Source organism: Ambystoma mexicanum, chromosome 7p (assembly GCF_040938575.1).
Source record: "Ambystoma mexicanum isolate Mex_15411 chromosome 7p, UKY_AmexF1_1, whole genome shotgun sequence".
NCBI classification, from domain to species: Eukaryota; Metazoa; Chordata; class Amphibia; order Caudata; family Ambystomatidae; genus Ambystoma; species Ambystoma mexicanum.
Window position 1 is genome coordinate 913,133,748 of NC_090939.1, and position 72,089 is coordinate 913,205,836.

Here is a 72,089-nt window from a genome sequence, read left to right on the forward strand (position 1 = left end):
TGCAGGTGGTGAGGGAGTCATCTGTGGCGATGTTGGCAGTAGTGTCACTTGTGAAGCTAGCAAAGGTAGTAGGCAAGGAAGGGGTAACATCTTTAGCAGTAGTATCAATTGCAGAGGTAACAATAGTAGTATGCACGGCAAGGGTAACATGGTTAGCAGTAGTATCAATTGCAGGGCTAACAATACTAGTATGCACAGCAAGGGTAACATGGTTAGCAGTAGTATCAATGGCAGGGCTAACAATATAAGTATGCACAGCAAGGGTAAAATGGTTAGCAGTAGTATCAGTTGCGACATGTGCAGTGTTGGTAAGGTATATTTTAGGGACCCCAGCGTCCAAGCTTGAGCATGTAGTGGTCGAGCTGATCGTAGAGGAGCCTTCAGAGGAAGTTAGGCCCTGGCTGTCAAACTTTTGAAACACAGGTGTTGCAATGTTGGTTGTAGATCCAAAAACTGTAGAAGTGCAGCCAGCAGTTGGGCACTCTATGGGATTGTTTGTCACGTTGGTTTTGGGGGACGGTGGTGGGCTTTCATAGGTGAAGGCCAGGGCTGAGGGTGGTGATGAGATGGCTGCTTATTGCAGGGAGCAGCAGACCGGGAGCCGATCTGCACATTTCTCCCGTGGGTAGGTAGGAGAGTAGTAGGGCTCAAATTGTGCCTCATGATGCAGGTGGGCAGGCATTTGTTATGCGCTCTCCAGGTACATGGAATATTGAATCTTCCTTTGCACATAGGCGTGTTGCGGCTAGTGATGGGGAGCAGGTGGATGCTTACCCAGAGTGCAGTAGGTAGGGAGGTTGGAGGGTGGGTCGCTCGTGTGGTCAGGCATCTTCCGCACCATGCTGATGCACTCCAAGTGGGGCAGTGGATGAGAAAGTAGAGCACTGGATAAGGTTAAAGTCCGGAGTCCGGGAGGTGCTGGTAGGTGCTGCTGGGGAGGTGGCAGTGTGATTGAGTGGGGTATTGGGAATAGGGATGATCATGGGCGGAATAGTTCATAATATGCCGGTCCGATAGCACAGCGAGGAGAGTACTCGCTTTGAAATCTGTGCAGAGCCTGCTGATGCAGGTTCGAATCCTGGCAGGGCCAAACTCATCCTTCCGAGGTCGATAAATGAGCACCACACACTGTGGGTAATAATAAGCAATGCTCAGATACCTCAGGGTTCTTAGCGCTATATAAATGCTAAATTATTATTATTATCATTATTATAACATGAATTGGCGAGGCCAGAAAATGGGAGAGCTTGCATTGAAGGACAGACCAGTGGCAAGGAGGGGCCAGAGGGGGCCAACACCTTTTGCGATCTCGGGTGCTTACCTTCCTGATAGAGCCAGAGGTGGGGGGAGCCGGTGATCGATTCAGCACGGCTGTCAATCCTAGTGTGGCTATTTTTGGAGCACAGTTTGCGGCAGATGGCGGTGTGCAGCTGAGCGGTTCTCCAGTCGAAGCAATGGCATGGGATGTGGAGTTGTCCTGGCAGAGACCGGCAGAGAGGTTCAGGCTCAACTCCCTTGCCCTTAGGTGGTGGCCTTGTGGGGTGGCCGGCGTCGCCTGCCGGCTAGGTGTTGGTGGTCCATATGATGCACGCATCAGCCAACGGCTGACAGGTGGCGCATCTGGTGCTGCTGGGGGTTCTGCTCCCACTTCCCCCCCCCCACTTGTTTTGTATTGGGTTTATAGGACCTCAATGTATGATACTATATCAGGTTCTCTTTCTTTTCGAGTGTTTACATTTTTATTTTCACAGAAACAAACAAGAACAAAAGAGCAGTATTCCATTAAATTCGCACATATTCAACCAAGTCAAAGCAAAGTAATCAAATTGTCACAACCAATTCAAAACATCATATACATATCAAAAATAGAACAAGATGGAAAAAAGGGAAAAAAGAAAAAGAAAAGGAAGAAAGGAAATAAGAGAGCAAATGTAGGAGACAGGGACCAAGAATTTCAATTGCAAGAAACTATACATCAGACACAAGGGTATTACAAAACCATCACAGATTCTCTTTCTTTTCGAAGCCTCAAACATCACAGAGAAAGAAACACTAAGGCACTCATTACACATATGGTGGTTATTCCTGAGGAATTACCATCAAACTCAATTACTCTCACCGCTACTTGCTATGGGGCTAAATCCACCTGATTAAAAGTTGCAGAATGGCACATTTTTAGAGCCCAGAGAATTCTACGGCCAAGTGCTGGAGGCATCTCCTCCACTTTGTTTCTAAAGTTGGAATTTACTGGAGAAGAAAAGTGCCAATAACAGAATTACTGCTATTTTACCACCATTCCTTCCCCACACTATTAAACTCATAGCTGGGTGCAGTGTGCAAAGTGGACATGAACCCAGAGAAGAGGGAGAGAAAAACCTAAACAGCTTGCCAAACAACCTTTGACAACTTCTAACTTGTAGACCTCAATTAAAAATAATAATAATGTGGTTTCTTATATCGTAGATCGTTATGCTTCTTAATGTAATGATAAATGCTGTCATTATTTCCGAATTTAATGGATACGGACCTGAACATTTCAAGTTTGTTTCATGTCTGGGGATCTGGTACTGTGTAAGCTACTCAGCTGGACTATACTAGGGCTTGTCTCATCTTTACTGCATGCACATCATCACAGTTCTCCTAGAATCCCCTGTGTCTTGTGAGATATTGTATGACAGGATATTGTGTTTCAATAGTTAGGGGCTTGTGGAAAAAAACACATATTGCTGTCAGCAACGTATAGATAATTTCAAATTAAATCCTGGTTGGTCATTCCGACCGAATAGAAACAATCCAGTCAGTTTTCAAGATCGCTACAATTAACAATCAATATGTTTGATACAAAATGGACATGTAAGGATATTCAGCAGAGATAATTTGTATGTTTGTTGGTGACCCTGAAATCCAGACAGGTTTATATTATATGGTGCAGTGAAAAGCCTGTCGATGTTTCACGTGCGTCTTCCATGGATACAAATGTAAACAGCCCACAACAACTGAGGAGGCTGTAGATGAGGGGCAAAATCTGACCCTCATGCCCCCCGCATGACTATCGACACTCTCGACAGCAAAACGATAGATGTGCCTCACTCTTAGGCCCAACATGGCAATCATCGATGTATTGCAGGTGTGAAAAGCGATATTCTCTTTTCAACCATTCAGACCATAACCAATTGATGATCTGGGCGACATGGAATTGACATCAATCGATCATGTCGACTCACTAGGAAACCGAGAAACCAATGACGTCATCACTGACATCATGACGTAGCCGAGCTTATACATGAAGCACATATTCATCCAATCAAGAAGCTGCACAGACTTGCACTAGTTAATTGCTTATAGGCATGAAGCATATGCTTATGACCCACTTAGGCAGAGGATGAACAAACATACATATTTCTATATTCATATATTTTGCCAAAGCTGAAACCGCAAGATGCAAAGAATTCATTTATCTAGCTTGCACATGCTTGACTGCTACTAACATGGAGTTGCCATTAGGAATACTAAAGAAGCTATAGGCCTCTGAAACAAACAAGAAAGAAGACACAGATTCTGACTGAACAGACAAGCTGACATGATTGCCGCAGCTCGAGGCGAGCAGAAACAGGACACCCAGCCAAGGACAAAGTGGAAGCAGGAAAATTCCAGCTACTGAGACAGTGACCCACCTGCAGATATTCAGGATAAAATCGTCATGATTACAGACGAGGGGACTTCATTTTGTGGTCTTGAGAGAAGAAGCTACAAGTGTTGCCCACAATTCGTTAACTGACTGCATGCTCCCAGGCTTGGGTGATTAGAGAATAGCAACATTAGGGAACCTTTGCACCTCCATGTTCTTCCTCATTACCTTGATGAGGTACATTCAGTCTGAGAACTGTCTACGGTCCCAGGGCGGGGAGGACACATTCTGCCAAATCCAAATACACAATTCACGTGCAGAAATAACTTGTTGCAAGGGCGGATGATTTTTTGGCGACCCTGCAACATGGTCGACGGGTGCTAATAGAGCTGGTCCTATGAGGAGCCACTAGATATGGCTAACCAATTACGAAACTAACGTATACATTCCTTATATATAACTTCCCCAAACGGTCCAATGCAAATGTCTGATAGGTTTCCGGGAGGGAACTTGTATTTGTGATGTCACACTGAGATAAAAACGGGTGACACATGCCTAGAAGCTGAGAGCTCTAGATGAACATGTTCTTCTGGTGGGTTCCCTGTTATGTTGATTTGCTAATAAACGACAGTAACATTGCCCCATGGCTGAGTCTTCCGTTCTTGTGGCAGGGAGTTTCTGAGGGGCTCAAGTGTACTCTGCTAATAATCGGGGTAACTGCTAGAGAAACCCGGCCACACTATACAAGGATGTTTCCTGTTTTATACAGCACATCCTGCTGACTTGTACAAACAATGCGATATTCTGACAAGGCAGCAAATGCAATATGTCCACTTCACCAATTTTTCACTCTACGTTCCGCAGCAAATGATGAGTTTTTGGATGATGAGCGGCAAACGTCTTGTTCCAACATAATGTTAGTTTTAACATTGATTATTTTGTATAAGTTATACACTTTTTTAAGAATACAGAAAACCGTTCCTGTTCTTGTAATACATAATTAAAAATAACTAACTCTACATACCTTTGTGAAGAGTGCGGTGTAAACTAAATCTAAAATGTCTCCCTAGAGCCAGCGGTAGGAAGCTCTGAAAACTCCACTTGCTCCAGTGCTTATGAACACACATGGGCATGCAGAAATGTCTGTAAAAATACAGCCATTGCACGGTGCTACTGCCAAAGAAAAGACAAACCCTTCAAAAGCTGTAATCTAAACCACGTGTAGTAGAAACTGCAATACTTTGAGGAAAACAGGAGAAAACTGCCTGCTCCACCATACCAATGTATTTTTGAGTGTTTGGAATAACAGGTACTCAATTCATAACTTTCCCTGGCTAAGGCATGCAGACACATTTTTTTTTGTTTTGAATAATTGCAAGAAGGACACTATGGTTTTGCTCCGCTCCTAAAGGTCTGCCATAATGTACAGGTCTGTCACTATGCATTTCATCCCCGAAGTGCTTACCAGACAATGAGACTCTTTATGAGTTTAGCAGTCATTCTGAAGCGTGTATGCAGAAATTAGGCTTCTTTGAGTTACTGTGACCGCCACTCTGTTCCTTGGATATGCAGCGGATAACGATTTGTAGCCTAAAACCCAGGTTCTTTGGTCCATAGAACTCCATTGGGGATTTCGTGGATTTCGTAAAGTTAGCAATTCTTTAGGGGTTGAGTAGGAGCTGTCTTGCCGGTGGAAAATCCTCAATTTCAAGGTCAAACTTGGAATTGAGTGGTACAGTGAAATTGGCGGAATTTCAGTTACTGCCGAAATTTTCTGCACCTCACGAATGAGGACCAATGTTATTGCCAGGCCAAGTAAAATAAGCGTTGGCAGAAAGGCAATAGATTTTATCAGTCATTTATGAAGTTCAGCCTCAAATACTCCAAAACTATCATCACATGCCTTGTTTTCACGTCTTTGCTTCGATTGTATTTACTGCGCAGGTCTTTCCCAAGCAGAAAATACATCAACACACTTCCCTTGTGTCCTCATCCCACCCTGACCTGCCTCTTCAAAGGGCGTTTCCACCAGTGGTCGAAGTGGGCGGGGGCAGTCGCGAGCGGTGCTCCTCTACTCCTTTTTTTAAAGTTTTACCGTTCCTATACTTTTATTTTAAAAAGAAACCGTTCCGGAACGGTTTCGTTTTAAAATGAAAGTGTAGGAAGAGGTTGGAACTTGCACTATCAGTGCAATGCACAGGACGTTTCCTTGTAGAGCAGGCACATGTGTTTTGGGTTTTTTATTGTGCATGGGAGGGGGTGCGGTGATGGGATCTGTGGGGAGCGGTGCAGGCCAGTAGGGAACACAGTTCCACTACATCTTTTCATACACTTCGACCACTGGTTTCCACTTAACTGCACACCTCTTGCCGCCAACTCCACACCCCTTTACTCCTCCTCCCACTACCCCATCGGCCAACTGCCTCATTATCCTGACCCCACCCACTTCCTCCTCTTGAGCTCTGCGTCATGGACATTGCTACAGTGCATCACCCCCTTTAAGCCTCCTATCTGTCCCCACCCACATCCTAACTACCTGCCTTTCACACTCATGCACACACCCTCCCTGCGGCTCATGATATATGGTTTTTTGCCACGCTGCAACTGTGGCATGGGAAAGACGTGCACATGTGTTGCAATTGCAGCACTGCAAAGACACATTACCCATGCCCAGGGTGACCAGGTTAAAAAAAAAGAAAACGTCGCAGGTCATAGACATAGAAGTAGGACTAAAGTAAATGCAAATACACTGTAGTACTACTTCTTTGTCGCTGGCCTGTTGCGGGGGGTGAGGGGGTGCTCACAGGCGCTCATTGGAGGAAAGCGCCGTGGAGGGGAAGGGGGAGGAAATGGGGTCATGAAAGCATTTCACATCGCGTGTGAAGAGTCGTGCCGGGATCGGGTCCCGGCAAAAACCAGGACCGTAGCCACCCACCCTTGCAAACCTGGGAAGTGTTTATAAAATTAAAAAACTCACGGGACCCCGGTACAGAGGGCAATTTCCCAGGACTGTCCCGGGAAAACCGGGACGTCTGATCACCCTACCCATGCCTCGTTTGTTCACCATATGCTAAGGTATAACCACACACGTGTAGGCAATGCAAATATAGTTGCTGCCTCAACTTCCACAACTATGTATTCATATATCTGAACTATTCTCCATTTGTAAGGTACAGGTGTGCAGGCAGTACCAATAGTTGCAGATCATCTCCAAATACATGACTAAGACCATCATATGCCTGTCAAGTCACCATAGGGAAGGAATTGTCTCGTCGGCACAGCCATCATATACCATGTGCATCCTCAAGTAGCCAGCTTCTACAGGTAGACTGAGGCACCTGAAAAAAAAGGGTATACACCCCTGGCTGCCTCCACATAAGTGCCAATTGCCATTGACATTTATTTTCAATTGTGGCATTAAGAGTTTGAAAATCAAAAAGAGCACCAGGTTGATTAAGTTAAAAAAAAGAATAAAAAAAATAAATAAAAACTTTGCCAGCCCCATATATTCTCAACTTGACCTTGTTTTTCAGGAGCTAGGAATAAAAGGAATGTTTTGCAAATTAAAAAGTACTTTTTGATTTGACAACATTATTATATATTTAATTTTCATCAAGTAATTCATGGCATACATTTAGCAGTATTAAAGCGCCTATACATAGGGCAAGTGTTTCAAAGCGCTCAAGGAGGGAGAGAACAAGGGGAAGAACAACAGTCATTAAGAGCCCTTTAATTTCTTAACGATACAAGGCTGCACAGGCAGAGTAAGTGCACATAATACAATTCACAGTCTAGATAACAGCAAATAGGTCTGACGACGATTCTGCAGTTTTTCCATGTGCATTGCAACTCACAGTGTCCGAGTTATCCACAGGATTGCTATTCTGCTTGCTAAAAGCATGTTAAAATCTCCTAATCAGAGCAAATGCAGGTCGCGCTGCAATCCCCTCCTCTTTTCCTCAATTATACACCACCGTCCCAATCCTAGGGTCCTTGCAGGTTCAAAAGCGGTGGATTGAATGAGCATGAGTTCAGCAGTAATCATTGCCTCGTAGATCATAGCGATAAAGACCAGTGCTTTTGTACAGTCTTGTTTACATGTAGGTGTTTGCTGTTCCTTTATTTACAGACAGAGACACACACCGCATCATGCCCACATCATAAGAAAAGCTGGGAACCTGTAGGTCTCTCTTACTGTCTATAGGAAGGTACATTCCATGAGTAAGTAGTGCAGTGGTGGAGGCAGGTTATAGTTCTGGGATTGGGCTGGAGTGAGAATGATTAAATGGCACAGCATCCACCCAGTATTGGTTGAATGACTTGTCAGTAGTGTTTGAATGATTAAGCCAATAGTTTGGGTGTTTACTGCTGTTCTTTGCATTTTGCATGTATAGGCATCAGGAGGAAAAGAAGGAGAGTGCACATTTTCAAAGGAGGATGTGATAAGGGGTGTAGGAATGCAAGATAATGAAAAGGAAGGAGAATATAGCAAGGGAGGAAACAACTGAGAGAGGGTGCCATCGATGATGAGTAAGCAGAAATATGAGTGAGAAATAAGAGTTTGAGAGGAAGGAGAGGGGGCATAGAGTACTTGGGTTGTAGAGAGAGTTGGGTGGGATGGGGTAAAGGGAGTGGTGGTAGGCTGGGTGGGTGGGGTAGAGAGAGTGGGTGTAGGGATAGTGGAGGTAGAGAGAGTGGGGTTAGGGTGGGAGTGTTTTAGACAGTGGCATTATGGTGAGTGGGGGTATAGAGATTGGAGGAAGGGTGGGTGGATGGGGTAGAGAGAGTAGAGGTAGGGTAGATAGGTAGGGTTAGCGAGAGTGGGTTAAGGGTGGGTGGGTGCAAATAGAGAGAGTGGGGGTTGGGTGGGTGGGTATTGTAGAGAGTGGAGGTAGGCTAGGTAGGGTTAGAGAGAGTGGGAGTAGGGTGGGTGGTTGGGGTAGAGAGAATGGAGGTGGGGTTGGTGGGTGGAGGTATAGAGAGTGGAGGTAGGGGGGTGAGGATAAATAGAGAGTGGGGGTAGGGTGGGTGGCTGGGCTTAGAGAGAGTGGGAGTTGGTGGGTGAGGGTGGAGAGAGTGGAGATTGGGTGGGTGGGTGGATGGGGTATAGTGAGCAGATGAAGGTTGGGTTGGTAGTGAGATTGGGGGTATGGTGGGTGGCTAGAGGGAGTAGGGTAGGGTTGGTGTGGATAGAGAGAGGTGGTAAGGTGGGTGGTGAGGCAGAGGGAGTTGGTATGGTGGGTGTGTAGGGCAGAGAGAGTGGGGGCAGGGTGGGTCTGTGGGGTCAGAGATAATGTGGCTAGGGTGGTGGGGGTCGTGAGAGTGGGGTAGTGTGGGTGGGTTTAGAGGGAGTGGGGTAGGCTGAGTGGGTAGGGGTAGATAAATTGGGGGTATGGTAGAGTGGATGAGGTAAGGTGGGAGTGTGGTGTGGGTAAAGAGATTGGGGGTAGAGTGGTAGAGAGATTCAGGGTTGGATGGTGGGTGGGTGTAGAGATAGTGTGGGTAGGGTGGGTAAGTGTGGGCAGAGAGAGGGGGTTTAGGGTGGGTTGGGGTAGAGAAGTGGGGTTTCGTGTTGGTGGGTTAGAGAAACTGGGGGGTAGGATCGGTGGGTGTTGGTAGACTGGATAGGGTTAGGGTGGGTGCGATTAGAGAAATTGAGGATTGAGTGGGTGGGGGTAGAGAGGGTGGAGATTTGGTGACTGGGGTAAAGAGAGTGGCCATATGGTAGGTGGAGGGGGTATAGAGAGTAAAGATAGGGTGGGTATACAGGGTAGAGAGAGTATAGGTACGGTAAGTAGGGAGGGTTAGAGAGAGTGGAGGTAGGGTTGGTGGGTGGGCATAGGGAGAGTAGAAGTAGGGTGGGTGGGGGTTGAGAGAGTGGAGGTAGGGTGGGTAGGGGTAGAGAGAGTGGGGTAAAGGTGGCTGGGTGGAAATAGAGAGAGTGGGGGTTGGGTGGGTGGGTATTGTAGAGAGGGGAGGTAGGCTAGGTAGGGTTAGAGAGAGTGGGAGTAGGGTGGGTGGTTGGGGTAGAGAGAATGGAGGTAGGGTTGGTGGGTGGAAGTATAGAGAGTGGAGGTAGGGGGTGAGGATAAATAGAGAGTGGGGGTAGGGTGGGTGGGTGGCTGGGGGTAGAGAGAGTGGGAGTTGGTTGGTGGGTGAGGGTGGAGCGAGTAGACATTGGGTGGGAGGGGGGTGGATGGGGTATAGTGAGCAGGGGAAGGTTGGGTGGGTAGTGAGATTGGGGGTATGGTGGGTGGGTAGAGGGAGTGGGGTAGGGTTGGTGTGGATAAAGAGAGTGGTGGTAAGGTGGGTGTTGGGGCAGAGATAATTGGGTATGGTGGGTGTGTAGGGCAGAGAGAGTGGGGGTAGGGTGGGTCTGTGGGGTCAGAGATAATGTGGCTAGGGTGGTGTGGGTCGTGAGAGTGGGGTAGTGTGGGTGGGTTTAGAGGGAGTGGGGTAGGGTGAGTGGGTAGGGGTAGATAAATTGGGGGTATGGTAGGGTGGATGAGGTAAGGTGGGAGTGTGGTGTGGGTAAAGAGATTGGGGGTAGAGTGGTAGAGAGATTCAGGGTTGGATGGGTGGGTGTATGTAGAGAAAGTGGGGTTTCGTGTTGGTGGGTTAGAGAAACTGGGGGGTAGGATCGGTGGGTGTTGGTAGACTGGATAGGGTTAGGGTGGGTGGGGTTAGAGAAATTGAGGATTGAGTGGGTGAGGGTAGAGAGGGTGGAGATTTGGTGGCTGGGGTAAAGAGAATGGCCGTATGGTAGGTGGAGGGGGGTATAGAGAGTAAAGATAGGGTGGGTAGACAGGGTAGAGAGAGTATAGGTATGGTAAGTAGGGAGGGTTAGAGAGAGTGGAGGTAGGGTTGGTGGGTGGGCATAGGGAGAGTAGAAGTAGGGTGGGCGGGTGGGGCTTGAGAGAGTGGAGGTAGGGGGGGAAGGGGTAGAGAGAGTGAAGGTAGGGTAAGTAGGTAGGGTTAGAGAGAGTGGATGTAGGGTTGTGGGTGGGGATTGTGAGAGTAGAGGTAGTGTGGGTGGGTGGTCTTTGAGAGAGTGGAGGTAGGGTGGGTAGTGGTAGAGAGAGTGGAGGTAGGTTGGATGGTTATTGGTAGAGTGGAGGTAGGTTAGGAAATTAGGGTTAGAGAGAGTGGGGGTAGGGTGGGTGAAGGTACAGATAGCAGAGGTAGGGTTTGGTCAGTGGAGGTGGAGAGAGTGGAGGTAGTAAGGGTGGGGTGGGGCGGGGTAAAGAATGGGTGGGTATTGGTAGAGAGAGTGGAGGAAGAGTGGGTGGGGTAGAGAGAGAGGGGAGGTGTGGATGGGGTAGGGAGTGTGAAGTTTGGGTGGGTGAGGGGAGAGAGAGTGGAGGTAAGGTGGGTGGGTGTAGAGAGACTGGCGGTAGGGACAGGGGTCGAAAGAGTGGAGGGATAGTGGACGGGCAAATAAATTGGGGGTAGGGTGTGTAGGTGGAGGTAGAGAGAGTTAGTGTAAGGTGTGTGGGCAGAGGTAGAGAGAGTGGAGGTGGAGGCGTGTGGGTAGAGAGTGTGGATGTTTGGTGAGTGGTGTTAGAAAGAGTGGAGGGTGGGGGTAGATAGAGAGTGAAATCTGGGTGGGTGGAGAGAGTGGAAGTAGTGTTGATGGGTGAGGATAGAGACGTGAGGGTAGGGTGTGTTGGGGTAGAGAGAGTGGAGGTATGGTGAGTAGGGGTAGAGAACGTGGGGCAGGGTGGGTGGCTGGGGTTAGAGAGTGTGGGAGACAGTTGGTGGGTGGGGTGGAGATAGTGAGGATTACTGGGGTAAAGAGATTGGTGGATGGTTGGGTGGGTAGAGAGAGTGAGGGTAGGGTGGGCAGGTAGAGAGATTTGGCATAAGTTGGTGGTAGGAGAGAGAGACACTGGGTAGGGTGGTGGGGTAGATAGACTGGGGGTATATTGGTGGATGGGGTAGAGAGAGTCAGTGTAGGGTGGGTGGGGTTAGAAAGAGTGGGATATTGGTAGAGAGATTGGGGGTAGAATGGGGTAGACAAGGTTGGGATGGGTGGATGTGGATTGAGAGAGTGGGGGTAAGTTGGGTTGGTTATTGTAATTGGTTGGGGTAAAGAACATGAAGAGCAAAGCAGCCTCAGGAGGACATGTCAAAAGTAGTCAAAATAGCCCAATCAGAACGAGTATCCTGCCCGTGGCTCTTCCTCTTCGGGATTAGTAACGAAGAGGACCGGGGTAACACTCATGATCACATGCTCCAGGTGATGCTGGTAGCAGCTAGATGCTGTCTAGCGCAGAAATGGAAACACCCGAGAATGCCAGGGGAAAAAACCTGGGTGACCAAAGTAAGGGCCATCTACGACATGGAGTTCCTCACACACCTGCTCGATGAGTCTAAGTCCAGTATCGAGGAAATTTGGCTCCCCTTCTTTGATAAGTACGGCCGAGTGGTCTAGGTCTTGAAGACTGAGCTGAGGGATTCCCCTCCTCCCCACGGATGTGGGACCATGGGCCAAGGACCCGGCTGAGAACTGAACTCGTTTGGCCCATATGACTTTGGCGTGCCACACGCATATTGTATTGACGCCTCCATCATTAAGAGAGCCCGTTGTGCAAGTGTTTATCAAGGCTATGTAAGCGCGAACTGAAGGGGGGTGGGGGGAGGGAGAGGGAGGGGGGGGGGCATGGGGTGTGTTTCGTCTGGTTTTCTCTTTATGTTAACTCACATTAATAAATGCAATGCAAGAATGTAACCTCGTTATGCACCAAGGAAACTTAATAAAATTGATTTTCAAAAAAAATAGCCCAATCAAAACCCAACCAGCACAGGTAATAAGGGTGGGTGTAGGTAGAGATAGTGGGAGTGGGCTGTTTGGGCTTAGATATAGTAGGAGTGGGGGTAGAGAGCACGGGCATGGGGTTGGTGGTTTTTGTAGAAAGGCAAACGAAGAAGGATACAAATAGATCTGCCAGACATAGCCCAAAAATAGCCATTGTCTGCAAAAAAGCCCAGAATAGTCCACTATGAAATCACTGTGCAGCTGGGAAATGGAAAGCCCAGCACCCAAATTGCATCTTACAAAGCTGCTGATTGGAGCAAATATTGCTAGGTATCTTTTCATTGGGTAGTAAGGCGCAGGAATTTGGAAAGAGATTTTTGTGATTTGGCAGTTTAATGACATGGCATTGCCACTCCTATGCCAACCCAATATTCTTTGTTTAGAACCCCATTCCCTATCTCTCTTCTGTAACAATGTTTTTTTTAATTTTTTTATTATTTGTTTACTGTGCTTTGGTGAAATGTTTAAACCTTTCACAATTACTACCTATTCAAATTCTAATCCACTATTTTGTTCCAAATCTTAATATCCTCGGTTGTTACAATAAAATCTTTGTTTCTAATATCAATCTCATCATAAATATCAAGAAAACGTATTGCAGCTATGTTCATCAACACATTGATAAGCAATTTCCAAGCATCATCTTTTGTCATATTTTTGTATTTGTTAAAAACTAAAATCATAGTGTTCTTTTCTCACGTCATTAGAAATCGATGTTCCAAAGTTTCAGTTTTGCAGTCGTCTTTGCAAAATCTGCATCTAGTCTCCGCAGCATTTCCTTTATTTCATCGAGCCATTAGTGCTCTTGTAGGCCAAAGGTCACGCCTCATTCTTATTGTTTTTGCAGAATAGATTCCGTCGGGATATTTTTGCAGATACTTGGGGGTTTGTACCCGCTTTTTCATTGGCAGTCTCGATGTTTTGAATGCCTTGTATATCTTACATTTTTCCAAAGCTTTTATCCAATCCGTATCTAGCACCTTGTGTTTTGCTCTCACAGGATTCGTTGTGAGTAGCGAGATATCAGTATCTGCCATGGCCATTATTTCCTTGTAGGGGTCTATCCATGTGGCCAGATGCCTATTTGCATCTTTTTTTTATTGTGGTCGCGATAGTGGGAATTAATGTATTTTCATGATCTTCTGGCATCAAACAGTTCCTATATAACATTAATGTGTTCCACCAAACATTTGCTCCCATTGAGGATAGGCCCAGTTCATATCTCATTATCGAGATGGGGAAGCTCTTGGGTACCGGCAGCAGATATTTCCAAAACATGCCTTCTTATTTATTTATTTATTTATTTATTTATTTATTATTATGTCTTTTTATTATTTGTTTATGGATTATATACAAACCTTTACAAACAAAGATTACGATCATGAAATTGTTGCATGTTTTTTCCCCCTTAAAGTCAGGGATCTCATTGCTTTAGTATATCCGTGAGAAAGGGACTTGGGCCGCGCAGAAAATGGTGGGGGCAGCTGATGCTCACTGTGCGCGGTGCTGCAGAGGGGAGGGGAGACTTCGTAGTGCCGAATCGCGGCCTCGTCCAAAGATGGAGTCGAGGGTACACAAAATGGAGTCCACGAGTTTGGAGGCAGCCATGGAGCTATTAGCTCCATGGCTGCCTCCAAACCGGGCACCTTTACCGGGTTCCTGCAATGAGGAATAACCGGGTCATTCCGACATAGGAGAACCCGGTAATTCCTCCTTGCAGGAACCCAACCCCATTCCCATTTGAGCCCCCATAGGGCTCAATGGGAATGGGGAGGGAGGTAATAACGGGCAGATTACATCTGGCCCGTTATTACCTCCCTCTTCCCCTCGCGGGACCCGGAAAGGATGCCTGGTTTTACCAGGCGTCCGTTCAGGGTCCCACGATGGGAAGCTTGTAATCAGCCCTGACGGAATGAAGGGGGCCGGGCCCGTACCGGCCCCCTTCATTCCGTCAGCACAAGCCTCGTAATGAGGCCCCAAGTGTACCTTGCAATAGCCCCACCTCTGCTCCAGCTGAGGCCTTATTCCTCATGGCAGCAGAAGGGCGATGGAGGCGTCCCCCACTAGTGCAAGAGCAAGTGGTTCATTTTGTGTAGAATGTGTGGGGGGCTAATTTGTCCCTTCCTTCCTTCCGTACACCAGGTAGGTGCACACAGTTATATCGTGACTGTTTCGCTGCAGGGTCTGTTTCGCCATGCCCAGTTAGACGCAGCCAGTTGGGGCAAGGACCTCTCGACGCAAGGATGTTTTAGTGTGAGAGGCCGCAATTGGCGTGGCAAGAACGTGCCATGAACCTGCAGGCACTTTGCATTATGTAATATGGGTTTAACTTGAAAAAGGTGTATTTACTGCAACATTATAAAACAGGATGGGACATGTATTACACTACCGTTGCAGAATTGGACATGTATTAAACATGAAACACATTTATTTACTGCAACATTATAAACTGTATGCAACTATCCCTCACAAACAACTTCACACCATGTACACACACACTGTTACAACTCTCCAGCTGGGTTCTGTTGTTTTACTTTCTCGTGTGCCAATGCCCGCGGTTTTGCCCGGATTTGGTACTCGTAACATGGAGGAGCCAGGAACTGCGAGCAACACGCCAGTGTTTTTTGCCTCCCATGTCGCGCGAGTAGCCACGCCCCGACTTCCGGAAATGAATATCTGCCTACCCGGACTAGGGAACAACGCGTTGCTTCTCTATTCAGAGTCGCGCTGCGCATCATACCTCGATCTACCTTCATACTCTGGGAAACTGAAGGAAGCTATTCTCTACCATCTGCAACCTTCCCTGCCGCCATTGGTGTGTAGACATACTTATTGTTTGTTTCCTCACGCGGTATTTTCAGCACGCGTTAATTGTCTGGTTGTTCTCTATTCAAATATTAGGACCCAACCTTAAAGCTCCTCTTCTGTCTTCGAGTCCAAGACTCATAACCTGCTACCCGCTATCTATTCTTTGGTCAACTGCTTTTTGGTGGGTTTTATTCCTCTACTTATTTCACGTTCTTTTCTCATTTCGGCAGTATCAAAGTCCTTTAGGTCACATCCTTATTCCTCCTATGCTCCATTAGGCTCTCGTCCAGCATCTACCATTGGATAGGACAATACAGATCTAGAAGTGATTAGCTTTTTCAGGGTAAGCCCCTTTCTTTTACCTCTGACTTTCAACATATCCTGAGATACCTTATACTCGTACTTATCACCTTCACTTACTCTGTTATTAGAATTCTTCACGAGAGGATTCGAGTCTACACTAAAAGACACCCGTATATATCATGAACAGCTGCCTGCAGGAATCCACACACCCCAGCAGCCCATCGCAGGGTTTTTCCCCTTTTCGGGTTTTCCCTGGAGACTCCACTTCTGCTTAGCCTTTGGCTCGGTGGAGGAGGGGTTTCTAGGTGATACTCTCCTTCTTCTCTTACTAGACTACCGCTCAGCATAGAGGTGGGTGTTATTTACAATTACCGAGAGACAAATATTATTTAAAGTGCTTAATTATTATAAATCTTAAAAGTAAGCAACGCCCAGTAGAACTAGGTACCCTTTTTGTCCTCGGTATTATAAAGGACATTACTTCTATTATGGATCAACAGATTCAGCAACTTATAGCTGCTGTTCAATCTCTGACCTCAGAGGTACATAATCTTAAACAGGAGAATGCCAATCTACGACAGGCTCAACAACAGACTCAACAACAAGCTGCCCAGCTGGCTGCTCAACAAGCAACAGCTAGCAGGGTTCCCCATTGATCTGAGGTTCCTCCTGGGCCCCTACCAGGGGTCCAATTTGATGGCAATCCCCATAAGATAAAAGAAATTCTGGACGCATGTGCAGTTCAATTTTCTTTTAAAGCTGCTTTCTTTCACACTGATCGCGACAGAGTAGGGTATATGATTTCACAGATCTTGGGACATGCCCTGGCCTGGGCAACTCCTTTGGTTACGACCAATAATGTGATATTAGACTCCCACACTGCTTTTTGTAATAGCATTAGGTCCATGTTCGGAAGGCAGGAAATTCGGATAGCGGCCCAGGAACATCTATTAGACCTCAAACAAGGCAATCAAGACATCTTAACTTACATCACCAGATTCAAACAGATTGCCAGTGAATCCACGTGGTCAGATAATGCACAAGTAACTTCATTCCGGAGAAGCTTGTCTGAGGATCTAAAAGATGAAGTGTCCAGGGTCCCACGTCCCACTTCCTTGACAGAATTTATCACCTTAGTCATGCAGATTGACTATAGGATGAAGGAAAGGAGTATTGAAAGACGCAAAGGGAAACTCACCACTCGTACTTTTGCTACTTCCCCTGCCACACAAAGAGGAAACTCTACTGAGGAACCGATGCAACTGGGATCAGCAAACAGAGGTCCTTTATCCTCTGAGGAAAGAACACACAGAAGGACTCAGGGACTGTGCATGTATTGTGGCTCCAATACCCATACAGTCCAGGAGTGTCCCATCACTCCCCCCAGACAGCCGGGAAACACCAACGCCCGGTCGTAGGAGGAACTGCGTTCCGGGATCCTGATGTATTTTTAGGTTCCTCTTCAAGCTTGCATGTTTCACAAGAAAACCATCATCCACCAACTGTAATGTTTGTTTTACACACTACTCTCACTTTTGGCAACCAGAAAATTTCCGAGGTCCCGGCATTAGTTGACAGTGGAGCCGCAGGAAATTTTATAGATGAAATATGGGCTAAACAGAATCACCTACCTCAGTTCCCCAAGGGGGAAGTCATCCCAGTAGAGAGTGTAGACAGTAGCCCTTTGATTTCTGGACCAATTGTGAATCAAACCGACCCATTATTCATGACAATTGCTACACACCAGGAAGTTATAAGTATGGATATTATAAGAGCTGCCCATTACCCAGTCATCTTAGGATTGCCTTGGCTACGAAGGCATAACCCTTATATCAATTGGGCCGCAGGCTCTCTCTTCCTGGGATCGGAGTTTTGTCTAAATCATTGCCTTGGCCAAACTGGCAAGATATGTTGTCCTAAACAGGACGGAACCAGACAGATTACTACAATCGGTTCAGTCATCGGACTCCCATCTGAGTATCAGGAATTTTCTGAGGTATTCTCCTCCTCAGAATACTCTCTGCTTCCTCCTCATCGCAGAGATGATTGTGTCATCGACCTCATTCCAGACCAGCCATAACCTTTTGGAAGGATGTACATACTTTCTTCTACCGAGAAGGTTGCCCTTTGGGAATATTTGGATCTAAACCTACGAAATGGACTTATGACAGAATCCACATCCCCAGCTGCAGCTTCATTATTCTTCGTTCTCAAGAAGAATTCTTCTGAACTCAGACCCTGCATAGATTTCAGGGGATTGAATAGAATCACTATACCCGACAGGTACCCGATGGCTCTTATTCCGGATATTCTGGAAGCTGTCAAGGGAGCTCTCATCTATACTAAGTTAGATCTAAAGGGTGCCTACCACCTGATCAGGATTAGAAAGGGTGATGAATGGAAGACGGCCTTCAGGACACCATTTGGCCACTTTCAATATCAAGTTATGCCCTTTGGTTTGTCCAATGCCCCGGCCGTTTTACAGAGATTTATGGACCATCTGTTTTCTGATTTACTGTTACACACCGTCATCGTGTACCTGGATGACATTCTGATTTTCTCTAAAGACATCTCCGAACATGAATCTCATGCATGAGAGGTATTATACAGACTCCAGAGTAATCATTTATTCTGCTATCTTGAGAAATGCTTTTTTCTTCAGCCTCATGTGACATATCTGGGATAAATTCTCTCAGCCCAAGGTATTGCGATGGATCCAGAAAAGGTAACGGCTGTTAAGAACTGGGCTATTCCTCGATCAATTAAGGAGATTCAACGTTTTGTAGGATTCTCCAAATTCTACCGCCGATTTATCCCCAACTTTTCGGCTCTCACTCAGCCTTTAACCAATCTATTGAAAAAGGGAGTTCCTTATGTCTGGAACGAGGAAACACAAAAGGCTTTCAACACTCTAAAGAAGAGATTTACTTCTGCACCCATACTAATGACTCCGGATCAGTCACGCCATTTCATTCTCGAGACGGATGCCTCCCAGTATGCTTTGGGAGCAGTTCTTCTGCAGGAAGATGATCAGGGGTTGGAACGGCCTATAGCATACCTATCCAAAACTTTATCACCGGCTGAATTGAATTATATGGTCCTCGAGAAGGAGTTATTGGCTATCAAATGGGCCTTTGAAGAATGTAGGCATTTATTATTGGGAGCACATCATCCAGTGGAGGTCCGCACTGACCATCAAAAGGTAAGGATTCTCCAATACGCCCAGACATGCAACAGCCGACAGGCGAGATGGGCTCATTTCTTCTCCCCCTTCAGAATCATATTTTCTTTTATACCCGGAAAAAGTAATCTACAAACTGATTCTTTATCACGTAAAGAGATCACTCTTCAATTTTCAGTAAAGCCAGAACCAATCTTTCCCCGCAATATTATGAGTGTTGCAAAAAGCTGCAAATCAACTGATTTTCTCAAACGTCTGGGACAGCGTTCAGGTTCCTCCTGTAAGAGGATTCAATTCAACACTACAGCTAAGTCAACGCCTAGTCTATAATACTGAATGAAAACCCTTATTGATATATCTTTATGTCCAGTTCATGCGTTCTGGATGACTACCCCTATATAACACCCCTCTCTTGGAATCCCCCTGACCCCACTGAGCCAAGAAGTAGTTCTGTTTTGCAAGTTTAAAAGGTTTATTTGATAATTTAAAATATATATATCACACTTTATAATAAATTAATAATTGAATAGCACACTTAATCTGATATGATAAAGATCAACAACGGAGAATCTGGCACTAGCACACTTCTTATAATCACTAATGAGTTGACATGAAATGGATAAGGTAGCACACTGGTAAATAGGAACAAAAGTATAATGTGGTAGAGGATGCTTTATGTAAGCTCAGGTGGATGCAATATTCAATGAATGCAGTACAGAAAATACTCAATATGATTTCAACCAAACAATGTAATCACTTTTCTCTGGCAATCCCCTCCCCCCCTTGATGCAAGGCAAGGAAATGGAAGGAAAACACACAGTTCTCAGAAATGCAATCAATGTAAATCAGTTCACCCCAGCAAGCTTACACTACAGAAAACAGATAGGAGTTTTGAAAACACAGGCAAAATGCTTTGATATGTGCTAGCAATGGATGAGAAATATGCTAGAAATGCTTTTAATTCCCTTTCAGAGGTTCAGGGTGAGTGGTATCTAGTTAATATTAGCTCAGGCTCACTCTTGCAATGATTCAGGAATGATTAGCAGGTTAAACGAATTTCTGGCAGATGGAAGGCAAGCAGCAGCTGTTTTTACAGGTGAAGAAATTTGCAAATCGCGGTAAAATTCGCGAATGCGTGTTCCGCGATTGCGGTAAAACTATAAGGGGTAGGAAGGTGGTTCTTGGTGCGATTCAAAGCTAAGATTCTAAGCTTTCAAATGAAAGTTACTGCAAGTCTCTAGCACAAACGGTCGCGGAGATATGAGCGATTAAATAAAGGTCGTTTTTCAGATTTGAAATTTTAAAGTTCAAAAAGACACGTGCAGCTTGCAACTAGAAAATGACAAGTGACAGCTTTGCAAATGACAGGTGACAGTTAGGAGACAGTTCTACTTAGATTAAAATAGGATTGAATTATATTATTTTAACTAGGAGATTGGTTTGGTACAGTTTGGCGGTACTCACAAGAGATTTTAAACAGGAAGGCGGCTTTGTCACGATCTGGTCAACAGGTCTGGACTTCGGACGGTCTCTGGGCACAGCGTCTGGTCTCTGGAACTGCTCACAGCATCGGGGTCAGCACTCTGGATACAATGGCCTTTTCTCTGCTAGGCACCGGTTCTCTGGGTCGGGTCCTGCCTTCTCTTTGGATATTTCTGTCACCGGGTTCTTGCAAAAGTTCTTGGCAAAATTCAGACGGCTCGCCCGGCTGTCTGAAGAGTTCAGTTGCAAAAATATTTTGAGGCCTGCTGACAAATACTCTTGCTGGCAGTGGCCTTTCTGGTTAAGGTTCTGAAGTCTCTGTTTATCTTGGAGTCTAAGTGTTGGCTCTTTGAAGATTGATGGAGGTAAGTATGGATTTTTCCGGCAGAGCGTCCCGCTGCAGATGGAATTGAAGGTCCCTATCTGTCCTGTCTGTCTGCTTTTATGTGTTTAGAATGTGGGTGTGTTCTAGCATCACTGACCCTACCTCTCTCTCAGCTTCTAATTGGTCAAACTTCCATTTATCATTTGATTGGGGAAAGAAGTGTGTGTCAGCGTGATGTCATTTTATGGCTTGCAGATAGGACACTCCTCTGTCAGATTGCACACATTCTATATTTGATAATAAAAGACATATTTCACAGTTACACAGTTGCTTGAAATTACATATACATGGTGTGGCTGAATTTAGCCATGTCTTTGTCCAAATCTGCTGTTTCTAAGAGCTTGCATTCAGAAATGGCACATAATTGACTTTTTAACTGATTTTTCAATTTCTGACATTGACCCAACTTTACATACATGTGCGCAGGGAGTATGGACATTAACTGATGAAGTTTCAGACTTTTAACATGCATACATTTAGAGTAATATCCACTTTTCCGCTAACACCCCCCTGAACATACCACCGGTTCTAAAAACCTCTTAAACTGTGGGCAGAAAAATCACAAGAATTATGGTGTCATTTATAAAATTTTCACATGTCCGCTCTATGAACGATCCATCTTTTTAAAGTTATGTTCTGGCTCCAAAGGGGTGTGGTTTCCTCCCAGCACAAGGTAGAAATACTGGTTTATCCAGTTCTGCCAAGCCAGCTTGCTCTCACAGGCAGTGCTCCTCCCAGCTTCTGCCAAGAGGAAGCTACATTTTACGACTGCTGTAATAAAACCTTTGCCTGAGTCAGGAGAGGCTCATTGTTCAAGAGGAAGCCATTTATGATCCTCTCAATAAACCCTCTGCCTGGGTGAAGGGAGTTGCATTGTTCACTCTCCTGCAGAGCACAGGTAATTCAATTATCAGATAGATGGCATATCCTTAGTGTGAGCAGCAAAAGGGCAGCTAGGCCTGGGAACACAGCTGTGACTCAAGTTTCACTCCTGATGGGGGTAGTTGCCAGGCAGAATTGGAATCTCTTTAAGCCAGTTTCAGATAAAATGTCACTTTTTGTTCCCCAGTTCCTGCATTCAAATAAAACTAAACATTTTTACATATGCAGCTAGAATGCTGATTCTAAGTGCAAAACTATGGCATTTCAACAGTTACAAAGGCATGTGACACCAAACATAGGTCACTCATTTAATCTAAACATTTTCGATTTTAGTGTCTTTAACCCAGTGCAACTTAAACTGCTGCAATCCACAGCAGGTTTGTTATAAGCACTGTTTTGGGCTCTTCATTTCCCAGATTTTGTAAGCACACAAAACCTCATTCTGCCAAATGTCTGCTGGTGTTCAGTGAATATTTTGCACATGTTGCAATGTTTAAAATAGACACTTTGGCTTGCCTTCAGAGGAACACAGGGTGGTTTTAAAACACCGGCTTTTGGATAGTGGTGAGTACTGGTACTGCACCCATTTTTGGGATTGAAGAATGAATTCCCCACAATTCTAGGTTGCATTTGGCAATCAGCATTGCCATTCCCAATGGTTTCAGACTACTGTGCGGGTAGTCCAATGGTGGTTTTAGGCAGTGTCCTTCTGTGCCCATAACATCGGCAAAAATGGGTGGCAGCCTATTCTTCCTGCATTTCCCTGTGCATTTTCTGGGAAGCTCTGGCCATCATGATGTTTTCATGTCAGTACTGCACAGTTTTGAGGTAGGGCTCGGATGCATGGGTAGATACATCCCCCACTCCACACTGAAAGGGCTAACCAAGAAGGAATTTAACCATTTGTCTAAAAATGAAGGGTGTTACTTCCATCGTCAACAGGTTTACGTACCCACTAAATCCTTACAGAAAGAAGTGGTAAGCATGTGCCTTGACTCCAAATCTGCAGGGAATAGGGGAAATATTAATACCCGTGAATTGATCTCCTGGCATTTCTGGTGGCCATCGATGAGGAGTGACGTTCTTAAATACGTCAAGTCATGCCCAGTCTGTCTAAAAAATAAGAGCCCGAGACATTCTCCCTTTGGGGCTCTAGTCAGGATGCCTTTGCCTACACGACCTTGGCAGATTATTTCAACAGACTTTATTGTAGATCTTCCTCTTTCTGAAGGATGCTCGACGATTTTGGTAGTCATCGATTTGTTCACCAAACTGGCTAATTTTTTACCTCTAGCCAGTCTTCCTTCAGCATCCCAAATGTCACGAACATTCATCTCCCGAATCTTTTCTCTTCACGGTCTACCAGAGACTATAATCTCTGATAGAGGTTCTCAGTATACGTCAAGATATTGGAAACAGGTCTGTCAGATTTTGGGAATCACCCAGGCTTTAAGTTCCGGTTTCCATCCTCAAACCAATGGTCAGACTGAGAGGTTAAATCAGACTCTAGAAGGATATGTACAGAGTTATATTTCAGCCGCACAAGACAACTGGTTCGGTTTACTACCCCTCGCTGAAATCGCGTATAACAATGCTTACCATTCAGCGATCAAGACCTCTCCTTTCTTCTGTTCCTATGGGTTTCACCCTGTATCATTTCCAGACAAAAGACTTACAGATGACAGATGCCCCGACGTAAAAATTCTTTTGGAAAGGATACGTTGGGGTCAACACATAGCGCTCTCGCGCTCAAGACTACGCAGGAAAGAACAAAGAGAACGGCCGACCGTCTCCGAACTACAGCTCCTAAGATACAACCAGGAGATTGGGTCTGGTTATCCTCCAGATTTTTACCCAGACATCTCAAACCTTCCAAATTTTCTCCTAGATTCATGGGCCCTTTTCGGGTGATCTCAGTTATAGGAGCAGCAGCATTTAAACTCAAATTACCCAAAACCTGGGCATGGATACACCCGGTATTCCATGTTTCTCAGCTAAAGCCAGATATATGAAGTGTATACCATCCCGTGGTTTCCTCGCGCCCCCCCCACCAGTTCTGCTTCATACCGACACAGAATACGAGGTCGCAGATTTATTTGATTCACAAATTCATCGTGGGAGACTACAATACCTGGTGGATTGGAAGGGGTACATCCCAGCCGATCGAACTTGGGAATCTGAATCCAGCATTCACACTCCACGACTTATCAGACTGTTTCACAAGAAGCAACCCGATAAACCAGGGGGTAATGACTTTAAGAGGGGGCATACTGTTACAACTCTCCAGCTGGGTTCTGTTGTTTTACTTTCCCGTGTGCCAATGGCCGTGGTTTTGCCCGGATTTGGTACTCGTAACATGGAGGAGCCAGGAACTGCAAGCAACACGCTAGTGTTTTTCGCCTCCCATGTTGCGCGAGTAGCCACGCCCCCGACTTCCGGAAATGAATATCCGCCTACCCGGACTACGGAACAACGCGTTGCTTCTCTATTTAGAGTCGCGCTGCCCATCATACCTCGATCTTCCTTCATACTCTGGGAAACTGAAGGAAGCTATTCTCTACCGTCTGCAACCTTTTCAGCCGCCATTGGTGTGTAGACATACTTAGAGTTTGTTTCCTCATGCTGTCTTTTCAGCATGCGTTAATTGTCTGGTTGTTCTCTATTCAAATATTAGGACCCAACCATACAGATCCTCTTCTGTCTTCGAGTCCAAGACTCATAACCTGCTACCCGCTATCTATTCTTTGGTAAACTGCTTTTTGGTAGGTTTTATTCCTCTACTTATTTAACGTTCTTTTCTCATTTCGGCAGTATCAAAGTCCTTTAGGTCACATCCTTATTCCTCCTATGCTCCATAAGGCTCTTGTTCAGCATCTACCATTGGATAGGACAATACAGATCTAGAAGTGATTAGCCTTGTCAGGGTAAGCCCCTTTCTTTTCCCTCTGACTTTCAACATATCCTGAGATACCTTATACTCGTACTTATCACCTTCATTTACTCTGTTATTATTAGAATTCTTCACGAGAGGATTCCAGTCTACACTAAAAAGACACCCGTGTATATCATCAACAGCTGCCTGTAGGAATCCACGCACCCCAGCAGCCCATCGCAGGGTTTTTCCCCTTTTGGGATTTTCCCTGGAGACTCCACTTCTGCTTAGCCTTTTGGCTGGATGGAGAAGGGGTTTATAGGTGATACTCTCCTTCTTCTCTTACTAGACTACCAATCAGCATAGAGGTGAGTGTAATTTACAATTGCCGAGAGACATATATTATTTAAAGCACTTAATTATTATAAATCTTAACACACACACACGCTCACAACAAACACACACACATTGCATGCACACCCTCTCAGAGGACATGCACACCCTAAAACCACACATTCCCCCTTACGCTGCACATATATTCAAAAAGAGGACTACACCGTCTGTGGGCAACATTATAAAACAGAACAAATGACATTTAAAAAATCACATTTATGCTGAACGCTGCTATCAGAGAGCCCTGGCCTTAAGGAATTCAAGATGCAGCACTTAACTATTATGCTACAACGAAGTTATTGTTTGGATTTTCACAAGTTTCATACCTAGCCTTGTATCATTGAACATATGAAATTATAGCCAGGCGCATCCGCTTATTTTTGCATTCGGTATTATAGTATTATAATACCCATCGTGGCTTCTCATTTATTGTGACACCCAATATCCCTTCTGAAGGGCACCCACTCGTCCTTCCTGCATCTGCTGCCATTGATCTCCACGAGGCTGCACCATACCCTAAAATGGCTGCCACATACTACGTTCGTTCCTCGGAGTCTGCCTACTAACCCGATGGGTGATGATTGGCTACGCTCTGTCTTATCTGCCAATCCAGAAACGCCGGCAGGTGAAGCCGGCTTCGCCCACTAAGGCCTCGACACCAAGGCTAGCACTCCTGTCTCAACCTGTCTAAGCCTGGAGAGACGGAGGAGGTAACTTTCTCTGACTCATTTTATACGCGTACCCGCTTTCAACTTGCCCAAACTCCTTTCACAGTGCTATGTTCCATCCCTCGTTCTCACAATTTTGAGCAATTAATACCTTACCTAACTCACCTGATCTGACTCCAAGGAACACTCGCAGAATCTCTCACACATGTGTATCACATACACGTTTACCAACTGCTGTACGCATTGTATAGCAACAAATATATGCACCGTCCTTCCGATTGCTTCCTGAACTAGCCAATTGGCCAGAACTTGCATTGAATGCACCTTACACCTTGTGCTATACGCGATTGTATTGATTATTGCACGGCATCGCCTGTATTGACTACTGAACCAGCTGATTGGCCGGAACTTGCACTGAATGTACCTTACTTCTGGCGCTATACATGATTGTATTGATTATTGCACAGCATCGCCTGTATTGACTATTGAACAAGCTGATTGGCAGGAACTTGCACTGAATGTACCGTACTTCTGGTGCTATACGCGATTGTATTGATTATTGCACAGCATCGCCAGTATTGACTATTATTTTCCATACACTACTCAAGTACAACTACCAATTTGAACTAGCCTATCTCTGTCTGTACTTGTGTAGGCCCTCTGACCCCATCTACTGCTCCTACGGTATTCTAACCAATTGTGCAGCCTATATTTACCCACAGTCATATATGCATTAGCCTACCATAGATCCCTGAGCTACTTTACCTGTCGGATCTTTTCTAACTACATCAACACTATTGAATGCTACACAGTGCTCAACTTACCCACTTTATGTGGTTTAGCTCCATACATTTACGAGTCCGCTAAACGTCGTCGACTTAGCCTATCTACCTGCTTTAGCTCTTGTGTAATCAGGTCCGATTTGTGCGCAGATGCACGCATGCTGAGTCCTATCTGCCACACTCAGACACTACTTACACCCTACCTTTGTACCTAAACAGCAACCACTGTTTTAGTTTACCTCTGCCCAGGTTGTGTACCTCCCACACTGCTTCCCCAAATTCTGCTATAACCTATCTCTTCCACTTCCAGTATGCTCTTACCAAGTGTACCTGCTCTACTGTTCTCACAATGAATGCTTACCTTGAATGCTCGCTGTAATCTCGAAATGTACCGTAACACACCTGCATCCCAAGAATCCACATGCTCACCTTACAATCAACCCGAGCAACTCTGCCCTCACACTAGTGCACCGTATCACCTTTGAATCAGCCTATCACCGATATACACTTCACACTGTATAGCATACTGTATACATACTATACATTACATTAAGTGCATAGCCTCCCTAAAGGTCTTACCTCACAGAGCACTGTCCATACCTGCAGTACCCCGCCCACGTTATGACCTAGAATCAGTATATCTCTGCTTCTCTTCATATCTGCCTGCCGCAGTACCTGACCACTCCAAGTCAACTACTATCTCCTCCACCCATAGTTGTTAGCCATAGACAGTGACACTCTATTATGTATCTGCCAACTATCTACACTGTCCTATTGAGGACCATCTTCAATTTAATTTGCATATCCAATCTCACTATCGTACCTATCACACTAGTCACAGCGACTGCACCTGATAACATGACCTCACACAACAACGCACCACTCAACCTATACAGTCATACCATCCTGACTCCAGACCATGCAGCCCCCCCAGAGAAACCTTAAACTTTGCGCTAGGCTCTCAAAACTATTTGAACCTCTCACCAGAATCACTTGCCCTACCAGACAAGAACTCCCAAAAACCTCTGCCCACACTCCAAACCTACCAACTCATCACACAGCGCTACTACCTCCCCGCACACACCATCACCGAAAACACCCAGCCCACTCATACCACTAACGCCCCCCAAGCATAATCAAAACCTCCAGATACCACCCACATCACCCACTAAGACTAACATGCCTAACATTAGAGGCGCCCTAATAAATGCCTGATCTATGGTAGCACACGCTACAGAAATAGCCAATATTCTACAGTTAGAAAAAATTCCTAGCCATCACAGATTCCTGGCTCCACTCAGCAGCAGGTCCTGCACTCATACTCATGATCCCTGAGGACTACACACTCCTCAGAGCTGACAGAACAAAATCCTGAGGTGGAGGCCTCGCCATAATTGCTAAAAACAGCCTAGCCTTGAGACTCTCCTTGCCACAAAATTTCGATTCCTGCGAATCCCTCACAGCCAAGTTACCCATCACTGACACCCAAACCCTGACCATCCATCTCATATACAGACCCCCAGACACCCTAGGGTCATTCGAAAAGGACTTAACCACAATCCTTTCCGACAACTTAAAAAACAACTCCCAATGCCTTCTCCTAGGCGATCTCAATTTTGGGTTCATTGACCGACTAGACCACAATGCCACACAAATTAATGACTCCCTTCCAGAACTAGGGTTCACTCAAAAAATGACCCTACCCATCCACATCAAAGGAAGGACTCTCGACTGGTTTGCGGACCATAACTGCCAGATCTCTATCACCTCCACAGCACTGCAACCTTGGTCCGATCACCACTTGATAACCTTCACTCTAGAGGCCACCCCACCCATACATCCGAACAACAACCTAGCCCCTGCCACTCTAACTAGAAATAAAAGAAACACTACAGCTGAAAAACTTACCCCCCTCATCCTACCAACCCTGAACTCACTTCCCGACTCTACTGATCCCTTCACCATGGTAGATGAGTACAACAAAATAATTATCTCATCCTTAGACTCCATAGCACCGCAAAAACTCAGAAAGAGCAAACCAAAAGGTTACGTGAACACATGGTTCTCCCTGCACCTGAAATCACTCAGACTAGAAAAACATAAGTGTAAACAAATATGGAGACAAGATCCATCTGAAACTAATAAGATCAACCTCAGCCAACTAACTTCTATCTACATAAAATTGTACTCACTAAACAAACCTCCTTCGATCAAAGAATCTCCCAAGCTGACTCCAGCATAAAAGAATTGTTTACCATTCTCAAAGAGATGGAAACCCCCATCCAGGCCCCTGATACATGTGTAAAGGATAAAACATGGCGCATCAACATCCAAAACGCCTTATCCAACAAAGTAGCATCACTCCAAGCTAGGATCGCTAACAAAAAGAAAACCCTGCACCTTTCCTCCCCCAAGACTTCCAAACCCACTCCATCCTCTTCCAAACAACCTCCCCCCCGTTTCAGCTTCACTAAAGTAACCATCTTAGAGGTCGAAAAAGTTATGCTCACCCTCAAACCTTCAAACTGCTAAGGCAATCCCTGCCCAGCCTAAATAATAAAGGATGCGGCAATAGACCTTTCTCCATTTATCTCTAAACTCATCAATGCCTCCTTTTCCTCTGGTACCCTCCCAGTAATCTCAAAGAGTCATGGGTTCTCCCACTACTCAGAAAGCAAACTTTGGACCCCTCTATACCCACCAACTACAGGCCCATCACCATAGTCCCCTTCCTTCTCAAAATCCTAGACAAGGTAGCATACCATCAAATACAACATTACCTAGAACTAAACCATCTTTTAGGAGTCCGCCAGTCCGGTTTCAGACCCCAACAGAGGACTGAAACTGTGCTGATTGACCTAAAGGCACAAATCAACACACTTAGAGACAGTGGAAAGGCAGCTCTACTGCTCTTGCTCGACCTCTTGCACCACAAAGTCCTTTGTAAACACCTGGATTCTGCTGCCCACTTCTCGCAAGAAGCAATAGGTTGGATCCAATCATTCCTTGACAATAGGACAATGCAAGTCTTCTGATCCTCAGCGTCCACTGACCCCATACCCATTACCTGTGGAGTGCCCCAGAGATCATGCGTGTCCCCAACTTTGTACAACATATTCACAAAGCCCCTTTTTGATATTCTTGATGGTCTTGGTATCACCTACACAAACTATGCCGAAAATTCATAAAAGATGGCAACAATATTAAAGTAGCCAAGGAAGTCAAAACCCTTGGCTTCTACCTAGACGCCACCCTTACTTTCAAAAAACAAGTCAACTCTATGGCCTCATCCACTCCTACACCTGTAAGCTAATCAGAGCAGCCAAGCCCTTCCTCTCTACCAACAGCTGCATTACCCTAGCAAGAGCCCTGATTTTATCTAAACTGGACTATTCCAATGCCCTATATTTAGGGAGTAACAAATACATCACCAACAAAATCCAGATTCTACAAAATAATGCTCTTGGAGCAGCTCTGAGTATCCCGAAGAAAGCCCACATCTCTGACATCAGAAGAAACAGTAACTGGTTTACCACAAAAGACAAAATCTCACTAAAAACAGCGTCTCTGACACACAAATGCATCCATAATGCTGCCCACTATATCTCACAGCCAGATTCATGAGACAGTCTTCCAACCCCCCACGGGAACTGCAAACGACAACCTCCTAACAGTGCCCAAATTCAAACGCACCAAAACCGGAGGAAGTAGCTTCCCCATCAAATCCGCCCCATATTGGAATTCCCTCCCCTGAGGGAAGATCTACCATACCCACACTTCAGGTCTAACCTCATCCACTGGATTAAGGAAAACAACCACTAACCTGCAATCACACACTCTGCCCCTCACCGCCCTACCTATCCCTGCCTGCGGCCCTACCTCTTCAAATCTCTGTATATCATATATATGTCTTACCTGTATTTCTCTTATATATCACCTGATGACTGTATACTGCATGCACCTGTTACACACAGCATTATACATATCCTCTATATGTTGCATTTACTTGTGACCTCACAGCAATGTATCCAAAGCTGAAAACCTACTTGATGCCTATTGCGCCCTGATACCTTCGGGTCTGGCACGCATTATAAATATTAAAACAAACAAACAAACAAACAAACAAACATAGGCTAAGTATGAAATGTATACCCCATGAAGCACCATGCCATTGTGGCCTAGTGGTTAAATGCTGGGCCTTGAACTCTAGCAGACCAAGATTCAAGGCTGTATGTTTTTTTTTTACATTTATGTAATTTAAGTAAAAGAAAAGCAACACAAGTGGCAGGTGGCGAGGTTTGTTGCAGTGCGGTCCTGTGATCTTATTTAGCATGAGGGCATTTAGACAGTGCTGCAATGTCGAAGGATGCAGTCATCAATGACATTTGTGATGTCATCTTTGATGTCCTGGGTGTTAGTGTTAGCAGTGCACGGTGGCGCGAGTTATGGTTGCTTATCTTACCATAACTGCCGAATTTCAGGGTTTTTTCGGTTTTACTTTGAACCATAACGTCCCTTTAACAAAGTTTTTTCACTGAATTTCATAGGTTTTTAGTAGCGAAACTTAACCATAATGTCCCTGACTTTAAATACATGTAACATAGAACATACTGAACTCCTAGCTAGTGATTTTGATGTCCGTGGACTACCGCCATGTCCGCGGACATATAAAAAATCTGAGCGTGGTGAATGTAAATTTAAATAGTGTGCCCCATTTCCCCTTTGAGGTTGGCTCTGAAAAGAGCCGTTTTTTTGGGGTTTTTTGCAGATGCTTGACAGACACCTGTTATTTTGTATTTCTTTTCTTCTTTTTTTCTCACTTTACTCCTAAAATCTTCACATAACCTTCTCCAAAGCAACCTTTACATTCCAAAACAGCATGGCATTTCCCATAAAAGATAAGGAAATGCCATCTTCTTTAAAATAAACAGCATTACTGGAATCAATATTCTCATTATTACAGACGAACATACCAGCTCTAAGCATGAAGGCACACATGCCTCGGTTGATTACACACCTAGCATTGTTTTGCTGAGGACAAAAAACGGAACTATTGTCCCATATTGCCCTAGGTACTAAACCAGAAAGAATTACTTTGGCATTTGGAAGGATGTTCATTACTGCTTGAACCAAGTGTTCCAAATCTGCCAACAAAGTAGGGGCACTAACATAGCCCAAACGGAAAGCACCATAGTGGAAAACTACCACATGGGGACTGTTGATCCTGCCCATATCTTCACAAACTTGTACAATTCTCTGTACATTGCAATCAGGCACAGTGCTCCACACGACCTCCACTCCTTTAACATCAAAATTCTTTGCAACATGCCTGCATTGAGCATTCTGTTGTAAACCCTGCACAAACATATCTCCGAGCACCAACACCCTGACTTTCTCCACTTCTGCCATCTTCACTACACACAGTCTCTTTCAACACAAATCCACAACCTCAACATCTGATTGGCTGATCCCTACAGTCTTCTTTCCATGCTGGATTTGCTGGAAAACCCCGGATGTAGCACGCCCTGTCCACGGACAGCCGGGGTGTCTGCAGACCGCGTAACTCTTGGACAGCCCTTCTACCATTTCCATTCACTCTCTGTGCCATTCCCTCATTGCATACAGCTAAGTAGTCACACAATACGGAGAACATCCTCAGAACACCCCCATTTGGTTTATTTTCGAACATTTCAGGACACCGCGAGTGTTCTTATAACACATGCAACTTGCCAGCGAACAATACGGACAACGTCCTCAGAACACCCCCATTTTCTTTATGTATGAACATTTCAGGACACCGCAAGTGTTCTTCTGGCTCACTCTTTTTTCTTTTGCTGACATATCTAGGCCACATGGTTTTCTTCAGTAAGAGTCAGAAACTAAAAATTCTATTTTATTTGTAGACGTATCCTACAAGTAGGTTCTTATAGTAATTCCCTTAGAGTCCAGTCACATCATATGAAACATATACATAGGGGAAGACACAAGCTTTAACGACAGCATTATTTTCAAGCAAATAAATGATGATTTCTCTGTTTCAAAGCTGCTATTTACCCTATGTATATGTATATTGGTATGTGTTCTTGTCTCTTTCTGTTTTCTCTATAGTAATGCAATTATGTAATACATGGGTTTTATTAGCTACTTATTACATATTTCACAGTACACAAAAATCTATTAAGAAAACAATTATCATTTCATTATTCAACATATTAACATTATGAATATTATACCTTCATCTTGTACGCTGCACACAATGCTATGTTTCTGCATTAGTAGCTTAGTATACTAGATAGAACCCCATAATAGAATGCTATTTATATCAATGCATCATTCAAAGCACTAATTAGGGTATGATATTTATTGCAATGATCCTTGACACTTGTTTTGCAACATTATAATAAGAATCCCTTGTACACATATTTAATGAAAAGTACATACACATGTGATGTCATCAGTGATGTCATCAATGACATTTGTGATGTCATCTTTTTTTAAATTTATTTATTTACAATATATACAAAATACATAGTATACACAGAAATATATAACAAATCAATAAGCAAAACTACAAAAGAATGCGTGACAGAAAAAATAACTAAAATAAATCATTAAACACATTCCAAATCTTCTCATAAGAGAACAATTTACATTTCAGTTTGTATATCAACTTTTCTGCCCTTGACAGGCAATGCATCTCCTGAATCCACTCCTCAAAGGAGGGAGGAACCCGGCCTTTCCACCCACGAAGAATCAGCCGCTTGGCCACGATGAATGCACGAAAAATCCACTTTTTGTGGGCGGAGCTGACATCCTCCAAACCAGAATCATCACCCAGAATTACCGTCCTAAAATCAAGGACCGGCCCACCTCCAATAATCCTGACACACACCTCACACACCTCACTCCAAAAATCTCTGACCCTCACACAGCTCCACAACATGTGTTCCAAAGACCCTACTGCCTGTACACAACCCCAACAGCCAGAACTATCTGACATGCCTCTCCTATGCAGTGTTTCAGGACATCAGTAAACACGATTCAGGATCTTGATTTGTCGAGACCGTTCACCCAGATTCAGTGAACACATCGAGACCGTACCACACATATTCCGCCAGGCATCTAAGTCAATGTCAGACCCAATCCTCTCACTCCAAACTCTCCTCAAATTGTCATTACTCCGATAATGCGAAACGATTAACTCGTACAATCTACTGACCAACCCATCACCCTTCTCATCTGTTTCCGTCATGAAAGCCTTCACATCCCAAGAGTCTGACCAGTCTACCTCACCTACAGCCTTCTCCAGGCGTCTATAAGCCGAGTCAGAAAGACCATCAAAATGCCATCGCTCTCTTAGCTCAGCAGCAGTCAACCACCGATTTTCATTCCCCAAATCAGAGATCAGTTTAATATCCATCAAAAACCATTCAGGCCAAAAAATTGTCCTAGAATTATCCCGAAACCTCGGATTCAACCAAATAGAGGCACTCCTGCAAGCAAATGCATCACGACCTAACAATGACAAGACCTCAATCCATGAATAGCGTAAAAACGACGTCGTCAACAGACTACCACCAGGAATCTTAGTATTAGTGGTCAACAAGGCTTCCGGGCCCAGCGGCTCATAAGCACTCGACTCCGCCACTGCCCAACTGTCCAAATCATCTGTCAAAAACGGCACAAAAGAATGAGCAGAAAAGGCCAAATGGTAGGCCCTAAAATTCGGAACACCCAAACCACCCAAGTGGACTGGAAGTTGTAACTTCCACAGACGTAGTCTCGGAGGTTTTCGTCCCATAAAAATTCCTGAACAAGACGATCCAGATCACTCCAGTAACAGTTTTTAATTTTCAGCGGAAGCATGCTAGATACAAAGTTAATTCTAGGCGTCAAATTCATCTTCAGGGCATTCACTTTACCCCACAGTGAAAGATTAAGTAGTGACCACCTCTCTAAATCCGTCTTACAATCCAGTATTACAGTACTCATGTTTTCATCAACCATACGGGAGATCGGATACGTTAGCCATACCCCCAAATAGCGCAACCTCACTTCACACCAGGTAAAACCTAGCCCCGTAACCTGAGTTCTATCACACTGGTTGGATAGTGGTAACACTTCAGACTTTAAGCGGTTAACCTTGAATCCCGAACAATCATGAAAATCCGACAATATCCTCATCAAACATGGCAGGGATTCTCCCAAATTCTGCAATACCAACAAAAGATCATCTGCATAAAACCAAACCTTCTGCACTGCACCCCAGCAGTGAACACCTTGTAGAGCCGGTTCATTTTTGATGCAAACTGCAAGAGGCTCAATCGCCAAAATGAATAATGATGGAGAAAAAGGACAACCCTGACGCGTGCCTCGGTACAAACAAAAAGGCTCCGACACCACCCCATTAGTCTTAACAGCAGCAGTTGGGTTGGCATATAGGAGAGCGACCCAAGAAACAAAATCCTCACCCAGATTCATCCTCCTCAGTACCAAAAACAAGAAATCCCAACTGACCCTGTCAAAAGCCTTTTCCGCATCAGGGGAAAGGACAGCGGCTTCACAATCCATTCTCTCCGCCATTTCCATGGTAATCAGTAATTTCCTGATATTACTTGACGTACGCCGATTTTTCATAAATCCAGACTGCTCCCCATCAATTAAAACAGGCATATCTGTACCAGGCGCATAGCAAGAACCTTGGCAAGAATCTTATTGTCCGTATTGATAAGGCTGATTGGACGATAACTAGCTGGATGATTACAGTCCTTGCCTTTTTTCAAAAAGACCAAAATCGATGCATGGTTAGTACTGTTAGGCAATGACCCAGCCAGTTTGCTGGAAATGTACATGTCTCTCAAGAGCTCCAAGGCCGAGTTCGGGAGGATCCGATAAAACTCACAAGGGAGGCCATCAGGGCCCGGCGATTTACTCACATTCAGCCTTGAAATAGCGCTTTTGATCTCATCCACCGTTATCATATCGCCAAGAAGATCACGTTCAGCATCCTGAATCTTAGGCAAGTCTTCACCCCTACCCGTAACACCCGCCTCATTGCTATACAAATTCTCATAGAAGTCTCGAAAGATTGAATTAATTTTAATGGGATCAAATGTAATTCTACCCTCCTGTTCAACCATAGAAGCAATTGCTGACTCTGAAATCTTTTTCTTCAACCGGTATGCCAGCCATCTATCACAACGTTCACCCTTTTCAAAGTATGTACACTTGGAATAATACAAACTACGTTCTGCCCTTTGCGACAAAAGATCTTCCATTTCTTTCTTAAGCTTCTTCAAAGATGCCAATTTTACAGAGTCAGTCGCATCAATCATCAGATCCCTAGAGATCTCCCCAATACGCAGTTCAAGATCCTGTCTCTTTCTCTCTTCCTTCTTACGTTTACCACTAGACAGCCCCAAACAGACACCACGCATACAACATTTAAATGCTTCCCACGTGTTTGCCGCACTGACCTTATCTGAGCGGTTCTCCACAACGAAATAGTTTGCTTCCGAGACAATCCGCTCCAATATATCATCATCCAATAAGATTGAGGTATTCAGTTTCCAAGAGAAAGTCCTCACACACCGACATTTAAGTTTCATATGCATCACCACAGGGGCATGATCACTCAACAAAATATTACCAATATCACTAGAGATAATACTTTCCGAAACCTTCCCACCCGTGAAAAACATGTCCAGCCTAGAAAACACACCATGTGCACTAGAATAGAAACTGTATTGAAGTTTGTCCAAGTTCCTCAGGCGCCATGTATCCTTCAAATTATGTTCCTCTAAAAGCGATCCAAGTGCCCGATGATGATGGTCACAACGCAGCACTCGCCTGACCTGACTTCTATCAATTATAGGATCAACCACAGTAATAAAGTCTCCCCCAAGAAGAATATTAGGATTATTCAAATCTAAGAGGGTCTGCGCTACCATTCTAAAAAAGGAGCCATCATCCACTGTTGGAGCATACACGTTGCAGAGCGTCAACAATTCCACCTGAATCTCTACCAACAAGGCAATCATCCTACCCTCCCTATCCGCACACTCTCTTAAAACTTTAATAGGCAGTTTCTTCCGAAACAAAATGGCAACACCCCTTGACCTTGACGAAAAAGAAGAACCATAAGCGGAACCAACCCACTCCTTCTCCAACTTAGAGATTTCATCCGCCAAGATATGAGTTTCTTGCAAAAAACAGATGTCTGCATGCATATCCTGTAACATGTGAAACACTTTCTTTTTCTTGAGTGAGTTATTGACCCCATTCACATTCCAAGAAACCATACAAAGATCATTGCCAGCGTCACCAGTAAATGAAGCCATCACCACACCTTGTATGTCTAGAACAACATAAGCAAAAACAGTACCAAAAATACCTGAAAAAGGGCGAATAATTAAACAAAAACAAAAACTAATAAGTAGAAAACAAAAAGAACAGTTAAGACTGCGAAGTCTATTCAGCTCAAAAAACAATTTGAACAACATTTCAAACCATCCCCAGGACCTCTCCCAAGGAACCCAGAGTCCATCAATTGTATTACAAAAGTAATAATAATTGCTAAAAACCGAATCAAAAACCCGATATTAACAATGCATACACCGCCACCCCCCCCCCGACCCAACAACCAATATGAACCTTCCAAAAGAGTAAATCAGCATCAAACTGAACCACATAGCAATGAAATAACATTAATGTATATGGACATTGCAAGCACAATATTAGAAACATCAATTATCATTGTTTAAGAAAACACACTGCCTGCTTCCTGATCCTTTTCCGTCCATAAACCATCCGTAACACCCAGGCTCCCATTATGATGCCGTAATAGACAATGCCACCACTTGCACCAGTCTGTGTGATGGACACGGGAGAGGGACATGTCGCACTACAAACTCCTCTGAATGAAGGTCTGTCATCATAGCGCCCCAACTTCATGAAAATGTCACCCACATTTTTTCTTCATGACCAAAACACAACAAAAGTGCCAGGTGTATCCATGTGCCCATATGGTAATATCCAATATTATGCTTGCCTCCCAAAAATCACTTACCAAATCCGGTATTTAGCAGATTTAAAAATAAAAAGAAATGGCAGCACAAGTACCGGAGATAAATGGGAAAAGCCGGGGACGCAAGGCTTTGCTTCAGAGCCATGGACCATGTATCATATAAGCGACACGAGGCAATGTGGGAGTGACTTAACACGAAATGGAGAAGCCTGCGGGAGTAAACAAGCCTCTCCATCAGTAAGGGGCATCTTAAAAACCTCAGGAAGACGAGGAACCATAGAAAACGTACAGCCCCATAATGTATTGTGTCAACCCCAAAACAAGCCCCTATGTCCCACACACTCATCGGTCTTCCTGGCCTGTGCAGGCAAACGTGTGGCGTCGAAGAAGTAACTGCGCTTTCAGATCCGGGTTCTTTTGCTCCTGCAGGTCCGAAAAGTTGCTCCTGCGGACCTGGCTCGAGGATTGGGATATGGAGGAAAAGCTAATGGGGGCGGATCACTTATACATCCCTCCAAATGCATAATAGCCTGTGAGGATGTATGCAAAACCAAGTAAGATGTATGTTAACTGCATCCGTAGCCAGGCAGGTTCGTGTCATGAGACAGTATTTTGCCAGTATCCACCATATCAGATGAATATTCCAACTAGTCCCCTGAAGCAGGCATAAAACTGATCCCAAGATCCGGTGAAGCATAGGCCTGGGAAAAGTCCCGATTCACATGGAGAAAATCCGCCGTTGCATACAAGTGAAAGGTTGAATGAGCAAAGGTAGCCGCTCCGTTGTTATTCCGCTTTACCAGGTCAATGCAGAAACACTATGCCCAGCATTATATTCATATACATTATTCAAACATTTTATTCCCAATTAAATGGGATAGAATATAATGACTTATCTGCATTCAAGCTCCAGAAGCCTCCCGCCGGACGGGGGCCCAAAGCGCCGTCCATATCCAAGGGGCACAAGTCACCAATCGAAAAACAGCCCACATACCTCTGCAGCCGAGAGCATGATCCAATGATAACTCCCAGAATGAATCCGGATGCAATCCTCCTTCCGGACCGGCCATCGATATTGCACTCTCACGGGCTGGCGCCGGGGCTGGACGGCAGGCCCAGTGTACAATCGTCGGCCGAGCAGCTGAATCGTACGCACAAACGTGGCCATATCACCTGACACGGAAGATGACAGGCAGGTGTTTTACTCTAATGAAGTTCGAATGCAGCAGACAGCGCGAACCGCGGCTGCGAGACCGGATCAAAGGCTCAGCACATCTACACGGTGAACAAAGGCAAGATGAATTCTAAATGTTTTTTTTTAAATGTGGAAAACGTTAATCGCCACACGCTCATGGCACCATTTTAGTGTCCAAAAGTGAATATTTAAAAGAAATAAAAGTCCAAAAAGTCCAAACACCAAAAAGGGGAAAGAGGGGGATGTGCATGCAGTTCCCAATTCACTCCATATCGAGGGCCGTCCCTGGAAGGCTCCTCTTATAAGTCTCTAGCCACACAAGAGCCAGGGCTGAATCAGAAGTGCTTTTCTCCCCATCCGGAAAGGCAATAGTCAAAATATTGTTTTTACTGAGGAAAGCCTTCAGTGTAATCTGTCTGGCCAATTCTTTAGCCCCCTTAAAGGACCTCCTCAGAATTAGGATTTCCTTAGGAAAGTCAGGGTAAAGAAAGACTGATTTACCTTTGAATGTAGCATTCCCCACCTGCCTGGCAGCCTTCATTAAGCATTCCTTAGACCTGAGATTCAGAAAGGATACCAAGATATGCCTTGCTTTATCACTCAAGTGTCTCCCAATCCGAAAGATGTTATCAATATCCTCCAACTTGATAGCATTGCAATGAAAACTATCCTTGAAAACTTGAAAAACCAGAGAAGGCAAATCTTCATCATTCCCAACAGAGTCCTCTACACCAACCAGTCTGATGTTCCTAGCCCTGATCTTTGTTTCCAAATCCAAGCGCTGTTCTTTTTCTTTCTTCAAGTCAGACCTCAATTTATTATAAGCCTGGAAGCTGCCTGCAATCTCAGAGCTCATAGTCAGTGAAGATTTCTCCAAATCAGTGACCCTGCCATCCAGCTGTCCAGTTTTCAAGTTGAGCTCCGCCATAGTCAGCTTAATATCAGAAACATCCTGAGCCACCTGAAGAATAGTCTTGTAGACATCTGAGAGGCTTGGTGTTTTCTCCATTTCTGGGACCTGCTTGGGTTTCTTTGAGGCAGGGTTTTCAGCTTCACCAGTCTTTTTCTTGGAACTCATTATAATTTCTTTTATAAATTTCTTCAGGGAGAGGTCCAGAGCAGTTGAGTTAAGCTGCTACTCCGCTGCCAGCCATTCTATTTGTAGACGTATCCTACAAGTAGGTTCTTATAGTAATTCCCTTAGAGTCCAGTCACATCATATGAAACATATACATAGGGGAAGACACAAGCTTTAACGACAGCATTATTTTCAAGCAAATAAATGATGATTTCTCTGTTTCAAAGCTGCTATTTACCCTATGTATATGTATATTGGTATGTGTTCTTGTCTCTTTCTGTTTTCTCTATAGTAATGCAATTATGTAGTACATGGGTTTTACTAAACCAAATTTGCAAAAGCACGCTTTTGGGACCAAGCCCCTGCCGCAAATTTGTTGTAAATCCGTCCAGCGGTTTGGGCTGTAGGTGTGCGCAAAGTTTTTTCCCATTATATCTATGGGAAAAAACAAAAGTTTTGGGACCCCCCCTATAACTTTGCCCCCCCCCTGGACCAAACCTCTCCAAACTCTGCAAAGAAATTCAGAGTGGGCCATATACTTTTTTTTGCAAAGTCTGGTGAGGATTCGTCCAGGGGAAGCGAAGTTATAAGCCACCCAAAAAATGCTCTTCCTATGGAAACACCAACTTTGCTCACGCCTACAGCCCAAACCACTGGACGGATTTTCACCAAATTTGCGGCAGGAGCAGCGGCTTGGTCCCGAAAGTGTGCTTTTGTAAATTTGGTGAATATCCGTCCAGTCGTTTTTTAAAAAATGACCAAAAAGTAGGCCATAAAAAATTAGTGATATCTATGTCCGCTTCGCGGACACACTTCCTTGTTCGCTCCATGGACAGTGTCCTGATTGGCTAATCGGCTTGCAACATGTCCGCGGACATGCAGCGTGTCCGCTGATTGGATGGTGGTGAGCGTCAAGTGCGTCGGATTTTTTCTGAACGCCCGCCATCTTGTATCCGCGGACATCCACTAACAGCGCGGTGAAACTTGGTGGAGAAATACTTTAGTCAAGTGTGTTGGCGTGTAAGACTGTTTGGGGAGGGGGAGGGAGTAAGAGATAGGTCAAATGTTGTATTTATTTAGGTGGCAGGTACCCCTGTTGTGTTTGTTCTGACCGTGGACAGCAGCGCTGTCCTTAATGTACGTAGTTAATGAAAATGGGGTGTCCTTAGGACACGGTACCTGTCCGTATAGTTCGCATGCAAGTCGAAACTGTTCTAAGAATACATCAAGTGTCCTAGGATGTTCATAAATACACAAAATGGGGGTGTGCTGAGGACGCTATGCCTGACCGTATTGTTCGTAGGCAAGTTGAAACTGTTCTAAGAACACATCAAGTGTCCTGGGATGTTTGTAAATAAACAAAATATGGGGTGTCCTGAGGACGCTATGCCTGTCCGTATTGTTCGTAGGCAAATTGAAACTATTCTAAGAACACATCAAGTGTCCTGGGAAGTTCGTAAATAAACAAAATGGGGGTGTCCTGAGGATGCTATGCCTGTCCGTATTGTTCGTAGGCAAGTTGAAACTGTTCTAAGAACACACGTGGTGTCCTGAAATGTTCGTAAATAAACAAAATTAGGGTGTCCTGAGGAAACTATACCTGTCTGTACTGTTTGTAGGCAAGTTGAAACTGTTCTAAGAACACATCAAGTGTTCTGGGATGTTCATAAATAAACAAAATGGGGGTGTCCTGAGGACGCTATGCCTGTCCGTATTGTTCGTAGGCAAGTTGAAACCGTTCTAAGAACACACGCGGTGTCCTGAAATGTTCGTAAATAAACGAAATGGGGGTGTCCTGAGGACACTATTCCTGTCCGTACTATTCGTGGGTAAGTTGAAACTGTTCTAAGAACTCTCATATTGTCTGCGGACACCAGAAGTGTCCATATGGCCTAGTTAAAATGTTTGATTCTATGGGGGTGATTTATGGGTGTGATATGCTGCGGTGGTTGTGGCCAGGGCCTAGAGTCTTGGGTGCATGGCCATAGGCCGTAGGCCATGCACCCAAGACTCTAGGTCCTGGCCACAACAACCGCAGCATATCACACCCATAGTGGCTTATAACTTCGGCACCCACGACCAAATTTATAAGCAACACAGTTATAAGCTAGTAGGGTGTTATATGCTGTGGTGGTTATGGGCAGGGCCTATAGTCTTCTAAGAACACATCAAGTGTCCTGGGATTTTCGTAAATAAACAAAATAGGGGTGTCCTGAGGACACTATGCCTGTCCATATTGTTCGTAAGCAAGTTGAAACTGTTCTAAGAACACACGCGGTGTCCTGAAATGTTCATTAATAAACAAAATGGGAATGACCTAAGGATACTATACCTGTTTGTACTGTTTGTAGGCAAGTTGAAACTGTTGTAAGAACACTCATATTGTTTGCAGACATAAAAAGTGCCCATATGGCATAGTTAAAATGTTTGATTCTATGGGTGTGATCTATGGGTGAGATATGCTGCGGTGGTTGTGGCCAGGGCCTAGAGTGTTGGGTGCATGGCCGTAGGCCGTAGGCCGTAGGCCATGCAACCAAGACTCAAGGCCCTGGCCACAACCACCGCAGCATATCACACCCATAGTGGCTTATAACTTCGACACCCAAGACCAAATTTATAAGCACCGAAGTTATAAGCCACTATGGGAGTGATATGTTGTAGTGGTTGTGGCCAGGGCCTAGAGTTTTCGGTGCATGGCCAAGACCAAATGTATAAGCACCAAAGTTATAAGCCACTATGGGAGTGATATGCTTTAGTGGTCGTGCCAGGGCCTAGACTCTTGGGTGAATGGACAAGACCAAATTTATAAGCACCGAAGTTATAAGCTACTATGGGTGTGATATGCTGCTGTGGTTGTGGCCAGGGACTAGAGTCTTGGGTGCATGGCCAAGATCAAATTTATAAGCACCGAAGTTATAAGCCTTTATGGGTCTGATATGCTGCAGTGGTTGTACTTATTATAATATACTTACTGTTTCGTTTAGTAACTGGAGTACATATATTCATTGTCAATTTCTGTGATGAAAGAAAAGATCATGTTAGTATTGGTAGTTTGTAACGACTTATAACATTGAATAATAGACATCTTTTATTTATTTTGACCCTCATATTTAGTAGATTACAAACAGGTGTACTGTGCAATTTGCTCAGTTTCTGTGTTTGTTGCTAAAATCATTGGGTCTGTGGGAAAAAAAAACATGTTGGATTAAAAAAAAACTTTTTTTGTTATGCTACACTCTGTTTGTTTTTAGTTTTCACTTGTTGTTTCTGGCTAATGTTCTATCTGTTGGCTTGTTGCAGATTTTTGGAGCAGTTAGATACCTGTTGGCATATTCTAACCGTCTATATTTTGTTATAATCTAGTGGCATTGATTTATCTGTTTGGTTATTGCAAAATCTTGGGGTAGTTAGATAACAGTTGGCGTATTCGAACTGTTTATTTTTTTTATATAATTTAGTTGGATTCATTTATCTGTTTAGTTATTGCAAAATCTTGGGGCAGTTAGATACCAGTTGGCGTATTCTAACTGTCTATTTTTTGTTATATGGTGGTGTCATTGATTTTTCTGTTTGGTTATTGCAAAATCTTGGGGCAATTAGATACCAGTTGGCATATTCTCACTGTTTATTTTTTGATATAATTTAGTGTATTCATTTATCTGTTTAGTTGTTGTAGAATCTTGGGGCAGTTAGATACTTGTTGGCATATTCTAACAGTTTATAGTTTTTTAATTGAAGTTTTGTTAATGTTTAAGTACAGATTGGTTAATACATTTTGGCTTTAAGAAGATTAAATAAGCGTTTGTAAGATTTGCTGGTAATCTCTGCTTTACATTACATTACATTTGAACCATCCACATTTTTTTTTATATATATGCAGTGTAGTGACCTGCATTGGTTGTGGCTCCTGTGTGGTGGATTATACCTATTATTGTGAAGGTTTTCTTACCAAGTGATACGTGACCATCTGTGAATCCAGTCAGCTTGCAGTTGTTTTTGGTACCATCTGCATTGTAACGTAGAAGCATTAGTATTAAGTATTTACTAAGTGTTTGTATTAGTAAGGTGGAGCGATTATCCGAATTGCAGGTAGTACATAATCTACCATGGTTTGCATTTTGTAAAAGTTGCTGAAATGGAACGGATTCACAATTAGGTATGGATACATACACGACGCGCTCATAGGGGATTTGTTGCTGTGTCACATTGTTACAGAGAGTGCATGTATGTTTCCACATGTAGGAAATCTGGAAGATTTCATTTATAGGTATGTTTTTGTTTTCCAGTACTTGTAGTAAGTACATTAGAAATTCTTGTGGCTCTTCCTCTGGGTTTATAGTGAATTTCACCATTTCAGTACAGTAGTCCAATTCTTGTCTTATTCCATGAACACTATAAGTGTTGTCAGGATTGTTTGTTGCGTTTCTATGAAGTACTAACATTTGCAAACACAATTGGTCTGTACTGTGTAAGTAAATGTTGTCAACAATTGGTGGCAATTGAAATAGAATATTCATTGCTACATTTGCATAGCAACTTACACCTGTTATATTTGAAAATTTAAATGGACCAGATAAGTCTGTGTCCAAGTCATTTTTTCGGAATGTGTGTTGTTTCTTTGAAGAAGTACCCAAATTACCTTGAGTAATAGGTTCTTCTTTGGTTGTGGTAATTGATGAAATATTAGCTTCTTTTACTCTCTTTGGAGGATTTGCAGTGGCATCCTGTTGTTTTTCTGTTTGAATTAGTTTTCTTTTACAACGTTTTACTTTTTGTGGAACAGGATATGTTTTAAGATGGGGTGTATAGTGAACAAATTGTATTCTAAAATGCAAGGAATATCAGCATTTACTTTACTTGAATCAAAGTTGATTAGAAATAGACCGTCAAGTGTATGTAAGCATGATAGTGTTCTTTAAAGACTGTGTTACCAATATCTATCAATGCTTTGTCTAGGGTAAGACCTTGTGATTTATGAATGGTGACTGCATATGCAAGAGTTAGAGAAAATTGTTCTCTACGTACATACATGTCTTTGAAGAGAAGGAATCGAGCTGTTGAGCGTCCTATCCTTTTCACTTCTGAAAGTTTGTCAAAGAGAATATTGACAAACTGAATGTTGTTGTCACGTGGGTATGATTAAAAGCCAACAACTGTACCCAGTGCTCCCTTAACTAGTCCTTGATCCACGTCAAGGTTATGTTTAAGCATTACCCTACAATTTAAGGATCATTTTAATATTTTTTCCAACCCAGCTGTGTTGGAGATTGAATTTTCTAAACTATTTAGTCTTTTTGTGGCTTGCTCACACATGGGTAGTGTCATACCATGTACGTCTAGTTTGTCTGTGGCGCTAATATCCATTATTTGGTGCATTTCTCTATTTAACATTGTTTCATTGAATTTGAAACAGCTTGCAGAAGAGTTGGCATTAAGGCCATACAATTTACATTTTTGTGTGCTAATTGTTCCATAACATCAGTAGCACATGCATTATCACCATAAAGTGAATGAATGTTCCGGGTTTTCAATATTGCTTGTGCTTCTTGAGATAGTATACCAACTCTAATACTTTTTAAGATGTTGGCATAAGTGAGATCTGCAGATTGCCGCATGTTTTATGTTAATTCTCTGTATTGGAAATTTTGCCAAAGGTTGACATTTCCTATGCTGCCAACAGTTTTACAGCAGAGTTTGTCTCCTAAGGTTTTAAAAATAGGTTCACCTTTCACTGGTGTCAATTGAAGAAGATCTCCGAAAACAATAATGTGTTTTCCTCCAAAGAGCTCTTTGTAGTTTGTTTTGAGTACTTCTTGTAATCTGAGGTGAATCAAAGCCAATATTAGGTTGGAGACCATGCTCACTTCATCTATTAGTAGCATTTTCGTTTGTTTTAACACTCTGCGTAGTTACATTGCAGCTTCTATAGAAAGTTTGTAATAGTCTAATTTGTTTTGGTGTTCTACTGGCAGGAGTAGTATTCGGTGTAAAGTGACACCGCCTATGTTGTAGGCAGCTAAACCTGTGGGGGCAGTGACAACAGCTCGCAGTTTGTTGTATGTCAATTGTTGAAGGAACTTGCTGATGATTTTGATTAAGGATGTTTTTTCCTGAACCACCTTCACCACTGATGTACAGTAGTATAGGTTTGTAATTTTGGCAGGTGCATTCTTTATTTTCATGTTGTACACCATGTGAAATTTCTTTTGTTACTTCTTGAAAAATGCTACGCCGCTCATTGTTTAGTTTTGATTGTAGTGTAGTTAAGTCTTCTTTATCTTCATACTGACACATGGTGTTTTCTACTCCTGTCATAGCTAATTCTGTCTCATTTGCTATTAGTGGCTGTCCCAGTGGTTCTGGCTTCCTGTTACAGAAGGTTGACTACTGTCAGGAGTGTCCTTATCTAGTTGGGCCTGGAGTTCTTCTTTGTGTTGCTTTTCATTGTGAAACATTGTTTTGTAGTGTGTAAAGTTTACATCGGTTATGGTGCTTTCATTTGCTTTGAAAGCATATTTGTAGGAGTCATATTTATCTAGTATTTCTTCTTCTTTTCTCCATGGTTTAAAGAGTTGTAGCAGGGACATGTAATATAGTTTTTATGTTGAGGAGTGTTTAATGACAATTTGATATGATTAATTAAACTTGGTTTGGTCAGTTTTACTAAGCTGCCTTCACAATTTGTCACTCTGTATCTACCTTTTTTTTCATCGGGTTTTATATTATTTTAGTATGTGAAGTTTTGGGCTATGTGGTATAGACACATGGTTTCCAAAGTGGTACATCTGTTTGGGTAGTATGTGTCCAGCAAATTGTTTTTCAAAATGTCTTGGCTTTTGGGATCATTTTTGGCTATTGTTTCTATGTCGTCATATGAATTGAGAACTCTTTTTCTAGATTTAGCAGGACCAAGACTTAGCCATACTATATTTTCAGATTTTCCATACAAAGCAGTACCGGTTAAACAATCTGGTGCTTCAAAGAAGCCACATTCTCTATGGGAGAGCATGTTTATGCCCAAGCTGTACAATTTCTGAGACAGTGGTTTGTCTGATGACAGGTCATTCCAGAGGTCTTGAAGCTCTGTTTTTTTCTGCTTTGGTTAAGTATGCTGTAAAATATCGTGCAGCTGCAGTGGAATTGTCTGCAATGTACTACACATCCATGTTTGCATTCCATAAGAGGGCAATGATTACATTGTAATCATTGATATATTTTTCTTCTTCTGTTCTTTTTATGTAATATGTATTTTTAGGTGATTTACCTTTAACACTATGTCTAACTGAAGACATGAAGTTGTTCACTTGACCTGTTTTTGTAACTGGTCTAGGGAAACCAAAGCGGCATTTGGTGTAGTATTTCCATTTGTTTTTGTATTTGCGACGACAATATTTGCCACATTTGTGTCTTTGAAATTGTAAAATGTGTGCATGAAGATCACTATTTGTTGCTTCCGATGGAATTTCACAATATTTTTCAATAAACATTAACACAGTGGCATCATTGTCTTGACCAAATTTAGGAGCATCTTTAATACATAAAAGCATGTGGATATGTGGTGCTCCTCTGGCTTGGTATTCTTTTCTCCAAAAGAAGTGTTGCACTTCTCTGAGGGGAGGAACAGTTTTATTACAAATAAAGTGTAGCATAGCAATGAAGCGATGATGAAAATATCTTGAAACATTAACAGATCTAGAGAACAAAGTTCTCCAGGTGTTAGCAAATCTATGTTTGTTTTGGGTTTTTTTGATATGCGTAGAAAATCAAGTAAATCTTCCCATGCATATTCAGCACAACTTAATGTAACAAACCAAGTGGGTGGGCCAAGGTTTCTTATCATACAACGTACATCTCCATGACGTCGGAACCAGTACTCTTTAGTACCACGCATGTTGGCTAATATATTTGTAATACTTGATTGTAAAACCTCCTCTTTTTCTTGCACTTTTTGTAATAATTGCATAGCTGACATATTTTGAAAGTGGGTTCCTGATTTTAATGTGTGTGCAGTTTCTAGTTCACTTTCAAAGGGTAGATGGAATATGCATTCCACATTTTGTCTAAATCTGGGATCTTCAGAATACATGCGTAACGAGCGGTATTCTGATGCTGTTATTTGAAAGGGTCTATCATCATACCTTCCTCCTTTGGCAGTAGGAAAGAGTAGAGGAAAAGCACGTGCTTCTATACTTTTTTCCCATATGCTGATTGGTGATCCTTTGGTTTGTCGCATTTGGTATGTTTCTAGTGCATCATCTATGGTGTCATTAGAGTGTAGTGGATGAATTGTATAATCGTCTAAAATATTGGATACTGTAGCAGGATCTAGAAGCTCAAATTGACCAGTTTCTGGTGACTGTTGAATTATTTCAGTGGTTTCTTTGCAGTATTCATTATTGTCTTTTAGATATTCCAAGGCTTGTCTAACTTTATGTAAGTCTACCAGTTGTTGCCAATTTTTTTTGTCTTTTGTAGGTACACCATTTACTGAGATAATTAAAGATTGCTCTATTGGCCGTTGCACTCCCAGAGTGTGGACATTTTGTTTTAGATCTAATGGTAAATACACTACTTTGCCACAAATGTCTTTCACCAATTCAGAGGCAGATAATTTTGCTGTTTTTGGTTGAAGGCGTATTATTGCTTGAAAGGGGTGCACTGTTTCAATTATGATGCTCTCATATACATTGAGTTGTTGTAGGGGTTTTGGTAGTGGGTATAATTCCAAATTATTTGTGATAGCACGTGAAGGAGTTTCGTTGTTGTCAACTTTATAGTGCAGTAACTGCAAAGTATTAAGGGGTCAGTTATTTCATATTTGTTTTCTGCTATAAGGTAGAGAGCTAATTCAAACCATTTAGAATCTTCATTGTCTTCTATTTTGTATGTTAGTTCTACAGTTTTGGTGTTACTTTTATAAAAAGTTCTGCGGCAACACATACACACACATACATACACACATACCATTGTGGGTATAATTCCAAATTATTTTTGATAGCACGTGAAGAAGTTTCGTTGTTGTCAACTTTTATAGTGCAGTAACTGCAAAGTATTAAGGGGTCAGTTATTTCATATTTGTTTTCTGCTATGAGGTAGAGAGCTAATTCAAACCATTTAGAATCTTCATTGTCTTCTATTTTGTATGTTAGGTCTACAGTTTTTGTGTTACTTTTATAAAAAGTTCTGCGGCAACACATACACATACATACACACACACATACATACACACACATGGTTTGGTACTTCAGCAGATGTACTTTTAAATTTCCGTATTTCTTTTTTGTATGTGTGAAGTAGAAGGTTGCCATGCGTAGAATTGTTGCTAGTCTGTTGTAAAGCTATTGTATTTTGTAAGTGGCTTTCAGTTCCAAAATATTTTTTCTGTATATAGTCGATTTCTACGAGTAGGTCTTTGGCTGTACCATGTAGAAGAATGTTATTTAAATTGGCTAGTGCTAAAGCAGGACTTTTAGCATACTACAGTTTATATACTAGATTTCTTATAGTTGAATGATGTGTTGATATCATTTTGATATGATGGAAGGTGGTTTTGCAAAAAGGTTCTGAAATGTAGGCTAATGAATGTCCTTGTAGTCCTGTGTACTTGCGCACTGAACAGGTATCCACATTTTGCAGTAGTTTCATTTTGATTTTGTCTTTGCCTTTCACATACTGATTGAGGAATTGGCGTAAAGACGTGGAAGATTTTTTGGGAATGTTACACATTGACGTGCATGGCCATTTGTATACTAGACGTTCTGGTTCAGTCGAATGGAGAGGTAATTCTGAGTTTTCTGGGAATATTTTTGTAAGCAGTATTTCTTGTTCCATTCTGGTATTATTAACTTTTTCATAACCTTGTCCACTGCTATGTATGGCAATTGTATTTGTTTGCTTTTGTTTGTATGCTTCTTCATTAAAATATGGTTCTGTGTTGTGGTGTGACTCCACTCACCTCCATAGATATTTAAGAAATTATTTATGTTGACATTTCGTTTATTGAGAAGTCTTTTTTGTAATTTAGTCATTAGTTTTGTTAGTGGTTTCATTTTGTTTAACACTAAAATAAATAACTTTCTTTTGAGAAGGATAGCACTGTCTATCAAAGCTTCTAAGATTAATTTTCTACTGTAGGTTTTAAGGGTTGTGCATGATTTCTCTCCTGTTTTTATAAGATTTTGAAGGACTCTGTGGTGGAACATTTTTGCTAAAATACTATTTTTGGTATGCTTAGTTGGCACTATATCAAGATTTATAGGAGCAGTTCTAGCAGTAGTGGTAGCTGAATTCTTGTTAATCGTTTTCTGTTTCGTTTTACATTTTGATAGAGGAGGCAAAGTTTCTGTACTTGAAGCTTGTTTTGTTTCGCTAAATGACTGTATTAGCTGTTTTGTTTGAACTTCTTGTACAAATTCTGCTAGAGATGGAAGATTATTTTGGACACTTATATTTTCATGTGCTCTACTTCTGTGTTGCTTTCTATGGACTTGCCTTTTAGTAGGCATTCTTTGGGGTCTGTTGAAAAAAATAAAGAAGTTATGGTTTGGGCTGTTCTGCAATGTATGTGTGCTGTGTGCATGAGTGTCTGAGTATGATGGTAAAGATGTATGTGATGGTGTGTAACTGTGCATTGGGCAACTACAACTAGTTGGGATGGGTATTCTTGAATTACTGGGGTTCAGATGACAGTAGAAAGTAAGCTAGTGGTGAGGAGAAGCACAAATAGTAAATCTAATGGAATAGAATTAAAACAGTTCTTTGTTCTACAATACTAACATTCTAGGGGCTGTGTTATGTCATTTGTGCACCAAAAAACAGGGATTTGTGTGCCATTCTGCCTGCAAATCCCTGTTTAACAAAAAAACTGGGGATTTGTGGACAGAATGGTGTACAATCTCTGTTTTTAGGCGGAGGAATACCATGAATGAACCCCACAGTGTGTTTGAGTAACAGTAAAAATATTATGGTAGTATTTAACTTACTTTTTTGTGTGGAATGAGCAGGGTTCTTCTGAGTTGTTGTTTGTACTTCAGATTCTGCTGCTGCTTTTCAAGAGAGTGGTCTTCACTGCAATTGTAAAGGAAATAAGTTCGTAATTTTGTGTGTTTATAGCACTGATGTGGATTTAGACATTGATTTTTATGTTTTTGTAGAAGTATTCCTGTTTGATATCTGAACATAGTGTGTGCATGCATTTTCATTTGACTATGTGCAGTCTTTATATTTTACTTTAAATATGTTACTTCAACATGCTTTGCAAATGTGTGTGTAAAAAGAAGAAATTAAAGAGCATATAGGTTTGGAAGTGACAGTTGATTATAGCAGATGGGAAACATGACAGTAATTTCATTTTATAGGTTATACAGGTTAAAAGACAGTTAATCTGTTTATATGCATTTATAAGAATTGTACATCTACTATACAGAAAATATGCATACCTGTAGTTTGTGTTCATGTATATTGATATGCATGCAGCTGCAAGTAGAAATCTTGGAGACTTGCACAGTAGTTCCTTTAGTAGGGGCTTTCCAATGATATGACACTAGTACTCAGAGTGATTAACAGTACATTTGAAGTGCTGATCTATGATGATGGAGTTAGATGTAAAGGTCTTGGATCTGATTGGTGGATGGTTGTGTGACTGTTTAGCTGTATCTCATCAGGGAATGGCACAGAGAGTGAAGTGGAAATGGTAAAAGGACTGCCCATGTTATGATATGTCCGCGGACATGGCGCTAGTTCGCGGACATCGCGTGTTACATACGCGTATTTTGGGGTGGGGAGGCATGCAAATGAGAATGAGCAGAGCAAGGGATTGGTCAGTAAAGTTTATTGGGTGTGTTGTGTCAGGAGAGAGTTTGTCAGAAAGTCTTTTCCTGATAGAAGAACAGATAGCTATGGCTGTGTGTTTCAGTAACAGATTGTCTGGATTTTGGGAGACTCGTGGATACATTGGTTGAAGATGCATGCAGAAAGCTGTGAAATAGCTGTAGATCTTGGATTCCCACATGTGGAAGTGCACTGGCATAGAGTGCGTGGAATGAAGTGGCTGGACTTGCTACCTCTCTGTGCTACTTTGGAGACAGAGCATCATCCAGACATAATGATAATTCATTGTGGAGGAAATAGTTTAGGACATGTGTCTGGAATTTCTTTGCAATTTGCAATGAAAGAAGGACTTGGGAAGGTCATGGACATGTTTCCAAATTCTCAAGTAATTTTTTCTCGGATTGCGCAGAGACAAATGTGGCTGCATTCTTCTTCATTTGGTCCACAAATGGAGAAAGCGAGGTGCAATGTCAATAAGGCTGTTTGCGCCTTTCTAAGAGATGTTGGCATGTCCTCTTTTCACAATGAAAATATTATGTTTTGTACCACATACATTTTTCTCAGAGATGGAGTCCATCTTATATATGCTGGCAATCAGATTTTTTCTGAAAAATGTACAAAATGCATTGCAACCTTTTTTGGAATTACAGCCATCCATTTTGCAGTAGGTGTTGACCATTTCAGGTTTTCAAACACAAACAAACACTACCAAAAGGCTCTTTTCAGAGCCACCACTTCCTCCCAGAGATAAGTGCAATGGTTATGATAGGGCAGCACCCCAAAATTTTAGATGTCAGCAAACTGTCTGCAGACTTCTAAAACATACACAGGGCCCTGCTCCATTTCTTTGCCACTTCTATTTTTAAACTGTGAAAGGCGGCGCTGAAAAGAGCCTTTTTTTTATTTGTGTTGTTTTATATATTTTTGTTTTTTTATATACGACACACTAGGAGAGGAGGGGAAAGGAGGGCAAGGGGCGACACCAACCACAGGGATAAGAAAGGGTGGGTGGAAAGAGGAAGATGTAGGGTGGGACTTACTTAGGTAGTGGGCAGGTCTTCTCATGCTCTGAGACGTAATCTCAAAAGCACTTTGAAGTCTCTCCCCCCTGCAGAGTACTGTGTCACAATACATACACACAACTGTGACCCTCGAAAGGTAAGGGTCATCAGCATTGCAAATGGCCTGTGAGGCAGCTGGAGGAATACGCTGTCCCACAGGAGTGTTCCTTGTGGTACAGGATCGGAAACAGAGGATGTAGTAGAGGAAGTCAACCTACTATGCTCCTCCCAAGGTACAACCTTGCGAATGGCCCCACCGTGGAATGACCTTAGGTGTCGCTTCATAGTTGTCGTACCAAAGCTGTACGAACCAAGCCTCCTGCGACTGAGCACCATATTGCACTCTTTGTAGGTGACTTTGTCCGCATGTGCCTTGGGTACGTTACCATGAATGGTAAATAACCGCCACACCCAAGAGTCACAGCGAGTGCTGGTAGTAGGGACTTCCACTACCTCCTCCTCTTCATCCTCTTCATTCTCCTCTACATCCTCACTCCTGTTCCCTTCTTCAGGCCCTTGAGGAGGTAGTGGTGGTGGAGGGGGTGGGGGTGGTAATGAGGCAGGTGTAGCACCAGGTGGAAGCAGAGGATCCGTGGTTGCCATCAGGTTTCTGAAAAATCAGGAAGATTGGCAGCCAAAGTACAGTGTTCTGTCAGGTAGCCAGAAGCACCATGAGAATGAGCTCTGGGGTGTGGCCTTTTATAGGGGTGCGGGTGCGCGCTTCGCGGACACCTGCGCTATCCGCGGACAGATCGAACACCAAAAAAGGCTCAAAAAGTCCCAAAAAGTATGTAGAATGTCAGGATCATTGTCAGGCACATGTGCTATGGTGATTTATTATTATAAAATATTGTGGATTGCCTGAAAAGGTACTTTCAAATTGTTTGGGGACACAAACAGTGTCTGTAATAAGTACATACGCTTAGCGTGGCCACGGTCACATGATGGCATCGCGAAAATGTCCGCGAATGGAACGGGTGTCCGCAGGACACCAAATGCACGGGAACTGTTTTGCGCATGCGTGTTAGTGTTCTACGGACAGTGTTCGGGTCCTCAAAGTAATTAAAAGTGCGACACAAGTGTGCCGGACAGCCAAGGACAGGCGCAGTGTTCGTAGGACATATGAGTGTGGTGCGCATGTGCGTAGATAGTCTACGGACAGTGTTCGGGTCCTGAAACTAATTAAAAGTGCGACACAAGTGAAACAAACAGTTACGGACAGGCTGTTGTTCTTAGAACAGTTTCAACTTGTGTACGAACAATACGGACAGTCATAGCGTCCTTAGGACATCGCCATTTTGTTTATTTACGAACATCCCAGGACACTTGATGTGCTCTTGGAATATTTTCAACCTGACTACGAACAGTACGGACAGGTATAGTGTCCTCAGGACACCCCCATTTCGTTTACTTACGAACATTTCAGGACACAGCGTGTGTTCTTAGAACAGTTTCAACTTGCCTACGAACAATACGGACAGACATAGTGTCCTCAGGACATCCCCATTTTGTTTATTTACGAACATCCCAGGACACTTGATATGTTCTTAGAACAGTTTCAACCTGCCTACGAACAGTACGGACAGACATAGTGTCCTCAGGACACCCCATTTTATTTATTTACGAACATTTCAGGACACCGCGTGTGTTCTTAGAACAGTTTCAACTTGCCTACGAACAATACGGACAGACATAGTGTCCTCAGGACATACCCATCTTGTTAATTTACGAATATCCCAGGACACTTGATATGTTCTTAGAACAGTTTTAACCTGCCTACGAACAGTACGGACAGGTAGAGTGTCCTCGGGACACCCCCATTTCGTTTACTTACGAACATTTCAGGACACCCTTGTTGTTCGCGGAGACCAAAACTGACTTTTTTTTAAAAAAGCACAAAGGACTAAATTAACACACACATAAGATTTATTTTTCATTATATTATATATATGTACACTTTATGATAGAGAAGGGGAAGCAGAAACTGACATAAACACAGGGGAATTGGGGTTTTCAAGAGGATGGACAGAAGAAGATGAAGGGATGGAAGGCTCATCAAAAGATTTTTTTATGTGGGGCGGGTTTGGGGATAATTGACTAGGATATGGAGAAGGGGGACAGGTACATGTTGCACAATGGTATCTAATTTTTTCTTTTATATGGTCCTCCACAAAATCTTTCAAAAAGTGGAAATTTGTCATGAGCTTGTTCTTTTTTTCTTCCATGCTCTGAAGAGTTGTTCTAAAGTATCTTGTTGTGTATTGTTTTTGATGTTTGTATGGTCCGTTAAAAAAATATATATATAGTAAGTGCACATAAAGTAATGCTTATTAATTTGGTTATCTAGAGAGGTGTCTACCATTAGTTTCATTATCTTCAGACATTTCACCATGTGGGAAATTCTCCTCAAGCCATTCTAAAGTATTTGACATTTCTGTGAGGAAAAAAAATATATATATTACTTCTATTGTATGTAATATAGACATTTTAGAAATATATAAGAAAAAAGAAGTTTACTTACTAGATTGTGGTAAGTTGTCTTCTCACCGTTCTATAGGTCTGCTGTTGCTCCTAGTTGTACAGTTTCTGTGAGGTAATTATGTTAGAAGCATATCTTTCTTGTTTTGGTATATTCCATTTTACTATATATGGTATTTAAATGGATGGTTGATGTATTATATATATAGGTTCTACTTCTTATTTAGTACTACATATAATGTGTTTGTGTATTGGTTTTTCAACTTGTGCAGTGTTCATATGGCATGATATAACAATTTAAGATACCCCTGAGTGTTTGGTAGTGTTGCTGTTGTCCGCGTCCGTCCACGGACATTCGCACAGTCCGCGGACATCAAAATCTCTAGCTGGGGGTTCAGTATGTTCTATGTTACATATATATAAAGTCAGGGATATTATGGTTAAGTTGCACTTCTAAAAACCTATGAAATTCAGTAAAAAATCATTGTTAAAAGGACGTTATGGTTAAGTTGCGCTACTAAAAACCTATCAAATTCAGTAACAAAACTTTATTAAAGGGACGTTATGGTTCAAAGTAAAACTGAAAAACCCTTGAACTTCGCCAGTTATGGTAAGCTAAGCAACCATAACTCACGCCATCGTGCGCTGGTAAGACTAACACCCAGGACATCAAAGATGACATCACAAATGTTAAATCCACATCCCAGTCTGGTCCGCCCCCAGAGCTGGCTGACTCAGAGGGTCATATGTCCTTCTTCCTGGCAGAGCAGTTGTTGACCAGTCACACCCAAATTAGCATTTTCTATTCAGTTGAAAGACTCTATTATCTCTTTCCTCCTGCCAGCAGAGGAATCTCCTCCCTTTTGATTAACATGTCCATGCAACACCCTCTCCTGTTGGTGGGAAGGCCCAAGTGTGAAGGGTTCTCATGGACAGAAGGCCTCTTGAAGTTTTAACATTTATAAACTTAAAATCAATGTGTGGCACTCTAAATGGCATTTTGATGGAATTCTCTTCTTTGGCATATTTAACTTCTGAAACACAGCTCTCCTGTCAGAATTATAAATCGCCAGCACCTGACAGAGGCGAATAACGGTACTACACCCATTTTGACAGCTGTCTTTCCATCAAATATCTTTAAAATAGGGGATTTTGCTCTGAGAACATATGATTCTTGCTGACATTGTATTGATGTGGATTCTTGCTGTAGAGTAATGTGGAACACCCAACAAAGAGGTTGGATCTTTTAGGTGCTTTGTGAGCCATGATTTTAGAACATTTTGTACAATCAAGAAAACGGATTCCCAACAGCTCTGTGTTTCTTTTGGCAATCAGCATTGCTATTTCCAAGTGGTTTCAGGCTACTTGGTGGATAGCTCAATGGTGGTTTTGGCCAGTGATATCCTGTGCTCACTAAAATAGGCAAAAGTGGATGGCAGCCTATCTTTCAGATTTTTACTGCAAATTTTTATATAATTTTGAGTGAGCAGCATGCTTTCCAATAGCCATTCTGATGTTTCTGCTGCCAGCAATGCCTAGTGATGTTGCAGGGCTTGGATGAGTGGGTTAAGACATCCCACACAGGTGAAATGTAGAAGGCGAGTGATTTGCACATGACATAGGGTGGGTGGGAGCGCGGGTGCATGTGCACAGTGGATGGAATGTGGTAGTTGGTGACTTGGTGACATGCATGGGTGAATGAAGGTGCGGTGGGTCTGTGGAAGGATTGGACTAATGGGTGCATGGGCGAAGGCCGTAGGCCGTAGGGTTTAGGGCTTGCACTCAAGAGCATAGGGCTGCAACATACCCACCGCAGGAACGCATGTTTCACTCTGCATTTGGTACAGGGTGCTGCTTGTATAGTATGGTATGTGCAGATTGGTTTCAGTAGGGCTAGTGTTGCGACCAGAATGTGGGTAGGTTGGCAGTGACACAGCACTTTGTGAATGGAAGTGGGGACGCCCGTAGTAAGTGAATAAAAGTGCACAGGGTGCAGGAGAGTGTGATTTCTTTGCACATTATGTTCACTTTTGCAATTTGTTGCTGCATAGCTGCGTGGCAGTGCGGAGGTTGGGTAGGAGTTACTGTTGGCAGTGGTGTGCATGTGGATGGTGGTAGTGGGTGCCCTGATAACATGCATGGTGGCATTACATTGCTGTGGGTGTGTTCACGGCCTATGCTGTGTGCAGATTTCTTCAAGTAGGCCCAATGTTGTGAAAATGTTGTGGTAAGTGACACAACACTTTGTGAATGGCTGTAGGTAGTGGTGGTGGAGGCTGTGGTGTGTTTGTGGATTCTGGTAATTACGACCTGTTTTCATGCATGGGTGTTTTGTTTGTGCTTAATGTTAGCTGCCCACGTGACCATTATGTGAAGTGGTGCAATATGGTGTTGCTTAGCGCCATGGCTCTGTACAGGTTGGGTAGGAGTGCTGGTGGCAGTGGTGTGTATGTGGATTGTCGTACTTGCTGACATGGTGACATGCATGGTGGCATTACACTGCTGTGGGTGCGTTCAATGCCTAGACTATTGGGTGCATGGCCAAAGGCCATGCACTGAAGAGCCTAGGCCTTGAGGACACCCATGGCAGTGATGCAATTTTGAATGTGCATCAGTTACAGGGTATTGACATGTAAGGAATGGTTGTGGAGAACATTTCAGCCATTATAGCCCAGTGTTGCAAACAGATTGTAGGTAGGTTGGAAGTGGCACAATACTTTGTGAACGGAAGTGGGTACGTCCATAGTATGTGTTTGAAAGTGCACAGGGATGCAGGAGAGATTGTTTGGTTTGTACCTTATGGTAACTGTTGCAATTTGCTGTTGCATAGTTGCATGGCGGTGCACTGTGTTTGAAGATGCAGCAGTGAAAAGTGAAGCAGTGCGGCCTCTGGGTGCAGTGTTTGCATACTGTCAGTATGGTAGAGCTGTGGGTGTGTCCAAGGCCTAGACTATTGGGTGCATGACCGAAGGCCATAGGCTATGCACTCAAGAGCCTAGGCCTTGAGGGCACCCATGGCCGTAATGCATTTTTTATGTGCATCAGTTATCGGGTGGTGACATGTACGGAATGGTTGTGGAGCGCATTTCAGCCGTTATAGCCCAGTCTTGCAAACAAATTGTGGGTAGGTTGGAAGTGGCGCAATACTTTGTGAATGGCAGTGCGTAGGGGTGATGCAGCCTGTGATATGTTTGTGGATTCTGCTAAGTGTGTCATGTTTTCGTGCATGGGTGTTTTATGATGTGGAGGAGTTCGGTGGAAGTGCTGCTACGTATGTTACGTTTGTGCATAATGGTAGGTGCCCACATGGTCGCTTGCTTGGGTGTATAGTTTACTGGTGGGTGTGGAAAGGGCTGTAATGTTGTGTGCATGGCCAAAAGTGTGCTGGGTGCATCTGAGGATCTTTGTGCGTGTTACAATCGTGCATTATTTAGCAGAGGTTTCTAGCGAGGGTTCTTTGCAATGAAACTGAACGAGAGTGTTGAACGGTAAATATGGAGTGCTGTATAGGAATGACAGTATGTAATGCAGAGCCTTTGTATGTCATTGCTGCATGCTTGTTTGAAATTTTGACAGCACCTAATGGGGGAGTGCTGCAAAATGTGCCAGTGCATTGGGAAGAAGTATTGTCTCAGATTCACTGAGCCATGGCCCTCACTGAATATGGGAAAGCACACATGCACATTCTGCCATAATTAGCAGGGTGGAAAGGGAATTGGAATTGTGGGAAATAGGCAAGTAGGAGTTTAGGGCGTGGTTCACAGGAAGGGGCGGTACCATTTCCTCCAAATACTGTGTCGTCAGGGTAGTCGAGATGGAGAGACGCACAGTGCTTATCGTCTGTGATACCTTTGTGCGCCATTTGCATGGGTGTTGTGTGCAAAGAGTCATTGTTGGTAATTTCGGGTTGGAAAGAGTGAACGCTCTCTGATCCTGTCAGGGTGACTGCAGTTTTGGTGGGATGGGTCACCTTTGCATATATGTGGCCTTTGTCGTGCTGCACTACGGAAGTCTACATTTGGGTTACATGTCGTGTGGACGATTAATCCGTCACCTGAAGAAGTTGCTGACTGCAGTGATGCGTATTTTTCCTATTGCGAAGGTTGTTTACTCATGCATAACACCAAGAGGAGTTTGGGTCCATGACAGTTGGGTTTTCAGTTTTACCTGTAACCATAATGTTCCTGTAACAATGTTTTTCCATAGAAGTTCATAGGTTTTTGCTAGTGCAACTTAACCATAACGTCCCTTTAAAAATGTTTTTGTTAGTGAATATATATTTATATATATATATATATACAAACAAATATATACACATACAAATATATATATATTTTAAATAACAATTAGCACTATGCACTTTACTGTTGGCACGTTGCACTTTAACATTGCAGTATATTTGCACAAGATGCACCAAGCACTTCAAGTGAAATGTATGCACAATGCACTTTAATATAGATAACATGTTAAACAATGCATGTTTTCTTTTATACATTTTTTGTATATATTTTATTTACATTTTAACATGTAAATGGGTCGATGCAAATGAAACGCAATGTGTAAGATACTCAAACTATGTTATTTTATCCGTTCCAAGATGGCCGAACCGAAACCAGCCATCCGCTCAGTCCTTCCTTCTTTTATGTCAAACCTCCTGTCACATGAGGTATTTTAACAGTATGGGGTGTGTGTATCACTTGGTGTGATCAAGCGGTGAGGTAACCGCGAAATGCGTCATTTTGGGCCATCAAATATGGAGCACCACGTATTATGTGGTTTTCATCAACAGTCATGTTGCGCCTGGTCTGCTTAATAATGAAGATATTAACTTGCAGCAAATTGGTTTCCTGGTGATTCTCTGGAGAACGGGGGAGTGCCTCCCACTTTGACTGTTGGAAAAACAGTCTTACCAAATATATACATTTGTGATGTCATCGTTCATGTACTCAGTGTTTGTCTTAGCAGTGCACAGTGGTGGTGTGAGTTATGGTTGCTTAGCTTACCATAACTGGTGAATTTCTGGGGCTTTTTGGTTTTACTTGTAACCATAACGTCCCTTTTAACAATGTTTTTCATTGAATGTCATAGTTTTTTACTAGTGCAACTTAACCCTAACGTACCATTAACAAAGTTATTTCAGTGAATTTCATGGGTTTTACATGTGCACCCTAATTTGTGACAACTTACTAATATCATACTTAGCCCCAATATATCAACATTTCTGTCCAATTTATGAGGGTTTCACCTTAAAACTCTGCCATTCCCCACCTTCTACCATAATTTCTAATACTTCTATACACGTTTGCAACTTTTTCCACTGTTTTTGTGTTCGCTGATGTTCGTGGACTTCTGACGTCATCGCAGACTTTTCGGACAGTGTCATGTGACCGCGTGCTCATGTGCTGCATGATGACGTGTCCATGAATGCATCCAGACTTTGCGAATGGTTCCATGCATCGTGAACAGTTCGTAACTGCATTTTCAGTTGATCCAGGAACTCAAGAGGTACCCTTGCACAGCTCCAACACCTACCCGTATAATCTAGCACACAGCACATACTTGGAACAATATTAGGAAAACTGCTATTTATCTTAAAAATGGCATCAGCTATTGCCATCCATCCTCCCCAAGAGCCATTAACAACATCACCACCAGCTGCAGCACCTACGCAACGAGAGAAGCACAATACTTCAAAAGACAATAAAGAAGACCAGTAAGATGAGGTAGAAGAAGTGCCTACCTCTAACACCCAGAGAGAATCATGGGTGTGGCAGTTCTTTACCACTGTTGGAAATGTACCAAAGGCTAAAATTACCAAAGTTAAATGCACTGAGTGCAACGCTGTACTCAGTTGCGGACAACCTGGCAGCACTCCTACAGGAACACCTCCATGCAGCACCTCACCAAATCCAGCAAACCCAATCCTATCAGAAAGGCTGTTCCTTTCTTTGGAAATAGGCTGTCTTCCTCTACCTCATCTTCCTGAACCAATGCTGTAACCGCACAACCTATTTCTGTGGGACACAAAATCCCACCAGATACCTTGCAAGCAATAAAAGAGGCTGTTGATCCATATCTTTCAAATACAACAGTACTGTGTATATACTGCAAGGTACCTCTCTGCAGGGGGGAACAATTTTGAAGTACTTTTGAAGCAGTAATCAAGGAGCATGAAAAACACTGCCCTCTACCTTAAAATTAACACACACGCAACATCTCCTCCTGTCCACCTACCCCTCTATATGTGTGGTTGGTGCCCCTTGCCTCATTTTCCTCTCCACCTTACTTCCGGGCCTCTCCTACAAAAAACATTAAAAAATACATTAAAACAGTTAAGATATAGAACTAAAAAATAAGCTTAGAGACTCCATCTACTTTACATTTTTCAGTAAAATAGTTAGATTCAATAAGATTCTCCAACATTCCTATAAGCATTTTCCAATATGCTAATGGGAATAATTGACAATTGTATACTAGAGAAAAAGGAAAATGCACAGAAACAAATTTCTCTCCAAATTTCTCATCTTTAGTGTACAATAAACACCATAATCCATTGTCCATAGTCTCTGCATTCCCCCATCTAGCCCATGCCTTATTAGAAAATCCAAATTGCACATGCACACCATCACACAAAACAGCCCTTCTACTGGTTTTACTGTTATATCTGTAAAACTCCCTCATTGTCTGATTTAAAACATTCACACATATATCCACCAATCACTTAAAAAACCTCTACATATAGCCTATCAACATAGTAAACTTCCACCCACCAACTGCCACTTAACAATGTTCTACACATCTTTTGCATCTACATTTCCCATACGTATACCAAGAAATTGTACATAGTGCTTCTATATATATATATATATATATGCACATGTGCATTGTGCAGTGACAAAAGTTTGTAAATAAAAGGGACAGTACGGATTGACAAGTGCTCCTGGGAGCTCAGGAGTGAAGTGTCAAAGGATCCCAAGGTGGGAGGCTACTAGCTAACTGCTGAGTTTTATCTGTCAATTGAATAGGTTTTTATAAGTGAAAATGTTTCATACTGTTACATCACTGTATATAAATTATTAATAATTCCTCTTTTAACATATATGAAAGAACTATAAACCTCCTTTAACAAACATATTTTTTGCATCACATACTCATTATCAGCAGCGCAGACCCCAATAGGCAAATCAGAATAGACATTTGTTCTTGCCGAGGGCAGGCCCTTTGCAGACTGCTGAAATGTTATATCACTTTGTTTTGTACTTACATTTTGACAATTTCAAGAAAGTAAAACACAGGACAGATTTCCAAAAGCATCCATTCAGGTCCTTGCTGTTGCTCCTCACACAGCTTTGCAACAATCCCGTCCAGCGCTGCAGGCTGCAGCAGCACGCAAATTTTTTTTCTCCCATTTAAACCTACAGCTTCAGCCTTGCCCATAACTTTGCTGCAATCCGTCCAGCACTCCAGACTGCAGTCGGAAGCCGATTTTACTTTCCCATTTAAACCAACAGCTTCAACCATGCTGCATGCCCCAATAAGTAAATCAAAGTAGGAATTTGTCCCTGTCGAGGGCCAGGCCCATTGTCCATGCACCAAACTTATATCACAATATTTTGTGCCACTGCCCATGGCAGAAAAGTTATATCACTTTTTTTGTACTTGCGTTTCCACACTTTCAAAAAAATAAAACACAGGCCAGATTTGCTAAAGCATCCTTTCAACTCCTCGTGCAGGTTTGTTGTTATTCAGTATAGCACTTCAGGCTGTAGTCGCAAGCAAAATATTTCTTCCCATTCAAACCTAGGGTTCGGCCATGCTGCAAGCCCCAATAATCAAATCAGAGTACACAATGATCAAGTAATTGCAGGGAGGTAGAGTTGGTAGATCATGGCACTTCATCTAGTTCTTTAAACAGATAACCCTGCTGCCGGTGATGGGGGTTCTTTTGTGAAGGTGCCATTCCTTCTTCAAGTGTGAGATTTGGAATAGGAGAGTGAGCCCTATTCACCTCAGAACTAGGTTATTCAATAGGTAACTGTTGTTGTAATAAAGCAGTTTTCAAAACCATTCCTGATGCTATATTTATTGTTATAACTCAGCGGACATGGAATTCAACTCCCTAGAGTTTTTCTCAGGGTATGTGGATTGTGGGCCAGTCATTGCTGAGAGCTTGTGGAAAGGAGTCCACCATCCAATCCCAATAGTTTGTCCAACTATGGCAGCAAATAAGGGTGCGTAATTATTTCAAGGGGTGGCAGGTGACCATGTGGGCACCTGGTTCGGCGTGCTTGGTAACTATCTGCTGATTAGCATTGTCTTGAAGTCTATGCAGAGAAAGTCGCAGCGATCTGTTGATGCAATCCTGTGCAGTTCTTTGGACTGTAGCCACAGACAGAATTTTAGCCACAGGCAGAATTTATTTTCCCATTCAATCTTATCCTGATTTTGAAAAACGTCACCACATATCTAGTCCCTTGTGGCAATGCCCACTTTAATCCCATTGCATGTGGTAATGGCCATTAGCCAGATGGCCACTGGCTATACCTCAGCCACCAATGGGACATCACTATTTTTGTACCTACATTATGAGACTTAACAAAACATAAGACACAGGCACATTTGCAAAACTATGCTTTCAAGTCCTTGCCAATGCGCCTTGCACAACCTTCCTAAAAATCCATCCTTGCTTTATTTTTTTAAACAGTCAAAATGTATGTACAGAAAATACTACTATAATTTAGCTCCCAATTGACACAATCCATTCAGACTTTGCAGAAAAATTCAAGGTTCGGTCTATAATCTTTCTAAAATCTTTTGTGCACATTCGTCAAACAGCAACAAAGTTATAACCCCCAATATAATGTTGCACCCTCTTCACAAAATCCCACCAAACTTTGCAAAAGCATTCATATCTGGGTCTTAAATCTTTTTGAAAACATTTGTGCAGATTCATGAAATGGCACCAACATTTCTAAGCCTATTAAATATTTTGAGCCCCCCCCGTCTAATTTTGTACTCTATTGCCAAAAAAGCACCAAGCATTGTAGAACCATTCAAGGTCATATCTAGAATAATATCACAAAATGTCATACAGTTTCATTGAGTGGTTCCAAAGTTAAATGCATACAAAAACTGTTTTTCACCAACCCTGTAATGCAAAACTATCTATGGATGCCCCCAAACATCGGACATGTTTGCAACATTACAGGGATGTCCCTGAACCAGTCGCGGACATCAGAGATAAATACTTTTTTGGCTTTTTATGGCCATATCCCATCCTCATCACCCCTCAACTCCCCAGAGATTGTTTCATTAGTTTGACAAGTGCAATGTTGTGGTTTTGAATACGTTTTTAACAAAATGTTCGCAGGCAACATGTGCAGTCCGTAAAATTCAACATGGCGGGCGTTTCCCAAAAATATGATGCACCACGTGCTTTTCAATCAAAAGGCAACTCCAATGTCCGTGGACATTATGCCATCCTCTGGACAAATCAGAGGCCCATCCGCGTACCGAACAGGGAAGTAAGTCAGCAGATCGAACCCAGATGTCATTCATTTTTTGTTGACCTACTAACGACCTACTGTTCGGCCGTTTATAAAAAAACTACAGGATGGATTTACACCCAATTTACAAACACAGGCTTTTGGGAGCAAGCCACCACTCAAAGCGCACATTTGGTGAAAATCTGACCAGCGGTTTGGGCTGTAGGCATGAGCAAATGTTTTTTTTCCGTTGCGTCGATGGGGAAAACCAAACATTTTGGAACCACCCTATAACTTTGCCTGTAATGCTCAAAACCTCACCCAACTTCGCAGGGCCATATACTTTCGTTGCAAAGTTTTGTGAGGATTCGAGCAGAGGGGGTGAAGTTATAATCCGCCCGTAAAAAGTGCTCTTCCTATGGGTTGAGCAACTTAACCATAACTACACAGCCGCTACCGCAGGCCGTATAATATATATATATTATATAGCCGCAGTAGCGGCTGTGTAGTTATGGTTAAGTTGCTAAACCCCTAGGAAGAGTACTTTTTGGTGGCTTATATCTTCGCTCCCCCTGGAGGAATCCTCACCAAACTTTGCAAACAATGTATATGGCCCACTCTGGATTTTTTTGCAAAGTTTGATGAGGTTTGGTGTGGGTGGGCAAAGTTATACGGGGGGTCCCAAAATGTCTTTTTTTTCCATAGACTGAATGGAAAAAAAATTCTGTCGCGCCTACAGCCCAAACCGCTGGAAGGATGTTCACCAAATTTGCGTCAGGAGTGGTGGCTTTGTTCCAAAAGCATGCTTTTGTAAATTTGGTGAAAATCTGTCCAGTAGTTTTTTTTTTAAAACTACCAAAATGTAGGTCTAATAAAAATGTGTGATAGCTATGTACACTTCCCGGACACACGCCCCTCATCGCTATGTGGACAGGACACCGATTGGTTAATCGGCTTACGTCATGTCCACGGACACGCGACATGCTCTCTAATTGGCTGGGATGAGGTGTGAGGTGCATCAAATTGTTTTGATGCGGCCGCCATATTCGATGCACAGACATGCGCTGGAAGTGAGTATAAATCCAATTTTGGGGAGTTTGTTGGAGTGTATGAGTGCTTGGAGAGGGTGGCGGAGTAAGAGATGGGTCAAATGCTGTATTTGTTTAGGTGGGAGAAGGCCATGATGTGTTTGCAGTGACCGCAGTCACCACGGTTGTCCGCGGATATACTAAACACTGGGCGCACTACTCGATATTTTAGTTTAGTATGATGTTGGATTGGGTCGTTAGAAGAGCACTGGGTGAAGAGGGTATGTATTGAAGAGTCTGTGCGTTGGTTGTATTTTTTAGTATGTTAATTGAAGTGCATAGTTTTGAGGCAGATGTATTATGTTTTTGGGTTGTGGTTGTTTGGTAGGTGTTTGTTTCGATGGGTGTGTTATGCTGCAGTGTTATGCTAACGCCGTAGGCCATGCACCCAAGACTCTAGGCCCTGGCCATGACCACTGCAGCATCACTCTACAATGTTGCAGAACATTTTGATTGTGGTATGTGGGCTGCTTAGGGGATATATTTTCAAAAATGTGAGTACTGATTGGTAGAAGTGTAATAGTGTTTATAGGATAGTGAGATGATGTGTGTTTGTTTGTTTGTTGGATTGTGTTCAGATTGTTGGTATTGAAGACTACACATTTTGGGTTGTATTTATTGGTGAGGTGTTCGTTTGCATGGCTGTGTTATGTTGCAGTGTTTGTGAGTTTAATTATTATATACTTACTGTTTTCTTTTGTTGAGGCTGTATGAAGAGTTTTGGCAGGCCATGCAGTCAAGATTGTAGTGTTCGGTCACAAGCGCTGCAGCATAAGATAACCATGGAAGCAAACATTTTGGATTGTGGTTTATGGTCAGGTGTTTGCTTGAATGGGTGTATTATGCTGTGGTGTTTGTGAGTCCAATTATTATATACTTACTGTTTTACTTTTTGTGGTTGTGTGCAGTTTTTCATGACATGGGTAGTTGGAGCACACATTCTTTTTCAATCACTGTGATAAAAGAAAAAATCACGTGTTAGTCTTGGTAGTTTATAATGAGTATAGCATTGCATAGTAGACATTTCTGTATTTTGTCGACCCCCATAGTTAGTACTTTAGAAGTACCTGTGTTTGTTGATTAAAACATTGGGTCTGTGGGCAATAAATCCATGCAGGATTAAAAAAAAAACATTCTACGTTGTGGTACAATATAGTTCTTTCATTGATTTCAATAGGTGTAATTGAATAGGTGTATGGTTTTTCAGTTGGAAGTGGTGTTAGTGTTGTTGCAATTAGATAGCAGTTGGTGTATTCTATTTGTTTATTTCTTTTTCCATTTTAGTGGTATTCATCTATCTGTTGGCTTGTTGCAGATTTTTGGGTCAGTCAGATACCTGTTGGCGTATTCTAACTGTTTATTTCTTGTTTAATTTTAGTGATATTCATTTATCTGTTTCTTTGTTGAAGATTCTTGGGGCAGTTACATACCTGTTGGCGTATTCTAACTGGTCATAGTTTTGAAGTTCTACTCTTGTTTATGTTCATACACAGATTAGTTATTAAATTCTGGTTTTAAGAATATTAAGTAAGTGTTTACAAGATGTGCTTGTAGTCTCTGCTTTAGAGTAATGGTACTATCATTACATTCGAACCATCCACAATTCTTTTTTATATATGCAGTGTAGTGAGTGCATTGGTTGTGGCTCCTGCGTGGTAGATTATACCTATTGTTGTGAAGATTTTCTTGTCAAGTGATACTTGACCATATGTGAATCCAGTCAGCTTGCAGTTGTTTTTGGTACCATCTGCATTATAACGCAAAAACTTTACTATTATGTGTTTACAATGTGTCTGTATTTGTAAGGTGGAATGATTATCGGAATTGCAGGTAGTACATATTCTGCCCTGGTTTGCATTTTGTACAAGTTGCTGAAATGGAATGGAATGGATTCACAGTTAGGTATGAATACATACACAAAGCGTTTATTAGGAACTTCTTCTTGTACTACATGCCTGCAAAGTGTGCATGTATGTTTTCACATATATGAAATCTGGAAGATTTCATTTATAGGTATGTTTTTGTTTTCTAGTACTTGTAGCAAGTACATTAGAAATTCTTGTGGATCTTCTTGTGAGTTTATAGTGAATTTGACCATTCCAGCACAGTAGTCCAATTCCTGTCTTATTCCATGAACACTGTAAGTGTTGTCAGGATTGTTGGTTGCATTTCTATGAAGGACTAACATTTGTAAACACAATTGGTCTGTACCGTAGAAGTAAATGGTGTCAATAATTGGTGGCAATTGGAATAGGATATTTATTCCTGTTCTATTTGCTTAGCAATTTACACCTGTTGTATTTGAAAATTTGAATGGACCTGACAGTTCTGTGTCCAAGTCATTTGTTGGGAGTGTGCCTTGCTTCTTTGAAGAGGTAGTTGAGTGACTTTGACCAGTAGATTCTTCTTTGGTTGTGGTCCTTGATGAAGTATTACCTTCTTTTACTTTATTTGGAGGAATTGCTGCGAGATCCTGCATAGTTTGAGTCTGAATTAGTTTTCTTTTACAATGTTTTGCTTTTTGCGGAACAGGTTAGGGTTTTAGATGGGGGTGTAGAGTGAACGCAGACTATTGTATTCTAGAATGCAAGAAATATCAGCATTTACTTTACTTGCATCAAAGTTGATTAGAAATAGTCTGTCAAGTGTACATAAGCGTAATAGCGCTACATAGCTCCTGCCTTCTTTAAAGACTGTGCCACCAATATCTAACAATGCTTTATATAGGGTAAGACCTTGTGATTTGTTAATGGTGACTGCGTACGCTAGAGTTAGAGAAAATTGTTCTCTGCATACATACATGTCTTTGAAAAGAAGGAAGCGGGCAGTTGAGCGTCCTATCCTTTTAATTTCAGATAGTTTGTCAAAGAGAATATTGACAAATTGAATATTGTTGTCACGTAGATATGTTTGAAAGCCAACAACTGTACCAAGTGCTCCATTAACTAGTCCTTGGTCGACGTCAAGATTACATTTAAGCATTACTCTACAGTTTAAAGATAATTGTAATATTTTATCCAAACCAGCTGTGTTATAGACAGAGTTGTCCAAAGTGTTAAGCCTTGTTGTGGCTTGTTGACATATGGGTAGTGTCATACCATGTACGTCCAGTTTGTCTGTGGAGGCAATTTGAACTATTGGTTACATTTCTTTTTTTAACATTGTTTCATTACATTTTTAACAGCTTGCAAGATTTGGCATCAAGGATATACAATTGACATTTTTGTGTGCTAATTGTTCCATGACATCAGTAGCACATGAGATATGGCTATAGAGTGCCTAGATGTGACTGGTTTTTGATACAGTTTGTGCTTCTTTGTGCTCCAACTCTAATACCTTTTAAAATGTTGGTGTATGTCAGTCTGCAACTGCCGCATATTTTCAGTTAATTCTCTGTATTGGAAATGTTGCCAAAGGTTGACATTTCCTATGCTGCCAAGAGTTTTATGGCACAGTTTGTGCCCTAAGGTTTTATAAATAGGTTCAGCTTTCACTGGTGTTAATTGAAGAAGATCTCCGAAAACAATAATGTGTTTTCCTCCAAAGAGCTCTTCATATTCTGCTTTGAGGACCTCTTGAAGTCTGAGGTGAATTAAAGTCAACATTAGGTTGGAGACCATGCTCACCTCATCTATTAGCAGCATTTTCATTTGTTTGAAATCTCTGTGTAGCTCCATTGCAGCTTCTGTAAAAAGTTTGTAATAGTCTAATTTGATTTGGTGTTCTACTGGAAGGAGTAGTATTCGGTGTAAAGTCACACCGCCTTTGTTGTAGGCAGCTAAATCTGTGGGGGCATTTACAACAGCTGATAGCTTGTTCTTTGTCAATTGTTGGAGGAACTTGCTGATGATTTTGATTAAGAATGTTTTGCCTAACCCAGCTTGACCACTCACGTATAGCAGTATAGATTTGTAATCTTGGCAGGTACCGTTTTTATTTTCATGTTGCACACCATGTTCAATTTGTTTTGTTATTTCTTGGAAAATGCTATGCTGCTCAGTGTTTAGTTGTGATTTCAGTACAGCAAAGTCTTCTGTAGATTGCTCATACTGACACATTGGTATTTTCTACTTCTGTCATGGCTAATTCTGCCTCATTTGCTATTAGTGGCTGTCCAAGTGGTTCTTAGCTTCCTGTTACAGAAGGTTGACTACTGTCAGAAGTGGGCACATCTATTTGCATCTAGTTGGGCGTGGAGTTCTTCTTCCTGTTGCTGTTCATTGTACAACATTGTTTGGTATTGTGTAAAGTTTACGTTTGTTATAGTGCTTTCATTTGCTTTGAAAGCGTCTTCATAGGAGTCATACGTATCTAGTAACTCTTCTTCTTTTCTCCATCCTTTAAATATTTGTAGCAGGGACATGTAATACAGTTCTTTATGTTGAGGAGTTTTTAATGACAACTTGATATGATTAATTAAGCAGCGTTTTGTAAGTTTCACTAAGCTGCCTTCACAGTTTGCTACTCTATATCTACCTTTCTTTTCATCTGGTTTAATATTATTTTTGTATGTGAAGTTTTGGGCTACGTGGTAGAGACATATGGTTTCCAAAGTGGTACTCCTGTTTGTGTAGTATGTGTCTAGAAATGTCTTGGCTGTTGGGATCAGTTTTGGCTATTGTTTATATGTCCTCATATGATTTGAGAACTATTTTACTAGATTTAGCAGGACCAAGACTTAGCCAGACTATATTGTCAGATTTTCCATACAAGGCAGGACCGGTTAACCGGTCTGCAACTTCATAGCAGCCACATTCTCTATGAGAGAGCATTTTTATGCCTAAGCTGTACAATTTCTGTGATAGTGTTTTGTCAGATGATATGTCATCCCAGAGGTCCTGAAGCTCTGTTTTATCTGCTTTGATTAAGTAGGCTGAGACATATCGTGCAACTGCAGTGGAATTGTCTGCAATGTATTGCACATCTATGTTTGCATTCCATAGGAGGGCAATGATTGCATTATAATCGTTGATGTATTTTGATTCTTCTGTTCTTTTTATGTAATATGTGTTCTTAGGTGATTAACCTTTGACACTCTGTCTAGCTGAAGACATTAAGTTGTTTATTTGACCTTTTGTTGAAATTGGTCTAGGGAAACCAAAGCGGCATTTTGGTGTAGTATTTCGCTTTGTTTTTATATTTGCAACAACAATATTTTCCACATTTGTATCTTTGAAATTGTAAAATGTGTGCATGAAGATCACTACGTGTTGTTTGTTTGTGAAAGGATTTCACAAGTGACATATTTGTGGATGAACTGCAAAACAGTGGCATCACTATCCTGACCAAATTTAGGAGCATCTTTAATCCACAAAAGCATGTGGATGCGTGGGGCTCCTGTGGCTTGGTATTCTTTTCTCCAAAAGAAGTGTTGAACTTCTCCGAGGGGAGGAACAGTTTTATTACAAATGAATTGTAGCATAGCAATGAAGTGATGATGGAACTATCTTGATACATTCACAGTATCTAGAGAACAGAGTTCTCCTGGTGTTTTTATATCTATGTTTGTTTTGTTTTTGTTTGATATGCGTAGGAAATCGTGTAAATCTTCCCATGCATACTGTGCACAACCTAGAGGCCGATTCATGGAATTAATGTGCGCTGAAAATCTCCACGCAAGCCTGCAAAAGCGTGTGAATCGCAGCGCAAGTGCAAAAATCGCAGCGCAAGCGTGCGAAAGCCGCGCACATTGATTCATGGAAGTCTGTGCGTGTGTAAATCCTGAGGTGTGCGCTAAAATCCTGTGTGGCGCACGCGGGCGCACACGTCATCAAACAGCGTGCGCTACACGCACAGCGAAAGCGCACATAGCATGGCGCACACATCAAATGTGGGCGTAATACGGGGCGTAACACGTGGAATGGGGAACAACGCGTGAAAATGTGGGCATTACGGGGGAAGTACAGGAGTTAAATGCGCAGAACGCCCACACGCACGCCTACAACACGTATTCATGGAATCGAACAGGGGAAACGCGTGCGCCAAAAAAGATGCGCTAATCCGGAAACACATACGCCAGCAGGAAGCAGGCGTACGCGGCCCTGCGTAGCATAAAAGTGCAAGCAAACAACAAACAAGTTCAGACTCTACAATGAATATACCATTCCTTGCAGCAGTGGTCGTTGGACACCGCAGGAGGAGGAGGATAGTCAGGCCAGAATTTTTACACCCAGGACCAGCCTTTTTGGGATGCCTGATGACCAGGTGTATGGGAGGTACAGGTTTCCACCTCACATAATACTCGACCTGGTGAGTGAGTGGGAGCATGACCTCACATCACCCACCCTGTGCTCCCAAGCACTGAGACACTTGGAAAAGGTGCTCAGTGTACTGCACTTCTTGGCCACTGGTTCATTTCAGCGAACAAGTGCCATAGTGGGGGGAGGTGTCACAGGCCATGCAGTCACGCTGCCTACACCAGGTGTATCGCCATCATGACTGCTCGCTCTTCAGTCCGCAGGCACATATACCTGCCCAGAACACCTGCAGAAAGGCAGGCTGCCGTCCAGGATTCTTACGGGGTAGCACACATCCCCAAAGTGCTAGGTGCCATTGATTGCACCCATGTGGCTCTACGTCCTCCCAGGGCAACTGTACTGAGCACATCTATAGAAACCACAAGCACTGGCATTCCATCAACGTACAGA